Consider the following 70856-nt stretch of genomic DNA (forward strand, 5'->3'; position numbering starts at 1 on the left):
CTACTATTCTATGATTCTATGCTTTTAGATGGGTTGTGGATTTTTAAATTGTTTTATTCACAGGCATTTAATCTATAGGTCGTTGTTTAAATGTCTCTTAACTACTTTTAATGCTGTTTTGTTTTATTGGTTGTTCTTTCAATCATAATGTTATTGTTCATGAGATACAAATGCCATGAAATAAGTAATACCTAAGTGTGCTTAGGGCTGCTGTCAGAGCTGGTCTGGCTCGTGTGTCATGTGCCCTCGTTAAATTATGAATTTATTTTACAAGTAAAGCATGAATTCCGTTTTTATGTGTACTAAGAACTTCCGGGAGGTGGTGCGTCAAGTCCCCAGTATCTAGGATTGTAGCCTTACGATGTAATTCTATACACATCTACTCAGGAGCCAGCACCACTGAGCCCAATGGGCCTTACTCGAAGGCGAGTGTACGCGGCGGCCGAGTGCCGCGCCCGGTCCTGTCCGCCTTGCCCGGGAGCCAGCCCCGCTGAGCAGCGCAGCTTGCGCTCTAAGGCTGCAGCCCTACGTACGCTTTCCCCGGAAGTCCCACTGAACACGGTGAGTTTTACTTTTGTGGAAATATGCCTAGGACTTGGCTGCACGCCTGCCAGCCTCCAAGACTGTCTGTTGCCGCGTGCTGCGCGCGTGTCCGTGTGCCTTAACGCGTGTGCGTCTATTTTCCCCTCGCGGGGGGCGGCGGCGGCGGCGGCGGCTTGAGCGCGCGTCATGCGGAGACGGGCAGCCAGGAGCTTTCTTTCTGCGCCTGCGCAGCGGAGCCGCTCCGCCCCTCCCTCCTCAGCTTGCATCGTTGTCATGGCGACAGGTTTGTGACCGTCGCGGCCCAGCTAGGCCTCGGTCAGCCTGAAGCCTCGGCCTCGCTTGGGCAACCAGTCTTTCTCGCTCCGCCCGTCTTTCTCCGCCGGAGGAGTCGCAGCCGCCATGGCCTCGCGCAGCGCCGGGACCCTCCTAACTCAGAATAACGCGGTCTATGTGCCGCCGGGGCTTATGCCTGGGTGGGTGGGTGCGACGCTGCTTCGGACCCGGGCGCGATGGGGACGCTGGTGCCGGGCGTGTATATAGGTCTCCTTGTCGCAGCTCAGCCGGCGCGCTCCCCGGGTTGGACTCAGGCCCGCTTTTTAGTTTTTTATCTCCCGACTTTGAATCACAGCTCTGCATGTGCTCGGAGGCACTCTTGTCCTTGCATTAGGTTTTATCTTTAATGAGGTGCTCCTGGCCAGAAGGGAAGGGCACTCTCTGTGTATGCTCGGAGACCAAGGTGCCATAGTTTTTGGAAACAAAGCAAATGGCAGCCCTCGTGTGCTGCACACATCCACCTCACAGCACCGGGGAAGCCGCGCCATCACGGTCCTTGTGACCATCCCCCTCATCTAATGGATCAGGACCCCTCCTATGCAGCCCAGGTCCCTTCACAACCCACACTGATACCCCTTTTGACCACCTCTTGCCAACCTGTTTTTTTGTAACCCCACCCCCACCCCCATGGCAGCATTTCCTCCAATTAGTAATTTGCGCATCTCACCCTTCCAGCGACAGTTCGTGACAACTACAGCTCTTTAAAATGTTCCCATTTTATAGATGAGCATCGGAGTCTTCTGGGGTGGGGGTTTCTTCAAGACCACGACCTAGTGAGATCTGAACTTAGACTATCTCTATAAAATTTAAGAGTGCAACCTTATGCATGTTTAGACAGAAAAATGCCCTCCACCTCCCAGCATTCCTCAGCCCCCATGGCTGGCTGGGAAATGCTCAAAGTTGTAGGACTTTTTTCTGTCTAAACATGCATAAGATTGCGCCCTAAATTGCTTATGTTAGGAAGGGGGGTGGGTGGGTAGGGAGAGGGCTATATAAATAGCAATTAAATAACATGATAAGCTAAAGATAACCAAGTTCTAACTAGAGTAACTATGTGCACTAAAGGACTGGGCTGCTATGTAACAATAATTGTTCAGTAGAGGGTAGTAGATTGAGCTGCATCTATATAACCTCACAGCATTGTTAAGAAGATAAAATAGAGGGTGGGGAACCATGTACACTGCCTCCAGCTCCTTGGAGGAAAGTTGTGATGAAAATGCAAGAAATACTAACGACTCTCCTCTTCGTTTTTTGGAAACATTTCCCCAATAACCTGGAGCAGGCCTTCCCTTTTTAGAACTCTTGTTCCTTTTGCTGACTTTTGTATACTGTTTTTAAGCTGTGTTGTTTTATTGTTGGATTTTTATTTTTTGTTAAATTGTTTGGAGTTCAATTTTTTTTTAGTCGTATGTTGTTTGTGTATATTGTCTGTGTACTTTTATGTAAATGGCTTTTAAACTTGGTATATTGTATTTTAATGTTTTAACTTTTGTAAACCTCCCAGAGAGCTTTGGCTATGGGGTGATATAGAAATAATAATAATAATACTCATAATTAACTAATTCATTGATGTGGTGAAGGCCACTGCCACTTAAAAAATCTTTAAAAGTGAGATTAGACCTGGATGCAAATCAGGCATCAGTGTTGCATAGTTGTTTAAATTAATGTTAAATGATGTCGTTTTCTTTTGCTTGGAGGCTTAGTGAGGGCAGTAAGTCATCTAGAGTAGCCCGTTTTTGGCAGCTTCACATTGGATCTATTCAAGTAGCCTAGTGCAGGAAAATACATTCAGCCATTGAATAATGGTGGTGGGAGAAGGAGAAAGTCAGAAATGTGCCATACTGGGCAGCAATAGCCAGAAGGGTTTGGTTCTTTTTGTTTTGCAAATAGCTTTTGAGTAGGAGCAGTTTACCTGAGTAATGAGAAGTTGGGAATTCAGCATCAGCCCCCTTAATAGGTCCACAGCCATTATTACTTTGCCCCATTGCCAGTTCTTCTGGAGAGGAGCACCTTCCCCAGGCACAGAAAACACTTGCTGTGGCACAGAAGTAATATCTGAAGCAGCCCTCAGCTTCAGTTCTGCATGTGCAAGATTGGCATAATACTCATTTCTTGCGGTTGTTGTGGAGACAAATAAGCTAATGACTGCAAAGCACTGCGCACATTAGGAGTGCTATTGAGGTGATTAAAAATAATGAAAATCACTTGGTCTCCTCTTCCCCGGTTTCACATGTCTTCTTCTTTCCCTCTCCCTTCCTCCAGGTACCGCGGACATGTCCCCAGTGTGGCGTTTTCCTTTGGCGACACCTATGGAAACACCACCATGAAATATTTCCAAGATTTCCGAAGTGCTACCATGGAAAGCAGCTGCAGCCCCTACAGCAAAGGGGGCCAGTTCCCCACCCTTTTCTCGCCTGACCCGGGCCTGGTGCTTGGGGCGAGGGCGAGAGGCTGGGACAGGTGGCTGTACACTCCCAACTACTCTCGCTTCAATTTGGATTTCAACCGCTCAGAGGAACTGAAGGAATTCTACAAGGTAAGGTGGCCTTTCGGGATGCACCCTCTTCCATGTGGCCTATTATTATTATTATTTTCATTACTATACCATGGTTTACAACAATTCATTAAAAAAAGCATTTTAGAGCTTTAACCCTGAAGCTTGCCCCCTTGGGTGCTCCTTGGAAAGAAATTCAGCATTTTTTAAAAAATACCCAACTCCATGCTTTGGCAATCCTCCCCAAGAAAAGAGGGTCCGCAGCTAAAAGTCAGTTGGTTCATCAACTTAGGCAGCAAGAAGTTCTCACAGCTGATGCCTTTCATTTGACTGCTAAAATTCCAGCCATTCCAGCATATAAATACATTTCAATGGAGATATCTCTCAAAAACTGCCACAGGGCATCCGGACCAGACCAGTGGGTTGTGTGATTGGACTAACAGCTCTGTACAGTTTCATATATCCATCCACACTGCCAGCCATTGCTTCTTTGGCAACAGTGATCATCATTTCCACCTTTCCATCATATATCAGTGTGTTTACAATGGTTTCAGTATCATCCATTGACAATTCCACCTTGTTGTTGTTCAGTCGTTAAGTCGTGTCCAGCTCTTCGTGACCCCATGGACCATAGCACGCCAGGCCTTCCTGTCCTCTGCTCTCTCCCGGAGTGTGCTCAAGGTCATATTCATTGCATCGGTGATGCTATCCAGCCATCTCATCCTCTGCCGTCCCCTTCTCCTTTTGCCTTCAGTCTTTCCCAGCATCAGCGACTTTTCCAGGGAGTTTTCTCTTTGCATTAGATGGCCAAAATATTTGAGCTTCAGCTTCAGGATCTGTCCTTCCAATGAGCACTCAGGGTTGATTTCCTTTAGGATTGACTGATTTGACCTCTTTACAGTCCAGGGGACTCGTAAGAGTCTTCTCCAGCACCACAGTTCGAAAGCATCAATTCTTCGGTGCTCAGCCTTCCTTATAGTCCAGCTCTCACAGCCATACATTGCTACTGGGAAAACCATAGCTTTGATTATACGAACCTTTGTCGGCAAGGTGATGTCTCTGCTTCTTACTATGCTGTCTAGGTTGGCCATAGCTTTCCTCCCAAGGAGCAAGCGTCTTTTAATTTCATGGCTACAGTCACCGTCTGCAGTGATCTTGGAGCCCAAGAAAATAAAATCTGTCACTGCTTCCATTTCTTCCCCTTCTATATGCCAGGAAGTGATGGGGCCAGATGCCATGATCTTCGTTTTTTTAATGTTGAGTTTCAAACCAGCTTTTGCACTCTCCTCTTTCACCCACAACAAGAGGCTCTTCAGATCTTCTTCGCTTTCTGCCATGAGGGTGGTATCGTCTGCGTACCTGAGGTTGTTGATAATTCTCCCGGCAATCTTAATTCCAACCTGTGATTCATCCAACCTGGCGTTTCTCATGATGTACTCTGCATATAAGTTAAATAAGCAGGGCGACAATATACAGCCTTGTCGTACTCCTTTCCCAATTTTGAACCAATCAGTTGTTCCATGTCCGGTTCTTAGTGTTGCTTCTGGTCCTCGTACAGGTTTCTCAGGAGACAGGTAAGGTGGTCTGGTACTCCCATCTCTTTAAGAATTTGCCACAGTTTGTTGCGATCCACACAATCAAAGGCTTTAGCGTAGTCAGTGAAGCAGAAATAGACGTTTTTCTGGTATTCTCTTGCTTTCTCCATGGTCCAGCGAATGTTGGCGATTTGATCTCTAGTTCCTCTGCCTCTTCAAAACCCAGCTTGTACTTCCGGTAGTTCTCGGTTCGCATACTGCTGAAGCCTAGCTTGTAGGATTTTGAGCATCACCTTGCTGGCATGTGAAATGAGCGCAATTGTACGGTAGTTTGAGCACTCTTTGGCATTGCCCTTCTTTGGAACTGGAATATAAACTGACCTTTTCCAGTTTTGTGGCCACTGTTGAGTGTTCCAAATTTGTTGGCATATTGAACGCAGCACTTTAACAGCATCATCTTTTAGGATTTTAAATAGCTCAGCTGGAATACTGTCATCTACGCTAGCTTTGTTGTTAGTAGTGCTTCCTAAGGCCCACTTGACTTCAATCTCGAGGATGTCCGGCTCAAGTTCAATGACCGCAATATCATGGTTATCAGGGACATTAAGATCTTTCGTGTATAGTTCTATGTATTCTTTCCACCTCTTCTTAATTTTGTCTGCTTCTGTGAGGTCCCTGCCTTCTTTGTCCTTTATCATGCCCGTCTTTGCACAAAATGTTCCCTTGAGATCTCCGATTTTCTTGAAGAGATCTCTAGTCTTTCCCATTCTATTGTTTTCCTCGATTTCTTTGTATTGTTCATTTAAGAAGGCCTTCTTGTCTCTCCTTCCTATTCTCTGAGACTCTGCATTCCCTTCTTTCCTCAGCTCCTTGTAAAGCCTCATCAGACAGCCACTTGGCTTTCTTGCATTTCTTTTTCTTTGGGATGGATTGAGTTGCTGCCTCCTGAACAATGTTACGGACCTCTGTCCATAGTTCCTCAGGCACTCTGTCTATCAGGTTTAATTCCTGAAATCTATTCCTCACCTCCACTGTATATTCATAAGGGATATGATTTAGGTCATACCTGAACGGTTTAGTGTTTTTCCCTACGTTCTTCAATTTAAGCCGAAATTTTGCAAGAAGCAGCTCATGATCTGAGCCACAGTCAGCTCCAGGTCTTGTTTTTACTGACTGTATAGAGCTTCTCCATCTTTGGCTGCAAAGGACATAATCAATCTGATTTCGATATTGACCATCTGGTAATGTCCACGTGTAGAGTCGCCTCTTGTGCTGTTGGAAAAGAGTGTTTGCTATGATCAGCGTGTTCTCTTGGCAAAACTCTATTAGCCTTTGTCCTGCTTCATTTTGTACACCAAGGCCATGCTTGCCTGTTATCCTGGTGATTTCTTGACTTCCTACTTTAGCATTCCAATCCCCTATGATGAAGGGGACATCTTTTTTTGGTGTTAGTTCTAGAAGGTGTTGTAGGTCTTCATAGAACCGATCAACCTCAGCTTCTTCAGCCTCAGTGGTTGGGGCATAGACTTGAATTACTGTGATGTTGAATGGATTGCCTTGGATTCATACTGAGATCATTCTATCGTTTTTAAGATTGTACCCCAGTACTGCTTTTCCCACCCTTTTGTTGACTATGAGTGCTACTCCATTTCTTCTAAGGGATTCTTGCCCCCAGTCGTCGATATAATGGTCACCTGAATTACATTTGCCCATGCTTGTCCATTTTAGTTCGCTGCTTCCCAAGATGTCGATGTTCAATCTTGCCATCTCATCTTTGACCACCTCCAGCTTACTTTGATTTATTGATCTGACATTCCAGGTTCCTAAACAAGGTTGTTCTTTACAGCATCGGACCTTCTTTTCACCACCAGACACATCCACAGCTGAGTGTCCTTTCGGCTTTGGCCCAGCCACTTCACTCTTTCTGGCACTACTTGGAAATGCCCTCTACTCTTCCCCAGTAGTATATTGGACACCTTCCGGCGTCATCTCTTTTAGCCTTGTGATACGTTCCACAGGGTTTTCTTGGCAAGAATACTGGAGTGGGTTGCCATTTCCTTCTCCAGTGGACCACATTTTGTCAGAACTCTCCACCATGACCTGTCCGTCTTGAGTGGCCCTGCACGGCATAGCTTATGGCTTCACTGAGTTACGCAAGCCCCTTCGCCACAACAAGGCAGTGATTCATGAAGGGGAATTCCACCTTACTGATGCCTAATTCACTGATATATTTCCACACCTCATAAGAGGATGCAAATGAGCTGTTCCTCTGTATCATGGGGTTCTGCTTACTTTCTGGAGCTCCTTCAGCCTTAGTTTATGCCAGAGGTGGGCATACTTTAGGCTTGCAGGATCTACTTTGGTTTTATTCTAGAACTCTGAGAATCACCACGGTGCAAATGAACGGCGTAGGTGAATGGACACAGGCTAAGAATTAAGTGATAGGGGCCTTGGAGCATATGCTCAGCCCAGGAATTTGTGATCAGTACCAGAACAAACTCTCAAACCTGTTTTCTCCTGTTTTCCCCGACAAACGTTGGTTTCCAGCAACTTGTTGGTTGAATTTAACCAATACAGCCTGTATTTAACCAATTAATGCTGTTTAATTGTTCTGCTAGATACACAGTACCAGAGTGGCATGGCTCTGTCTCTGCAGTGTAGACTTTTTATAGTCTGCTTATGTCAGGCAGTTTATACAATCAGCAGGATCAAGGGCCAAAACCTGTTTTGGATAGTATAACCTCAGATGCCAGCTGTGTGTGTTGTGGGGAAGCATTTTTGAATGCTCCTTATATAAATATCTCCACACAGATACTATTGTTGGATTCCAAACAACATAGTCAGGCAACATCTTCACTAGGACCAACCAAAAATACACAGAATTGTTGGCAAGCTTTCAAGATCTCCAGATCTCTTCTTCAGGCAAGATGCAAACAAAATAGTGGGGTCATATGAGGAGAAGATACGTTGAGGTGAAGAAGTGCATGGTCTTAAGGTGCAGTGGAGGAGGCTGAGGCTTAAATGGATGGCTTTGGGGCAGATAATAAATAAGGGTGCAATCCTATGCATGTTTAGACAGAAAAAAAGTCCTCCAACTCTCAGCATGCTGGGAGTTGGAGGACTTTTTTTCTGTCTAAACATGCATAGGATTGCACCCTAAATAGATCTAGTAAGTGTCATGCAGGTTTCAGGTTACACCTAGGACTGTTGGGACAAGCAAACACACAATGGCTTGATTCTCCCATTTTTGATAATATAGAATCCAGTTGTTACTCTGGTTGGATATTTTCAGAAACAGGGGAATCAGCCATTATGTGTTTTGTTTGTCTTAACAGTCCTTCCTCTTGTCCCTGACAAGCAGCTTTTCCACATGCAGGGAGGTTTTTATGAAATGATGAAAGAGCATTCAAACGTGACACACAGAGATACCTATCTTCAGCCTGAAATGGTGCAATCCATGGATTGTAGGAAGTAGTGCTGAAATAGACGGGTGCGATGAGGACAGGTTTGATGAAAGGGCAGAAGGCCCATGGTGATAGAAGGTGTAGAAAAAAGAGAGTAGAGTGGTTCAGAGGGAAAGGGCTGGGTGAGGGGAGAAGCTGTTTGAGGTTCCCCTATCTTCTTACAGAGGGCTGGTGGACTAAGTTTGTGCCTTCAGGGAAGCTTTCCATGTTTTCCTGTCTGTTGGGAACCTCTACCTGTCTGCCATGAAGATTCTGGCCTGAGGCATTAGAATCAGTTGTTGTGGGCACTGGCCAGACCTATTGCGCATCCCCTGCCCCCCACCCATCCGATGTGAATTAGAATCATAGAATAGTAGGGTTGGAAGGGGCCTACAAGGCCATCAAGTCCAACCCCCTGCTCAATGCAGGAATCCAAGTCAGAGCATCCCTGACAAATGGCTGTCCAGCCTCGTCTTGAAGGCCTCCAATGTGGGAGAGCCCACCACCTCCCCAGGTAATTGGTTCCATTGTCGTATTGGCAGATCAGTTGTGGTGGGCAAATCTTCTTTTGGGGAAGCTTGTGTGCCTTTACACATCTCAGTGGAACTGTTGATAAGCATCCAAGGAACCTGGCCACAGGGTTCCCCCCAAACTTATCTTGCAAGTCACTCAACTGGCTGACCCAGTTTGTTCCTTAAGAGCAGAAGAAGTGTCTCACTGGATCAGACCCAAGGCCACCCAGCCCGAACCCCTGTGCCTCCAGGCTGCCCACGAACTGGGCACTCCGTCCCACTCTAATGTTAGGGTCCCTTTATCCGTTGCCCAGGCAGTTCGGTCAGCGCTCCCAGTTGTTTCATTTGTGCATAGGAATAATCAGAAATAGTGACAGAAGGGATGCGTCTTGCATGCAGTTGTGAGCACCGGGGTGTGTGGGAGTGGGGTGGGGCAGGGGCGGGAGGCTTGTATACAAAGGCCCACGTCTGGTGGTGGGTCAGGCTGCCTTCTTGAATCCAGAGTCAGCTTGAATCCCCAGCCAGCCCCTGCTGTGCTGAGCTCAGCTTAATGTTTGCTCCTTCTCAAACCCAGAACCGGGGGAGCGGGGCCGGGGGGATCTTTCTCCTTTTCCAGCATTCAGCAGCTCCACAACAGTTCTGTGAGCTATAAATAATTAAGAGTGGGTTGCCAACATTAGTGAGCTGAGAACAGACACTGTTTATTCAGAACTCCGTTTTATTTGTTAGGGCTGGTATGGTGGGTGGGGGCATTAAAGCTTTTGGAAAAGAATGTTTAAAGCCCCCCTGCCCCCCACCATACACACACATGTGCGCGTGCGCGCGCGCACACACACTGGTTGTCTGTAGATAATTATGCAGACTGTTGGGAATGGTGTTCTCTGCCCCACTCAGTTTATAGTTGCCGCCAGGTTGAGGTTTTGGCAGCCTTAGGAGCAAACTACAGATCACATGTAAGGAAGCCAGCCTGACTTGATTTTTTTGTATAATGAAAAGGAGTTTAAGGAGGCTGTGATTTTGAGTGGAGGAGCAGCAGAGTGGTGAAAGATGGCTTGACCCGTTCCGTGCAAGCTTTTCTCCTGCTTAAAATTGCCCCTCCATAAGCTGCTTCTTCCCCCTCCAGGGTTTCATATGTGTATCTACCCTTGTAAAACACACATTTGCAGAAAGCAGAGGCAGAGGGATGCACCAAAAGAATCTCCACACCCTTTTGGTTGCCTCTTTTGCACACAGTTAACGCTTTTGCAGGTTTATAGTATTACAAGTGGAGACTATTGAAAATCCATAGATGCGTTTTGCCTTTTATGTGCAGTACCTTCTCTGTGCATATTCCCCATTTTGTTTCAGGCTTGCACACACACACACAGCCTTAACATATAACTCACTCCTTTGCATACAGAAATCTGTTCATCACGCTACTTCAGGAACAGTTGCACACCGACAACGCTGCTTCCCCCTTTTTCTCCCTGCGTCCCGCTCCATAGCTTTTTAAAAATGCAAAGCACAGTGAATGTTCGGTAGCATGATGGCAGCTGAGAAGAGGGCCAAGGAGGGCTAATTTCAGTCAGCTGAAGCGAAAACTCTCACAGTTGACAGCAGTGGAGGCTTCAGAGACCACAGCACGTGTTATTGCCACAGTCTTTTTTCATCCTTTTGTCCAAGTTAACTGATTTCAGGAGCAAATCATCAGATGTCTGAGGTTTGTTTGCATGTCTCTGTGTTTGTGCTTTAATAATGATACCTCATTTTCTCTCTGTGATACAGCTGATTATAAAAAGCTGGTCTGGCCTTCAGGGAAAGTTGGGGAAGTCGAAAGCAGCCAAACATTGCCATCTCACTGATGCCCCCTAGCCGAATGTTAGGGCCATAGATCCACTTTCCCCCAGCAGACTGCTCTACACCACCTGTGCCCCAGCATGCCATGGGCATCTGGGAGCACACTGCTCTGGAGCACAAGTTGTGACCTGCCAGGGCAAACGAAGCCCACCAGTCATGTATCAGGCCTGCTTTTGCTGCCTGCCTGGAACTGCGAAGAAGGCGGGAGGAGAGGCCGTTAGGGGTCGAACGGTCTCTACCTATCTGTTAGATTTTTATCCCATCTTTCCTTCAAGGCGCATCCATGGCCACTTCCCTTTTAACTTCACAGTGATCCTGTGAGAGAAGAAGGGTGAGAGATGGTGATTCCTCAAGGTCGCTCAGTGAGCTTTATGGCTGAGCAGGGATTTGAAGCTGGGTTTCCCTGGTCTGCGTCCAGTGCTCTAGCCACCACGTCACAGAAGCCAGGTTGACCTGGAGGTAAAATCTATCCATCCAAAAAGAAGACGATTCCGGATGCAGCTCCAGGTTCCCATGAAGTTGCTAAGTTCAGTCCCGTGCCCGTGGGCCAGCCCCTGACCAGTTTGTTTGTAACTTGTAGCTTGCCCAGATGCATCGTGAGCATTACAGAGACAAGACTGGAACGGTGCACCAGGTTCCATACTTCGTGCTGCCTGTGAAGGAGAAAGACAAGTATCCTCACCCTCTTGATCTGTGAGTCCAGGGAGCAAATGCAAGAGAGGGGGAGGAGGCCCCTGTGTAGCACCGCAGTGTCTTATGGGAACCTTTTTTGAAACTCAGCTGCTTTCCTTGAGAAAAGGGGTTGTGGGCTCAGGGTAACAAACTTGACCCAACCTGGGGTTACTCAGATCACGTAAATGGGCCCAAATTAAGACAGCCAGAAGCCACAGGACTTGAGATCTGTGAACAGATGGATCCCTGTGGCTGAAGTCACAAACTAGGCTGGCACATCCTGTTGCTGTTTTGTTCTGTGAGAGTGTGGTTCTCCTGTGGTCCACAATCAGAGTGGCTTTCTAATATGGAGAAGAATTCCATAGGAGGTTTTTTTGTTGCTGTTGGATTTGTTTTTTGCTGTTGTCCTCGTTTGAAATTTAATGTTCCTCTTTATTTTGCCACAGGTTTGATTCCTCTTAGCTATTCTAAAAAAAATAATAACCCCAAACATCTTAATCCAACCTTGAAAATTCCTCTCTGTTCATCAAGAAGGACTCCCTTTTCCTCATAACCTCCTATTGTACCCTTCAGGCTGCTCACCCAAGATGTCAAGAGATGCTTTACAGCTTAATTGTGGTTTGGATTCCTCCACAAGGGATATGGTGCTTATTGGCAGTGATGGATGAAGAGCCAGTGTAGTGTAGTGGTGAGAGTGATGGACTAGGAGCCGGGAGATCCGGGTTCTAGTCCCCACTCAGCCATGGCAGCTCACTGGGTGACTTTGGGCCAGTCACAGACTCTCAGCCCAACCCACCTCGCAGGGTTGTTGTTGTGAGGATAAAACGGAGAGGAGAAGGATAATGTAAGCCGCCTTGGGTTCCTTGCAAGAGGAAAAAAGGCGGGATATAAATGCAATAAATAAATAATAAATGAAGGAAGAAGGAACTGGGACTTGCAGGAGACATTTATGTTAGGAAACCCTCTCTCTCTCTCCCTGTGTGTGTGTGTGTGAGAGAGAGAGAGAAAGAGAGAGAGATCGGGAGAAGGGAAGATTGATAAAATTGCATTAAGATTGCAATCCTATACACACTTATCTGGGAGTATGTCCCATGGAACTCAGTGGGGCTTACTTCTGAGTAGACACACATAGGATTTCACTGAAAGATACTCACGGGGGTAGGGCAGACAGGAGTGCAGCTTTGTACATAGGAAGTCGTCATATGGAGCTGGACCACTGGTTCATCTAACCTAGCATTGTCTACCTCACCGGCAGCACCTCTCCTGTATCACGTTAAGCACGTGCTGTACCACTGAACGATGGTCCCTCCGTGTAGCTTCTTGTACCACTTACTCAAGGTCCCACCCTGTAATCCAGGCCCACTGACCTGAAAACAACATCTTCCCTTTGGTTCCATATTTATAATCACTGAAGCAGAATAGAATTTCCATTCCACCATACTAAGGAACTGAAAAGGAGTGGGTGGTTACAGAACTCCAGCCTTTTACCAGATAGGTCAAGGTAGTTAATGGGTAACTAATCCACCTTACATGATCTTAAATATGTGACCTTTTAGGTTGGAAGGGGACCACCTCAGGTATTCTAGGTCAGCTCCTTTCAGTGAGGCAAGGGTCTCCCACCACCCCAGACTTCCCTGACAAAGTTCCAGTCACCTTCTCTTTTTTATTCTTCCCTGCAAATGTCCCCACAGGCCATTTTACCTCCAGCCAGACTTCTCTCCAGTGTCAGGACCCACCTGGGGGAAAAAGGTGGAGGGGAGGGAGCATTTATAGGGAAGAGCTGGCACAAGGGTAGAAAGGCTAAGCATCCACTCCGACCTGGCTGCTGATTCTCTCTTGCAAATGCCACCCCACCACTCCCACATTAGTGTTACAAAGGAAACACAGGTTGGGAATTGCTTGAGCTTCCCTTATAACATGTAAGCCTCTGGAGTAAACATTTCATTTACTGTATAGTGTCTAATTACTTTTGGTGCTACAGAAATAGAGAATAAAAATAGAAAGCCCTAAATGGCTTAACTTAAGTCGGGGAACAGCTCGCCATGTATGAGCCCTTCTGGAGCGGCTGTGCCTGCTTGCTTGATTCCTTCCATCCATAGCATGTGGTTGGAGGGGGCACAGAACAGGATCTCCCCATCCCCATCCTCTTGAGATTTGTCGTGGCCACTCTAGGAAATGCAGTTGAATGCTCAGCTGTCTGTTTGAATGTATTGCTTGAAGACTGCACTTACGATCTTATTGTGAATGTAGTATTTTAGTTCACTTCGAGTGTAATTTGTTTAACATGATGATGCTAATGCAAGGGTGTGGAACCTCAGGCCCTTGGGCCAAATCCATCCTGCCTGGAGTCCCAGTCTGGTCTCCGGGGCCAGACCCCTTTTCCCCCCAACTCCTGATCTCTGCTTTTGCACATTCCCCACCCCCCATCTAAATGGTTGAAATGCCTCTTATGAGGCTTAATTACTGACAGTAGGAGCTTTACACTAAAATATGCTGGTATATTTGGTATTTTGGCCCCACCCCTTTCCCCTTCAGCCACACCCAACCCTGGAATGCAGCCCCCAAATGCTTCTCTGAAATTGAATTTGGCCCTTTGGTTGAAAGAGGTTCGGCACCCTGTGCTAAGGTATTGTACTCCACGTGGCAGGTATAGACATTTTTTAAAAATTGTAAGTAAATAAGGTTGAGGCCTTTGTACTTTGGGCCAAACTTGATATTACAGTTATTGCTCCCTGTGGTCAAATCCAGATCTACCTCAGTCATTTAGAATGAGAGGAAAGGCCCAATTTTAACAGCCCAATGGTGAGGACTGGAGACCTCTCCACCCATCCACTGCTTACCTCCTCCTCATAGTCTGTCTGCATGGGTGCTTTTTCCCTCAGCCCAGATCAGTACTAGAAATGAGCTCAGCAGAAAGAGTAATGCCCAGGGAGAAGATCTGCAAGAGACAAGGGTTTCGGATTCCTCACTGATGCAACTTTTCTGCTGTTCAAATTGGACACACATACACGCACCCCCTATGTGACTGAGGCAGATCCAGGTTTGAACATACCTTTCTGCCTCTTTCATATGACCCTTATGTGTAGAGTGGCAAGTTTCTGAGAGCGAGAGATGTTCAGCCCTGCCCCCAGTCATGGTTGTATTGCTCCACTGTGTAACTGCTTTGTTCCAAGAGCCGCGTGGTCCCAGAAACGTTAAGTGGATTTCCTCACCTCCTTGCTGCCCTTTGCAGCTGCCCTCCTCCCAGCTGGGATGTTTCCCCACAGACACACAGGTGGGGAGCCCTGGCTGAAGGACAAGTGGCTGTGGGATGGAGGGAACTGAAGGGGAACAGCAGTGTCACATGGTGGGGGGGGGAGTCCTGCAGAGTCCTTGAGTTAATAGGTAAAGACTCCCTGGTCAAGCTGTGGCGAAGCACTCATCGCCTTGATTGGGCTCCTTGCTCACAGGACACATTTCTTACCTGTAATTGCCAAGCATTGTTCTCCAAGATGGTGGTTTGTTTCCTGCAAGTCCTGTATGTAATTGTAAGATGTAAGCTGATTCATGTCCTTCTAAGAAAATTATGTAAGTCTCTATAAGATAAAATGCCTTTCATCCACTACCCATTGCTTCTTTCTCCGGATTGCTCTGAATAAAGCCTGCCAAAGTTTACCTGTCCCACCTCATGTTTTTGAGCATCCTTTCATAAGGGCAGCCTGAGAATGTGAGACTGTGAGAACGTGCCTCCTGAGCACGGTGCCATCCCCTGCTTGAATGTGTGAATTCACACACTAGGTGGTGAAGCCCTCTGGCATGGATGCTCACTGTACGCCTATTTCCTCAGTGTGCAAAGTGGTCCGTGAACTGGCCCTTGTCTTCCAGCATCATATGACTGAAATGTGGAGATGCCATGTGGTCGCCCTGGCATGGTTTGACTTGATGTGTTGCTTGTGCAGTGTGGGTTGTTGAGTGTCGCATTTGCAGTTCGACTTGTTCAGCCAGATGCATGTCTGGAAATTTAAAGTGGGTTGGAGGCAGGTGGGCAACAGCAGCAATTGATGCTCTGACTTGGATTCCTGCACTGAGCAGGGGGTTGGACTCCATGGCCTTGTAGGCCCCTTCCAACCCTACAATTCTATGATTCAATGATTCTATGAATTGATCAACGAGCAGGGAAGGGAAGGGTGTGGTGGCACGGAGGCCCTTTAGGAATGACCCAATTCAGAATCATAGAATAGTAGAACAGTAGGGTTGGAAGGGGCCTACAAGGCCATCGAGTCCAACCCCCAGGGGTGATTCCATGGTGCAGGGTGCCTCACTTGCTCTGTGTCAGGCGCCAAATGCATCTTCTGTCAGAGACCAAGAGTGGCCGTGTCCATGGCAGCATCTGTGTTTAGGAAAAACAACGAGAGAGAGAGAGGATGCTGTTCATTGCTGTTGATGTAGGTCCTCTCTTGAGTGTTCCCACGGCTGTCCATCAGGCTGCACTCCTTCAGCCACACTTTTTATTGTCTGATGCCTACTTCCTGCGTGTGCTCCAACATGGAAGCATTTTGCATGTCCGAGGGCGGGTGACGCGCCTTACAGAGAGGGGAGTTTTCTGTGAAAGCCAAGGTGCCTCGGGTGACTAAAAAGGGTTAGTGGCTCCATGCCATGACGGAAACGAAGCATATAGGGTCAGGTGCCATTATGATGAAGCTACTTGATCCAACCTCAGATTGCTAACTTATTTACTGGCAGGCACTCCTGTGACAACACCTGGAGGAAATTCAGCGGGAGATGCTCCTGTTGCCCCATTGTTTTGCCACACAGCTGCCAAAGGCACTGAAACTTTGTCAGGAAGAATGTTGGCAATCCAGATCCAGACCCTAACTGGCATGATGTGGGGTGTGTGTGTGTGTGTGTGTGTGTGTGTAAAAGTTCAGCCAGTGCAGCATATAACCATTTCTGCTTGAAACACCCCCCACCCACCCACCCCATTTATGTGCCTGCCTGGGACAATTAAATAATGCATTCGGCATGGCCCATCGGCCTGCCATTCCAGAGCAGATCCTTGTGGTGCCCTCTCCAGGGCACGATGGCATTAATCATGGATGATGGGCTCTTGGAAATGTTTTCTGGGGCACGTTGCTCTGCCAGAGACTGGTTACTTCTATGGATTTGTGTGGCAGGAAGCGAGTTGTGTAGTTTCGGTCCTCTGTGCCTTTTGGAGGGCAGCAGTTGTCTTGCTGCTGCCGCTGATCAGGGGAGCTGCCCTTTCTCCTGCTGCCTTGGCACAAGTTGTTCCGCTGCTGGGGGCGGCAGGGGAGCAAAAGCGGGATGCCGGCCAGATGCTGTCAGGAAGCTTCTGAAGGCCCCTGCCGCAGCAGGCAAGGAATCCCACCCGTGGCGCCGGGAGAGAGATGTGTTTGTTAAGTGGTGCATGGTGTGGAGCAGGGGCAGGCAGCCTGCGTTGGTCCAGGGACTAGAAGGCCCCCCCAGACCAAGGGCCGGGTGATGTCATGGGGGCAGGACCTGTCCCAAACACACCCCCTCCATGCTGCTCTCTGCAGGAGAAAGGGACTCGGCCTGGGCTTGCAGTACCGTATCCAGCAAGCCCTGACCAAGATGGGCGCCTCCTACCTACACTACTGAGCTCCTGCATGGGCCACGAGTGATGCCGGGAGGGGCCTCCAAGTCTGCAAAACTCCCAAGTCGGAGGAATCCCCAAGTTGGGAGAGTGAGCTGTGTGAAGGGGGCGGGGTTTGGGGAGGGCAGGGGGCAGGGCCCACAGTTCCAATCACCTCTTTTTTATTCTTCCCTGCAAATGTCCCCACAAGCCATTTTACCTCCAGCCAGACTTCTCTCCAGTGTCAGGACTCACCTGGGGGAAAAAGGTGGAGGGGAGCCGACCCTCTGCAGGCCGGATGAGGCCTTGAGGCCAGAGGTTGCCCTCCCCTAGCCTGGAGCAAGAGCACAGAGAGAAAGAAAAGTGCTCCCCACTCCGGTTCTCCGATGCAACTGATGGGCAAGAGATTCAGGGCAGGCCAAAGTACTTCCTTCCTCGGCACGTAGAATTTGTTGATGGGATTTTTTGCTGAGGCGTGGCAGTGGCTGCTGAGATGAGCCAAGCTCACCGAGGTGGAGGAGGCCACCGCTGGCTGTTTGTCATGACAGTTTTAGGCAACCTCTAGGCCCAGAGGCCATGGGCGACTGGACACAATTTGGTGGGGAGGGCTCTTGCCCCCAGGTCCTGGTTGCAGATGTCCCAGAAGCATCTGCTCAGCCATTGTGGGGAAGCGGAGGCTGGGCGGGCAGGCTGGGAGTTGGGCCTGATCCACTGGCCGGCCTCTTATCTCCTTAGCAAGGAGCTCAAAGAGCTTTCGCCTGGAGTTGGGGATCATGGTGGGAGGGCACAATCTCAACAGGAATCTGTGTGATAGGCTTCCCCAGCCCTGACATCCTTTTGGCTGGATTTAACGGGTTCTCTTCTGTAGGTGGGGTGCTTACTCTGCCACTGAGCTACTCCCCGTCTTACACACACACACACACACCTTGCCCAGGGAGACAGGTGGTTAGACTGTGCTGAGATGCTCCCCATATAATTAACCTCGGCAGTACTGGGAGGCTGGGGTTTGCCCACGATGATCATACTTGGGGCCGGGAAACCATGTCCGTCCAGGTCAGCCTTCTCCAAGCCAGCGCCCTCCAGATGTGTGGGACCACAACTCTGGAGGGTGCCGCTTGGTCAAGCCACACATCTGGAGGGTGCCGCTTGGTCAAGCCGGCTTTTCTTGCCATCCCCCCTGGAGCACCTCAGGCATCTTCCGGAACTGCTCTAGCCGTCGCAGCACTCTTCCCCCTCCCCCGAGGTCACACTGGCAGGAATCGCTTCTGGATGCGACCTTCCCCTAAACATGCAGAAGGCCTCTGTGCGGGGCGGGGTGGCTGGGGGCTCCCTGCATGAAGGATCCCAAGGGGGCTGCAGAAGTCAGCCAGCCCTAAGCCGTCTCGTGTTTTATGGCTGCCCTCTGGTGGTGCAAAGTGGCAGCGCCCCAACCACTGCGCTTGGGTGCAAAACTGAGCGGCTGAAAAGACATGAAGCAAGCGCTATTTTTAAAGGTGCCGATCCATGCACAGTGACACATGTGCCTAATGGGCTCTTACCCAGTGCACCACCCTGATGTCTGCCACTGTTTTATTCCTTTATTTATTCATTACATTTCTGTGCCGTCCAATATTTGGAGCTGTCTGTGTGGGGGTTTTTTTAAGTTTAAAACCGTGATTGCTGTTTTAAATATAATCTCTTTCAAACGCATCAGGTCACCAGCTTGTGTAACTGATTTTATCGGGGTGTGCGTGTGCATATATTTGCAGTAATCTAGTAAAGCGCAACCTAAGTCATTTTGTTGTTGTTCACTCGTTAAGTCGTGTCCGACTCTTCATGACCCCACGGACTATAGCATGCCAGGCCTCCTGTCCTGCGCTCTCTCCCGGAGCGTGCTCAAGTCCATATTCATTGCATCCGTGATGCTATCTAGCCATCTCATCCTCTGCCGTCCCCTTCTCCTTTTGCCTTCAGTCTTTCCCAGCATCAGGGTCTTTTCCAGGGAGTTTTCTCTTCGCATTAGGTGGCCAGAATATTTGAGCTTCAGCTTCAGTATCTGTCCTTCCAATGAGCACTCAGGGTTGATTTCCTTTAGGATTGACTTACTTGACCTCCTTGCAGTCCAGGGGACTCGTAAGAGTCTTCTCCAGCACCACAGTTCAAAAGCATCAATTCTTCGGTGCTCAGCCTTCCTTATAGTCCAGCTTTCACACACACAAAAATCAGACTTCTAACCCTAAAATGTAGGGGAAGGAAGAACACACTTTAAAAAGTTTAGACCAGCTGCTTTTCTTCAGCACAGCTTCCCTTCAGCTATAGATTGCTGATTTACAGGTCCTGCACACACTGGGCTGATGGACCTGGCTTAAAAACCTGCCAGGCTGTGTGGAACTCTGCATGGGTAAAAGCTTTTCACACAGTCAACATCTCATTGAAATTGGCTCATACTTATTTGAATTTGAGCTTGTGTTCCTGTTAACCAGCATGAGGGTTTTTCCCCCTCTCTTTCTCCCATATCTTCAAGAATGAAGACTCTCAAATTCTCTATATTGGTTCCCAAAATGCCTGGCTAAGATGACCCTCCTTCCCTGCATCCACCCACCCCCTGGAGACACTGCCATAAGGAGCTGACATGCTTCACAGGTGGAGCTCTGTTCCTTCTGCATCCAGCAGCCAGCTTGAGTCCCCTGTTGCTGAGAAGCTCAGCCACGCTGGCATTCACACTGTATTTGGGTGATGCCATAGCACTGGGTGGGCAGCCTGCACATGGCATATGGCCCTTGGAGGAGGCCCATGTGGCCCACGGTGGGTGCCCTAGCCCCCTCAACCCCCCTGGAAAACTGGGTGCATGGGGATGGCTCCAGATCAAGGTAAGGCGTCCCCAAACCATCCCCCTTTTCCCTCTCTCCCTCTTCCTTCTCACCCAGTGGGCTGCCAGGGAAGGGACAGATTGTTCTTGCCAGAGGTCTGAAATTAGGCCGAGCGCCGCATAAAACCAGGCTGAGGGCTGCATTCCAGCCTAAGGTCACAAGTTGCCCACCCTGGGTCTAGGGGAACAAGTCTCTCTTTGGGTGCAAGAAGTCCCAAGTTCGGTTCACAGATAAGCCTGTGTTCCCAAGGGAGGAGGGGCCACACCTTTAAAACTTTCCTAAGAAGTGACCATAGCTCAGTGGTAGAGACAAGGCCTTTCGTGCGGAACGCCCCCTGGAAGCTCAGGCTAAAAGAGTCAGTAGCAAGAGGGTGCGGAAGCGTTTGCCTGGGACTCCCAAGAACTGCTGCCGCTCAGAGTAAATAGTCCTGGGCGAGGTGACCACCTTCTTCTCACCTCTTCCTCGGCTTTGTGTCCCAGGTATGCTCTGGGGCGCCTCCATTGTCCAGGCTCCATTGGCCATCTGCTTGCCAGGACTTTCCTTTTTGTGCTTTAGGGGTTGTCTCTTCTTTCACACAGTCTGGCCTTGGATCTTCTTCTCCGCTTGGATACCCTTTTTCTTTCAAAATCTCCCCTTCTCTGAGCCAGGATTATTCATGCGTGAAGCAAGTTCAGAAAAGAAATTTTCAGGGGGGAAAAGTTTAAAAATAAAAGACACCCCAAAATAGCCAGGCTTCCATTGGCTGTAGCTTTAAATCCATAAGAAATAAGAATTAAATGGACCCACTTGGACCTATCTAATTCAGTTTGGATGATGTCGAAAGAGACAACAAGGGGTCACTAGCAGATGAGCTAAGCTAAGGAAAATATGGTTTGCCCTGATTACTGCAGCTTTCCCCAATCTGGCATCCACCAGAGGTGTTAGACTACAGCTCACATCATCCCCAGCCACCATGGCTAATGGGTCCAACACATCTGAAGGGCACCAGGTTGGGGGTGGCTGTTCTAAGGTTATATTTTACTCCTGTTGATAAATGTCCTTAGGAATTTTTTAGGAACTTCAGCTTCCCTGCTTTATTTATTTGACTGCTTTTACATTTTGCTTTTTTCTTTAAATGCTGCCTTGAGTCCTTCCATCCGATAGGCACATGACACATTTTGAGGAAAGACATCTTACATGGTGATCTGTTCTCAACATTTGAGATCAACTCAGCTCCAACCAGGATCTCTCGGAAATCTTGGCGCCTTGTGGCCTCCGCACTCCCAGAGGAAGCCAGCGCCTGGGGTGTCCGTCTCGTCTGTGCCAGCCTCCCTGGGTCAGTCACCAGCCACATAATGCTGCCTCCGTTGTGTGCTTGTTCTCTCCACCCCACCCCACTTTAGTCCGCCTCTGAGTGCCAAAACAAAGTGGTACCTCCATCGGGCGTCTCCAGAGAATCTACGGACATACCAGACTTTTCCTTCGGGGAAGAGGGTGACCTCGCAGGAAAGAGAAGTCCGAGACAGCTATTTCGAGTACAGAGCCTGAGTGGAGAGTGCTGCCACGGGCTGAGTGGCCCTCGGGAGGAGAGCCACGGCTGGGGAACAATGATGATTTGGGAACGGGGCACGATCATAAAGCTGATTTTCACTTTACTGTTCTACCATGTCATGTTGCCCAGGAATACTTGGGGTAAGCAGCAACATACCATCAGAATGGAGGTACTGGGGTGCAGCCTAGTAATTAATCACTACCCCCATCTCTCAGACACAAATTTTCACACTGTCTTTCACACTCGCCTTCAATCAGGGAAGTCATAGAATCATAGAATAGTAGGGTTGGAAAGGGCCTACAAGGCCATCGGGTGCCACCCGCTGCTCAGTGCAGGAATCCCAGTCAGAGCATCCCTGACAGGTGGCTGCCCAGCCTCGTCTTGAAGGCCTCCAGTGTGGGAGAGCCCACCGCCTCCCTAGGGAATGGGTTCCCTTATCGTATTGCTCAGTCAGGACATTCTTCCTGATGTTCCGCCAGAATCTGGCTTCCTGTAACTTGAGCCCATTCTTCCATATCCTGTACTCTGGGATGATCAAGAAGAGATCACAGAATCATAGAATAGTAGGGTTGGAAGGGGCCTACAAGACCGTCGACTCCAACCCCCTGCTCAGCGCAGGAATCCAAGTCAGAGCATCCCTGACAGGTGGCTGCCCAGCCTTGTCTTGAGTGCCTCCAGTCCTCATTCCCCACCACTGGCCTAACTGGGCACTACCAAGCCAAAATACGTCCTTGGCACCCAGCAGCACTGAGTTAGCCAAGGTTTGTTTGGGTCGTTTCTTGCTCAGGCTGGCCCCTTGTTGAGCTACCCTTGTGAATGGGTTAACTGTGATTGGGCTGGAGCTTCTGGGCTAATTAGACCCCCAGCTGGCAAGTGAAGTGATTCTGTCTGTCTTAGGTTAGCTGGAAAGAGCAAACAAGTTTTTTTGTGGGACCCACAGAATTAAGACGAAGGTGGGGAGCATAACCAGGGGCACTGCTGGGCACTTAAGAGATTCAGGGCCTGGGCTCATAGGACAGAAATCTGCATAAAATCTGCACATGCTCATTTTTCTCTATATATGCACATTTAGACATAATTGCTGGGATTTATTTAAATTTCACCAGAGGCAAAGACAGGCAATTCATTTCTCAGCCAAATCATCTCAAATCAGGTGAGTTCTTCAAGGAATTTGCACCCTGATCCAGATCATCCGAATTTAATGGGGAAAGGGTCTCTCTCTCTCTCTCATCTTAAGGGGAAGACTCGTGTTTGTGCTGGGTGTTGCAGCATGGGGGAAGGGGAAGGTTAATCCTCCTCTCCCCAGCTCCACCCCCCCTTGAAAAGTGTCCCCCTGCATCACAAGCTGAGAAAAAAACCTTCCATTGGTACCAGTGGACACTCAGGGCTCTGTGGAATAGATTTGGGCCCCCAGGAAATAAATTCAGAGCTGGGGCCCCCTGGCCCCAGGCCTAGCAACACTCCTGTTTCAGGTGCAAAGAATTAAGGGGGACACGATTCAGATGATGAGGATTGGCTGGGAGGAGGAGAGGGGCATCTGAGCACAACACTCTGCATGATACACAGTTGCCACTCCCCTTTATTTGGAAGACGGTTGGGGGGGCTTGCACATTCTCAAGGTTTGGCAGAGCAAGGAATCCCAGCCCCTAACCAGCATCCAATCAGCTTTTGGGGGCAAACCTGACCTGTCGGACTTTGGTGGTGGGTGGGAGGTGGGTGCAGCCCTTGTTCAGCCCGGCTGGCTTGCTCAAGTAATCCGGAGCCGCGTTTGCTGCTTCTGTCGGGAGCTGGTCTACGGTGAGCCTTCCTTCCAGGCAGTGGAGGCTGAGGCTGGGCTACCTAGCCATGGGGTAATTTCTGGCCCTGTGGAGATTTCTTGACCTCAGCTTTGCATCACAAAGAAGCCTGGCGCCCTCCAGATGCTTTGGATGGAAGTGTTCCCTCAGCCCCTGCCGTGGCGCTCCAAGGGGTGAGGAGCTCTGGGTTTCTCTCCCAACATCTAGATTGGCTTTAAGAGGTCGAGTCATCGTACACACTCAGCAGCGCCCCCATTTTGGTGCCCATTTGCCACACTATTCCCCCTGACCGCCACCATTTTCACTGTGCTTATTCATTCCCACCCACTCCCACCCCCACTTCCCCCTCTACATTGCAATCTGGCTCTGGTGTAGTCTACGCCAACTCCCGGCCTTTCCCACTTGGCCACCAAATGCCACCGCTCTCCATGACTGCAGCAGACATAAAAGAACAAACTGGGGGGGGGGACAGATCCTCTCTCCGCTGCCTTTCCTCAGAGTCATGTTTTATTCCCACATCCGCTGCAAAAAATAGAGACCGATTTGCCGTCTGGTTCCCTCCCTTCCAATCCACGATGACGGCTGCTGCTGGAGGATTTGGTCTTGGGTGCCTTCACACACACACTGCCATCTTCTTGCCCTTCTCTCAGAAGTAGATCCTAAAGGAGCTGGGAGAGGAGAGCAATTAGATTCCTGGGCTGGATCCCTCACTTGCTGTGGAGTCGCTTCCATCTAAGTGGGCAGGACAGCACCACCCCAAGAGGACTGCGCCAGAGGCATCTTCAACAGCCATGCTGCTTCCTGCCCCAAGATGTCCCATTCTTGCAGGGCTCGTGCCGGCAGCTGGGGCTCACCAAGCAGACACCAAATATCACCAAAACTTGTGGGTCTCTTCTCACATCACACTGTGATGTAACATGTGGTGGTGGTGGTGGTGGTGAAACTGCACAAAGGCTGGGAAACCATGGAACAATCATGCTTGGGGGGAGGGGGTGGGGCCAAGGCAAGGGGCATGGCCACTTTGGGAACCCCAAGTGCTGGACTGGGACCAGAGGACGGCCGGATTCCCCTGTTTGTGCAGTGATCCTGGGAGTGCTGTGCATGGAAATAATCTGAACTGGATGCCATGTGCCCCATACTTTCACCCACTGAATCCACAGAACTTGGCACACAGGCGATCTAGCAGCCACATCCAGCCACCTGCTCTTCCCTCAAAGCCAGGACAGAGGTACCCGGTTCTTGTTCTCTGCAACCGGTGCGCATGGGGGCTGAGCAAGCCATCACCCACGCCATTAAGGCAAAACCTGAGAACCCAAGGGAGAGCAGGATTCTGAAACGACACTCCTGACTATCCCTATAGGTTGGCAGGAATATGGTGGGGCCAAGAAAAGTCGTTATAAGCGCCAGGGGTCTGGCAGAGAGTGTAGCAGCAGAACTCTTGGCCAACACGGAAGCAGGAAGCCCTGGGATGCTGGATGAACTCAGCTGCAACCGCCAAATATCTTGGGTTTGGCACTCAGTTTTTGAGGAAAACCCAAAGACAAGAGACACACCTCTTGAGAGATGGGTAAGCTGCCCATGGCTCATTGCATCAGATCGACTTGGAAATAAGCCCAGCCATTTCCCAAAATATCAGGCAGTGGTACATTTTGTTTCTGAGCCCATCCAAATTCAATCCATCCTTGCCCCTTTGTCAGTGAGGGATTGCTTGAAAGCCTCCCAAATTCCTGGCTGTCAAATGACAGCTTCACGCAACTAGGAGAGATGATGCATTTGGGGTAAATAGGCCACACAGCCAAGAAAATCACTGGTCATAGGGAAAGCCCCCCCCCCCGCCCCCAACCTTCTGCACCAACACAGAAAGCTTCCTTATACCGAGTCAGACGCTTGGTCCATCTAGCCCAGTAATGTCACAGCTGACTGGCAGCACTGGCTCTCCAGGGTTTTAGGCAGGAGTCTTTCCAGCCCTACCTGGAGATGCCAGGGGTTGCACCTGGGATGCCAGGGGTTGCACCTTTGCACCTGCAGGGAAAGCAGGTACTCCACCACCAAGCCACAGCCCTTCCCCACAAGCAGAATCATGATTCAATCATACAGATGATCATATCAATATGTGCAGGTCTGCCTGCCAAAGGTAGCCAGGGGTCACAGCAGGCTTGAAAGCCTCTTGGATCCCTGACTAGCTTTGACACCTTCACATGGCCAGAAAAGGAAAGGTCTGGATGGAGCTTGGCTGCACACAGCTGGAAGGTTTAGGGCTGGTTGGGAGGGAGGGAGGGTGGGAGGGAGGGAGTTAGGAATTCTTCTCCAGCTTGGATTGCAATGTGAAGCCCGGTGTTTCACATTCTACATAGACAGCGGGGCTGGCTGTTCTCATAATGCAGCCTTCCCTAACCTGGTGCCCTCCAGATGTGTTGGACTACAACTCCCATAATCAACACATCTGGAGGGCACCAAGTTGGGGAAGGTTCTGCAAGAAGGATCCCAGAGTTCGGTCAGGTTCATGTTCACAGATCTATCTCTTGAACAGCTGTGGCTGACAGATCCCACTACAGCACAAAAGTGTGTGTGGGGGGATTACATAGTTCTGTGCAGGATGAGGGACTTCAGAGTTGGCCTCTGAGCACATGGCCCAGGTCGGGTTGATTGTGGGGAAGCAAACAAGCCCTGTGATGCTGTGTGGCACTCAAAACTCCCAAGCTCTTACTGTAGGAAGTCTGGAGACTTTGTCATGGCATGTTCAAACTCTGCCAGGGAGAGCATTTTGTCACGATCCAAGTCTGCCTCCTCCAGAATCTGTGCAGAATGCAAAAGTATGCACATTACAGTTTGACTATCCCAGGAGAATTCACCACAGCAGGCCTCAGACTCAAGGACTTCAGAAAGGGGTTGCAATGGGGGAAGCGTACGTGGTTGGCCAGAGACACAATCTCTTCCTCGCTGAGCTTGTTCCTGTGGACCAATCTGCGGATGACGTTTTGGAGATCTTCCTCGTCAATAAAGCCATCGTTGTTGAAATCTGGGGAAGGGAAGGACTGCAAAATGTCAGGTGCAGGGAGACTTGGGGGCAGAGTTACAGCCCAGCTGGCAAAAACAGGACAGAAGAACATGTTCAGAATGGCCTTGTGGGATAACACCAAAGGTCCATCTAGTCCAGTATGCTGGTAATAATAATGATGATCAGCACACTCAGCAATGCCTGTGTTTATTTAGTATTTCTAAAAGTGCCTGCAGAGATCTCTGAAAGGGACAAATCCTGAGGCTGGGGCCATGTCAGATATGTAGTCGTTTATATACATATATGCCAAAATATTTCAGGTGTATCCATGTTGTTTCTGATTGGGCTCAAGGTCTCCCACTTCTAGACATGCAGCATATTCTTAGGGAGTATCTCAAACATACTGGACTTTACAAAAGACGCTGAAACCCCAGGTGTTCATTAAGACCCCCAGGGGTCAGAGTTTTAAACCTTAGTCTCCATCTTGGAGATTTTTCCAGAAAACTCTGCAGGCACTTTTAGAAATACTAAGAAATCACAGGTATTACTGCAGTGTGCTGATCATTATTATTATTACCATGTGTTTAAAATGCATGTTTTATTCGTGAGTGTGCGTGTGTGTGTGTGCTTGTCCTTTTCTTCCTTCTTTGATCTAGCCCCTGATGAAGGCCCATATATAATTATTCAGAGCCGAAATGCATAGGGCTACTCCTTGGAAGAAGATGACATTTTTTCAACTTCCTGAGTCTTCCTCCCTTTATCCCCAACAGCGACCAGCCAGATGCCTCGAGGAAGGTCACAAACTGGTCAGAAAGATGAGGGCCCTCTGCAATTATTTGACTCCAGCCTCTGCTCCTTAGAGGTACCCTGCCTCATCTTAAACCAGCCTCCCCCCAACCTAACACCCTCCAGATGTGTTGGATGACAACTCCCACAAGCTCATGGGAGTTGTCATCCAACACATCTGGAGGGTGCCAGGTTGGAGAATCCTGTCATGAACTTAACGCAAGTTGTAGAGCAGGATGCTCCTGAAATTAAACTCATCCAAATTACTCCCTAGACTTTAGAGTTCCCATGAGATCTGGCCTGCCCTCCGAAGGATTTTAATCAGAGGCTGGAGAGCACCTCTTGTGGATGCTCCAGCTCTGAATGTCCTGCATGGAGCCAGGGCTTGGACGAGTCAGCCTACAAGACCCCCTCCAGCTCGAGGATGCTCTGCTGCCCCAACACATCATTGCTACCACCTCTTATCCAGATCCCCACACACAGAGAGCTGCCCCAGAGCCTGCTCCATCCAGCACAGGAAGCAAAGCAATTCAGTGGGAGGTCTTTTTCCACCTCTGGCTCCCTGATCCGTTTTCAACTGGAATGCCAGGCACCGAGGCTGGGATATGCTCTCTCTCTCTCTCCTTTCTCAGTAGGTGTATGTGTATGCGCGCGCACTTGTGTTTGCTTTGGAGGCCCTGAGCCTTCAAAAAACAAACTGACTCCAACCAATCTTGCCCAGGCTGCCAACACCTTGACTTCTTGACGCCACCCTCACAGTGCCAGCCAAGATGATGGCACCCTCCTGACCACCGGGATTTCACCATTTCTTGGATGGAAGTTTTCATTGGGGTTGACAGAAGGGAACATCGTACCGTATATCCGAAAAGCATACTCGATCTTAAGGCTGGGGCAGGCCAGGTCGCTGAAGACAGACGCCATCCCGAGGATGTCCTCGAATGTAAAGTAGCCATCTGTGGAGAACACCTTGCAGATCCTGTCCCTGAATGGATTCACCTGTTGTGGAAGGGAGGAGGGTTTGGCATGAGCAGCACCCGCTTCCATGAGGCTTTCACCATTCTGCCTGGGGAGGAGGTGACAGGCCTGCTTGATAAGATTCAGCCAGGGCTGGCACCAGGGGCAGGCAGGGCTGGGCCCCTGCTGAGGGGCCCCCAACTCAGCAAGGGACCACTGACAAGAGTCCCCGTTGCTGCTGCTCTTCGCCATTGCAACCTGTGTGTGCACCTGCCTCTTGCTCCAGCCCAGCCAATGGCAGTGGTGAGGAGGAGAGCAGCAGATACCCCAGCCTCCCTGCTCATTGGCTGTATTCTTCTCAAGCAAGCGAGTGCTGGCCATGATGGGAAGGAGGGGGACAGAGAGAGGGCGGCCCATGCGGGGTGTCTTGCCCAAAGGGTCTCCAGAAACAGGAGCCAGCACGGGATTAGGCCCTAGATTCTCACACAAAGAAGGAGGTATGACAGCTGTCAACCCCCCACCCTCGTATGCAACATAATATTCCATACAAACCTCGGGTGGGGAAACGCCCTGAGCCTTTTGATACGAGATGCACCCCCAAGCGCACAGACGTAGGCCTTTCCACTGAAAGGCGCGTCTATCTCCCCACTCCGTCTAGAGCAGCCCGCAGTCCCGCCAGCGAGCAGCCGCATGGTGCATGCGTTCACGCCTGCCGTTTGCCCAAAGAAGATCACGTTTCCACTGTCGGTGACCTGCCTATAAAATGCCCTTTTGAAAAGAGCACTTGATCAACACATTAAGATCAGAAAGAGGAACGGGGAGATCCAGGGCAAACCTTTTACGCCAGAGCAGCGTTGAGCAGCAGCCAGAGCCGGGGTTCCCCCCACTGCTCCTTGGACTGCCCAAGGCACAAACACCTCCCTTGGGCAACCGAGGCAGTGGCAGAGGCGGCGGTGTTCCCCAGGCCCCAGCAGAGTGCCTTTGCCCACTGGGGGTGGCAAATGCCAGACTCCCTGGTGGGAGACCACAGGCAGGCTTCCTGGGGGGGGGGAGGCCCTTGGGACACCAGCAAGGCCTGTTGGGGCGAGTGGGTGTGCATCCCTGCCACATGCCTGCCATAAAGCCCACGGCGCTGAGCCAGACCTCAACACCCACCCCTCCTCCTGGAAAGATCTTGCAACAAAGAACAGGCCAGGCTCTGCTAGACTCCCAAATTTACACCTTTGCCCTTTCCAGACTGACTCGGCTTATGTTAAAGAGGTATTGACAGCCAGTGTGGTGTAGTGGTTAGAGCAGGGGTAGGCAAACTCTTTGGCCCTGCAGCCACATTTGTCATTTTTTCTCAGCCCGAAGGTGGATTTGTCCAGTGGTCATTTTGGCCTGTTGGCACTTGCCTCCCCCCCCCCCGTTGGATGCGCTCTCTTCTTGCCCCTTGCTTCCATTCTCTCTCTTCTTGCCCACCTTTTGTTGGATTTGCTCCCCCCACACACACCTTCGTTGGATTCTCTTTTCGTGCTTGTCTTCCTGCAGAAAACTTTTTGCCCCCCACCTCTCCTTCCTTCTTTCTCCCTCCCCCCCGCTGCCTGCCACCTTTCCTTTCCCACCACATTCACCTCCACTTTCTCCTTCCTCCCCTACCCAAAATGTCATTCCCCCGCCCTCTACCCTTTCCTGCCACCACTGCTGTTTGGTGCGGACCCTTTCCTGATGCTGTGGAGCAGGGAGGAGATGAAGGAGGGGTCTGGGGGATGCACTGGGGGGGCATGATGGGAACAGGTGCTGCATTGCCAACCCCGGGGACTAGGGGTCGGACTAGGACCAGGAGGTCCCAGGTTCAAGTCTCCCTCAGCCACAAAGCCCACTGGGTGACTTTGGGCCAGTCACTGACTCTCAGCCTGACCTACCTCACAGGGTTGCTGTAAGGATAAAATGGAGAGGAGGAGCCACAGACATCACCCTGGGCTCCTTCGAGGCCAAGGTGGGATACAAGTGTAACAGCTAAATAAATGTTCACTGTCCTGAGCTCTGTGAAAGAAAATGTAGTTTTCTGTTAAAAGAAAATGTTAACAATGTAAGAAATAAAGAATGCGATTCTCCCTGAAACCTAATCTGTCTGTCTGTCCACCCACCGGGGGGGGGGGGCACTGCAGAGGTGAAGGGACGGGCGCCCTCTCCCCACCGACAGGCAAGGGCGCCAAGGGCTGCGGGGCTGTGCGCTGGTGCGCGCGCGCGCGCGCGTCTGAGCAAACGTCCGCGCGCGCGCTTGTGCGTATGTGATTCCAGTCTGTTGCAAGCTGCCTTGACGACTGCTAGATCAAAGGGCAGAATACGAACCTTCCAGGTAACCCCTATAAACGGCCATTCTGCAAAATGCGGGGCGGGGCGAATGTCGGCGCGCCCGGGAGCCGGTCTCCAGTCCGCCCGCGCCCCTGCAGGGGGCAGCACTCGACCACGAGCCCGAGAGCAGCCGCCCGCGCGACCCTTCGCCCGCCCCGCGCCGCGCCGCGCCGCTCGCCGGGGCCTCCTCAGCGCGGGACGGCTGTGCGCGGCGTGCGGCGCTGGGGAGAGCCCTCCCTCGCGCCGCGGAAGCCCTGTGCGCAACGGGGCGGCCTGCCCCCCCCGGCAGCGCCACGCCGCACGTCCGCCCAGAGGGCCCCCAGCCCTCCGGAGCAGATGGGGGGCGGCGTCCCTCCGCCAGAACGGCACCCCCGGCTACAGCCCAGTGGGGACAGGGTCGGCGCGCCTGTGTGTGCACGCGAGCGTGCCCGCTTGCTGGGTGTGCGCAGGTCTGTCTGCTCTCTCCCCCGCGCGTAAGCAGGACCCCGGCCACCCCACAGGTGCAGCAAAGACACGAAGGCGCGTCGTCCACGGAGGGACGCCCCGCCACAACCTGCGGAAATGCCACAGGCCTAGACGGCTCTGCAAGGGGCGTCCGCAGAATTCGGGAGGGCTGCCCGGAGCGCGTAGCGTGACAGCCACGCCCAGGTGGCGCCGCCACGCCCAGAAGGAGCCGCTCCCGCTCCGAAAGCCAGCTCGGACGCTGAGCCCCGGGAGGAACCCTGCTTGGCAAATGTGAAGGGCGCCCACAAGGGGGCAGGTCTCCCCAAACAGCCCAGCGAGGGCTGCGTATTTGAGAGCAACGGAGCGCCAAGCCTCGGCCGCGAAAGCAGCACGAGTGGAGCTGAGGGCGCAGAGGGGAACGCGCTCTGCCTTGCGCTCCTGACACGATTGGCTGGAGGGGGGGGGACTCGAGGGCCTTGTGGGCCCCTCCCAACCCTGCTATTCCATGATTCTAACCCTCAGCAGAGGCGCACCTGCTGGGAGCGGTGGAGGACACACTGGAACATTTCGTTGCAGGTCCCAGTTGTATGCCTGCACAGCAATTGCTGGTGGGGAGGAGGGAATGTGGGAGGGCGGCTCCCCTCCTGTCCTGTTCCTGAACGTCCCAGCAGCACCTGTTAGTCACTTTGGAAACGGGGTGCCGGACAAGATGGACTTTGACCTGGTCCAGCAGCCAGGCTCTTAATTGTGCTCTTAGGGTGGCTACCGATCATCATCAGAACGTAAGAAGAGCCCCGCTGGATCAGGCCAAGGGTCCATCTAGTCCAGCATTCTGTTCACATAGTGGCCAACCGGCTGTCAACCAGGAACCTACAAACGGCATGAGCACAGCACCCTCCCACCCATGTCCCCCAGCAACTGGTGTACATAGGCACACTGCCTCTGCTACTGGAGGTAGCACACAGCCATCAAGACTAGTAGCCATTGATAGCCTTCTCCAAGAATTCGTCCAACCCCCTTTTAAAGCCATCCAAGTTGGCAGCCATCACTACATCCTGTGGCAACAAATTCCATGGTTGAACTATGCGCAGTGTGAAGACACCCTTTTATCTTTCCTGAATCTCCTACCACCAATCAGCATCATGGGATGACCCCTTTGGGTTCTAGTATTTTGAGAGAGGGAGAAAAATGTCTCCCTATCTACATTCTCCACACCAGGCATAATTCTGTAGACCTCTATGATTCTGTAGACCTCTATAACCCTTAGCCCCCTTTTTTCCAAGCTAAGCAATTCCAGCTGTTGTAACCTCCTCTCGTAGGGAAGATGCTCCAGCCCCTTGATCCTTTTAGGTGCCTTTTTCTGCACTTATTCCCGGTCTACAATATCCTTTTTTAGGTGTGACCAGAACTGTACACAGCATTCCAAGTGTGGTCGCACCATAGATTTGTATAGGGGCAGTATAATATTGGCAGTTTTATTCTTAATTCCTTTTCTAATTATGCCTAACATGGAGTTTGCCTCTTTTACAGCAACCACACACTGGGTTGACATCTTCATTGAGCTGTCCACCACAACCCCAAGATCTCTTTCCTGGTCAGTCACCGCTAGCTCAGATCTCATCAGGCTATATTTGAAGTTGGGATTTTTTGCCCCAGTGTGCATCGCTTTACACTTGCCTACAATGAACCGCATTTGCCATTTAGATGCCCATTCTCCCAGTTTGGAGAGATCCTTTTGGAGCTCTTCACAATCCCTTATTTAACCACCCTAAAAAAATTGGTGTCATTGGCAAAGTTGGCCAGTTTACTGCTCGCTCCTAATTCCAGGTCATTTATGAACAGGTTGAGAAGCATTGGTCCTAATACAGATCCCTGTGGGACCCCACTATTTACTTCCCTCCATTGGGAGAATTTACCATTTATTCTTATCCTCTGCTTTCTGTTGTTATCATCATCATCACTACCACCACCATCATGGGTTGCTAGCTACCTATTTATGGATGGAAACTCTCCCCCCTCCCCCCCCCGTTGGCTAGAGCAAGGGGGCAGACCCTCCAGCACATGGGCCAAATCTCTGTGCGGCCTTCTGGGGTTCCTCCAGGGGGTGGGACTTATGCTCCAAGCCTAGGAGGGAATCCCCTGCCACTATTTCCAATCTAAGATTGGAGAGAACAGCAGGAATGTGGGGCAGCCTGCGGGTTGGAACTCGCCCGTGCCAAGGACAGCAACTGTTCTTCCCGTCCTAGTGGTCCTCTTCTGCTTCAGCCGCACCGCCTCTGGTTATGCCCCTGTGAAGTGGGAGAAGTAGAGACAGTGGGACATGACCCACTGCCACTTTTATCGAGATCTTCAATCTTTTTTTTATAACCCTGATTATACAAAAAGTCCCCGGAAGAAAGAGATGCATTTTATTTAAAGTATCTCTTGTCTGATTGGAATTCTCAGGTTATGGTTAAGGTAGCTAGATTTTGTGCAGCAGCCATTATCTGTCAGAGAGAGGTGACAAATCAACATCGCTGAATGTTTTATAGTTGGGCTCCTTCTTGTTCTCTCTTACTGGAGTTTCATGGAATAGTAGGGTTGGAAGGGGACTACAAAACCGTCGAGTCCAACCTCCTGCTCAGTGCTGGAATCCAAGTCAGAGCATCCCTGACAGATGGCTGTCCAGCCTCGTCTTGAACGCCTCCATACCAGTGTGGGAGAGCCCACCACCTCCCTAGGTCATTGGTTCCATTGTCGTATTGCTGTAACAGTCAGGACATTTTTCCTGATATTCAGCCGGAATCTGGCTTCCTGGAACTTGAGCCCATTCTACCATGTCCTGCAGTCTGGGATGATCGAGAAGAGATCCTGGCCTTCCACCTGATTAGGATACCATGGGGCACTTTGTCAAAAGCTTTGCTGAAGTTGAGGTTTTTTATGTCCACAGCATTCCCACAGTCCACAAGGGAGGTTACCTGGTCAAAAAATGAGATTAATCTGGCAGGATTCGTTCTTGACAAATCCATGTTGGCTTCGAGTAATCACTGCATTGTTTTTAAGGTGCTTACAGACTGATTGCTTTATAATCTGCTCCAGATTTTTTGCAGGGATTGATGTCAGACTGACTGGTCTGTAGTTCCCAGGTTCCTCCTTTTTGCCCTTTTTGAAGACAGGGTCAACATGAGCCCTCCTTCAGTCATCTGGCACTTCCCCCGTCCTCCATGATTTCTCAAAGAGAATAGACAGCTTTTCTGAGAGTTCTTCTGCCAGTTCCTTTATTACTCTAGGATGCAGTTCATCTGGCCCTGGAGATTTGAAGTCATTCAATGGAATTAGGTGTTCCTTGACGGTATGCCTATTGATCTCAAGCTGCAATCCTGCCCATTCAGCCTGCACTTCGCCTTTGCCAGTGGGGTCATAGACCCTCTTTTGGGAGAAGACTGAGCTGAAGTAGGAATTGAGCACTTCTGCCTTTTCTTGGCCATCTGTTATCGTTTTGCCGTCCTCATTGAATAGTTGAAACACCATTTCTTTCCTCTGCCTTTTACTATGCACATAGCTGAAGAAAGCCTTTTTGTTGTTTTTTAGCATCCCTCGCTAGCCTCAGCTCGTTCTCAGCTGTAGCCTTCCTGACGCCATCCCTGCAATTCTGTGTTACCTGCCTGTACTCTTCCTTTGTTGCTTGGCCTTCTTTCCACTTCCTATATGTGTCCTTTTTTGTTTTCAGGTCACCTCTAAGCTTTTGGTGAAGCCACGTTGGCTTCTTCTGTTGTCTTCCACCTTTTCTTCTTGTTGGAATGGTTTGTAATTGTCCCCTGAGAATTTCCTTTTTTAAAAGCTCCCACCCAACTTGGACTCCTTTTCTCGTTAGCGTCGCTTGCCATGGGATCTTACCATTGTTCTGAGTTTATTAAAATCAGCTTTCCTAAAATCCAGGGTACGCGTTTGACTACAATTGGCTTTTGCTTCCCTTAGAACCAAGAACTCAAGTGCAACATGGTCGCTTTCCCCCAGAGTTCCTGTAACTGTTACTTTATCCACTAAGTCATCTCTGTTGGTTAGGATCAAGTCAAGGATAGCTGATCCTCTAGTTCCTTCCTCTACTTTCTGTAGGAGGAAGTTATCTGCCACACAAGTCAGGAATTTCCTGGAGGGGCCATGTTTTGCAGAATTTGTCTCCCAACAAATATCGGGGAAATTGAAGTCCCCCATTACTACTACATCATGCTTCCTTGAAACACTGGCAGTTTGCTCTTCAAAAGTTTCATCCTCGTCTTCTTGATTGAGTGGCTGGTAGTAGACCCCAACCACCAGGTTCCTTTTATTCTTTGCTCCATTTATTTTAACCCAGATGCTCTCGATGGGGCTATCAAGCTCATGCTCCTGTATTTCTGTGCAGAGATACATATTTTTAACATATAGTGTGACTCCACCTCCCTTTCTGTTCCTTCTGTAATTTTTGAACAAATTATATCCTTCAGTTGCTGTATTCCAGTCATGGGAGTCATCCCACCAAGTCTCAGTTATACCTTGTTGTTGTTTATTCGGTCAGTCGCTTCCGACTCTCCGTGACTTCATGGACCAGCCCACGCCAGAGCTTCCTGTCGGCCATCGCCACCCCCAGCTCCCCCACGGTCGAGTCCGTCACCTCCAGAATATCATCCATCCATCTTGCCCTTAGTCGGCCCTCTTCCTTTTGCCTTCCACTTTCCCTAGCATCAGCATCTTCTCCAGGGTATCCTGTCTTCTCATTATGTGGCCAGAGTACTTCAGTTTTGCCTTTAATATCCTTCCCTCAAGTGAGCAGTCTGGCTTTACTTCCTGGAGTATGGACTGGTTTGATCTTCTTGCAGCCCAAGGCACTCTCAGAATTTTCCTCCAGCACCACAGTTCAAAAGCATCTATCTTCCTTCACTCAGCCTTCCTTATGGTCCAGCTCTCGCAGCCATAGGTTACTACAGGGAGTACCGTTGCTTTAACTATCAAGTCATAATTTCCCTCCTTATTAAGAGTTCAAGTTCGTTCTGTTTGTTTCCCACCCTCTGGGCATTAGTATATAGACATCAAGGACCATGTGCTTCATAGTCTGGCTTCCTTCCTACATGTTTTTGAAGCCTATTATTGGGTGCTATTAGAGCTGTTCTCTCTGTTGCAGTGCATGAGCCTTCGTCCATTGTTACCCCCAACTTTACGTCTCCCTCCCACGTAGGATTCAGTTTAAAGCCCTTCTGATGAAGTTCTTCATGCTGTGGCCAAACACGTTCTTCCCAGCCTTTGTGAGGTGCAACCCGTCCCTTGCCAACAGCCCATCTTCCAGGAAGTATAGCCCGTGGTCCCAGAATCCAAATCTCTCTCATCGGCACCACCTTCGTAGCCAGTCATTCACCCGGAGTATTTTTCGTTCCCTTTCTATCCCTCTGCTAACTACTGGAAGGATGGATGAGAAAACTATCTGAGCCCCAAAGTTCTTGAGTTTCCTTCCCAAAGCTTCATAGTCTGACGTGATTTCTTCGTAGCTCCGCTTGGCGGTATCATTTGTTTCCACATGGATGGGAAGAAAGGGATACCTGTCCGTGGGCTTTATGAGTGCAGGCAACCTTTCAGTCACGTCTCTAATCCGTCTTCCCTGGAGACAGCATACCTGGCGAGTCCACAGGTCTTCGCGACATACTTGGGTCTCGATCCCACGCAGCAAGGAGTCTCCCACTACTACTACTCTTCTCTTCTTCTTCTTGTAGGCCTGGGTTTCATTGCCTCTGTTTGACTGACCTTCAGCCTCTTGCTCACTCTCATTTAGGTTCCCCTGTGATTCTTCCTCTGCAGGCTGTCCTCCAGTCTCATCCGCAAGTACCTGGAATCAGTTCCACAGCTCCACTGCTTCCACTGGTGCAGAGTGGCGTCTAGTTCTTCTGCTCCTAACTGTCACCCTTTTCCAAGGAGTATCCTGTACTGCATTTTTCCTCCCCTCAGCATTTTCCTCTTTGTATAGTCTCAGTTGTTGATTTTTAGTCATTTTTAATTGTTTTAGCTGTTATGATATGCTGGCCATTTACCATAATGTACTGAACTTAAGCACCACCTCCTTCACACAGTGGGGGATGGCGGTGGGCAGGTGAGTCCCCTCATTCCTCCATTGGAGAAGTAAAGGAGACCCAGCCACTTCTGCTTCACCTGGCCCCGCTCCGTCCCCCATAGGAGCTGGGTCGGGCAAAGCCAGGGCACAGTTGTCTTAAGTCCCTTTTGCTCCCCCACTGGAGGAGTGATAGGGACTAGGCTGGCTCGGCATAGCTGTGCGTAGGGATGGCGGAGAATTTCTCCACGAATCTCCAGGAGGCTGAATGCCAACGCATTCAGCCCCCCGAAATTGGTGGTGAAATTCTCCGCCAACCCCCCCCCCCCGGGATGGGACTTACCTCTTCGAATGTCCCTCTCAGGGGTGGGGGAGGGACCGCCGCCGCCATTACAAAGTAAAGTTTAAAAAAAAAAAAACGTGATAAGCTACGTAACGATTTACGTAGCCTATCACGGCTAGATTTTCAAAGTCAGCCGTGATAGGCTATGTAAATCGTTATGTAGCCTATCATGGGTGACTTTGAGAAAAAAAAAACGCGTACGCAAATGGCACCCATGGGCGCCGCCATTTGCATTCCTTATTTGGGCAGGGGTAGTCTACATAAAGATTTACGTAGCCTATCACGGCTGACTTTGAAAATCTAGCCGTGATAGGCTACGTAAATCGTTACGTAGCCTATCACGTGTGTTGTTTTTTTTAATTTACTTTTTTTATTTCGCGGCCGGGGAGACGGGCCGCTCCTCCCTGGCCTGAATTTCGGCCGGGAGGGGTGCGGCGCCTCCCCCCCCACCAAGAACTTCAGGGAGAGAACCGAAGCGCCTCCCCCCCACCGCGAAGCAAGCTGCGGGACCAGGTAAGGGACTTTCGTCCATCCTTAGCTGTGCAGGGGGCTTCCCTAACTGGGAAAGCCCCCACACAGTGAAGCTGCTCCCTGGCCCAAGTGCAGGGTAGAAGATCCAGGGCCAGGGAGCACATGACCTCAGGTGGGTGTGGCCACGCTCACCTGATGTCATATAGATATGGAAGGCTGGGGGGTCATCTCCCCGCCACACACATGCGCGCACACACAGTTCTGCAACCCTGGGCCAGAGGTTCCCCCCAGACTCCAGTTTTGAATTAGGGTTTAAGGAATCTGTCAGTTTTGGCTTCTTCAGTTTATCATTTTTCCAGTCTTAAGTTTGGTTTGTCTCAACGTTTGATAATTTTCCCAGTCTTAAATTTGGTTAATCCTGAATATTTAGGGTTTTTTTTCTAAGTTTGCATGACAATCTGTAGGCATTTTGGTGTACATTTCTCCTCATTTAGGCATTTTTGTATGCTGTTTCTCCTAATACATACTTTTTGCAAGCAATTTCCCTAACACAATGCATTTGAATGTTATTTTCAGTAATATATGCGTTTTGTATGCATCTTTTGACTGGAGAACACCTTTGCAAAATTCAGAGATGTGAGACTTTTGAAAAATAGCTGAGTGTTGTATAATGCTTCAAAAGTGCAAAATTAGGTTACTTTGCATTAAAATGCCATCCAAATGAATTCCTCCCCATGCCTAGCTTTGATAGGACAGCCACAGCTCCCCAGTTCCCCCTAGACACCCATGCTTGTCCTTTGAAATATTAGCCTGAATAAACCTGTGGATGGAGGGAAGCAATTTTCTCCCCTTCGGAGGAAAGGCAGAGCAAGAATCTTCAGAGCTAGCCCATTTCCCCACCTCAGCAGGAAATCAAGCTGAATGGGATGAAGTTCAAAGCAAAAACATTTTTAAAAGTGCCTCTACCCAAATGCTGCAGAAGAGCTGCATGCAGCCCTAGGACCCCCCCCCCCCCCGGTAATTGGATGCTCCCTGACAATTTAGGTGGAGTGGGAACAGACTGATCTGCATAAGAAGATGCAGTGAAGCTGGTCTTGCTTTTGCTGCAAGGTTGAAGCATGTTGCCCAAATCCCACATGCCTGGGAAGAAGGGGAGGGGGACAGACAGCCCCCATCCCCATCTTTCAAGTGCTGACCCATGAGGTGCACCGACACCTCTAGCCATCTCACTGGTTCCATACAGTGCTTGGGTGTTGTTATAAACAAGCAAGCAAGCAGATATAGTGCGTCGGAGTGCACCAAGTTCTTCCCATATCACGTCAGTAATCCTCTGTACGGGCCTGAAAGGAAGGGCAGAATTTTATCCCCATATATCTGGTGAAGGGGACTGAGGATGAGTGAAAGGAGCAGAGGGAGGCTTCACTTGAGCCAAAACTAATTCAGAGATCGGTTGCATAGCGACTACCCCAGCCTCAGCCTGCTGAGGGATTCATTCTTGTTTACTTGTGAGTAGACATGCAGAGCCTTGGCATTTATTACATTTATATACCATAAATGGTATTACATTTATTTTTGAGATGCTGAGTTTTTCAGTCCTGCTTGCTTCTGAGCAGACATGCAGAAGGTTGTCCTGCTTCCTTCTGAGTAGGCTTGAAATGGCAAGAATCACATTTGGCCACACCCACTTTACCTGTGGCCCCACCCACAGATGGATTGCAGCCCCCAACACCATTCCCAGGTTGGAATTCTGCCCTTGGAATGAAAAAGGTTTCCCACCCCTGCTCATCTATTTATGCCAAGGGACACCTTCCTTTAAAAATGGTGTGTGTGCGTGTGTTTGTAGTAGAGACAGTCTGTCCTGTGTTGATTTTTTGCTAATTATTATGAGGTCTCAGAAAATGAAATAATCCCCACAAATCCTCTGTGCCTCGTATAGCTTTTTCAAAAAATGTGGAACTATCCAGAAGCCTGTCTTGTTTTGTTTGCCTTTGCTCAATCTTGTGTCTCCGCAGAAATCCATTTGCTGCCAATCCTACTCCAATACATATTTATGCAGGAGTGAGTCCCGCTGAGTTCAGTGGAACTCAAGGGTACATAGATTTGTACACTATTTTTAGAAGGCTGCTAAAAAGCCTTTGTGACAACATATCTAAGGCTGCCATGCCCTGTTTTATATGGTTTAGCTAATATTTGGGGGGGGGGAGAAAACCTCACCTGTATCTTGTGCTAGCATTTGAACACAATCCAACAGGAAGTCCTATGTACAGGCTGCATTGAGAGAGGACAGATCAGCCTTCCCCACCCAGGCACCCTCCAGATGTGTCGGATTACAAGGCCCATCAGGCCCAGCCAGCATGGCCAGTAGGATAAGTTCACAATGGGATAGGTTCAGAACATCAGAAGAGCCCTGCTGGATCAGACCCAGGGTCCCTCTAGTCCAGCATTCTGTTCACACAGTGGCCAACGAGCTGTCCACCGGAAACGCACAAGCAGGACAGGAATGCAACTGGACCCTCCTGCCCAGGTTCCCCAGCAACTGGCCTCTGATACTGGAGGCAGCATAGAGGCATCAGGACTAGTAGCCATTGATAGCTTCTCCTCCAGGAATTTATCTAACCCCCTTTTAAAGCCATTCAAACTGATGGCCATCACTACATGTTGTGGTAGCGAATTCTAGAGTTTATGCACTGTGTGAAGAATTTCACAGGTTCACAATGCTTTGGATGAAAGAACCCTTAGGAATTTGCCCCATACACAGGAAGGTCCCAATCCAGCAAGGATGTGCTCAAATACCAGCACCACAAGTAGCTGACATTTTCTGTTAGCCCCATTGTACAAAATGACACAAAACATTCGTTACATTACCAAGAAGATGTCTTTTTACCAGCCTGCGGAAAGCAATGTAGAGTAGGAAAGAGGAAGGATTTGTTTCAATGGGACTAGCACAAGAAGACATCTCATTGGGTTGCATATGTACTCTGGAGTGTTCATTCACACCACGCATTGCTCTTAAGTGATCACTCATCCTCCATGCAGCCCCTTCGTCAACAATAGGATCTCTCCAAACCGGGAGAATGGGCATCTAAATGGCAAATGTGCTTCAATGGAAGCAAGTGTAAAGCGATTCAGGTTCGGGCAAAAAATCCCAACTTCGAGTATACCTGATGGGATCTGAGCTAGCCGTGACTGACCAGGAAAGAGGTCTTGGGGTTGTGGCGCACAGCTCAATGAAGATGTCAACCCAGTGTGTGGCTGCTGTAAAGCAAACTCCATTTGTTGTCGTTCAGTCGTGTCTGACTCTTCGTGACCCCATGGACCATAGCACGCCAGGCCTTCCTGTCCTCCGCTCTCTCCCGGAGCGTGCTCAAGTTCATATTCATTGCATCGGTGATGCTATCTAGCCATCTCATCCTCTGCCGTCCCCTTCTCCTTTTGCCTTCAGTCTTTCCCAGCATCAGGGTCTTTTCCAGTGACTTTTCTCTTCGCATTAGGTGGCCCAAATATTTGAACTTCAGCTTCAGTATCTGTCCTTCCAATGAGCACTCAGGGTTGATTTCCTTTAGGATTGACTGATTTGACCTCCTTGCAGTCCAGGGGACTCGTAAGAGTCTTCTCCAGCACCACAGTTCGAAAGCATCCATTCTTCGGCGCTCAGCCTTCCTTATAGTCCAGCTCTCACAGCCATACATTACTACTGGGAAAACCATAGCTTTGATTAGACGGACTTTTGTCGGCAAGGTGATGTCTCTGCTTCTTACTATGCTGCCTAGGTTTGCCATAGCTTTCCTCCCAAGGAGCAAGCATCTTTTAATTTCATGGCTACAGTCACCGTCTGCGGTGATCTTGGAGCCCAAGAAAATAAAATCTGTCACAGCTTCCATTTCTTCCCCTTCTATATGCCAGGAACAGGAAGTGATGGGGCCAGATGCCATGATCTTAGTTTTTTTAATGTTGAGTTTCAAACCAGCTTTTGCACTCTCCTCTTTCACCCTCAACAAGAGGCTCTTGAGATCCTCTTCGCTTTCTGCCATTAGGGTGGTATCGTCTGCGTATCTGAGGTTGTTGATAATTCTCCCGGCAATCTTAATTCCAACCTGTGATTCATCCAACCCGGAGTTTCTCATGATGTACTCTGCATATAAGTTAAATAAGCAGGGTGACAATATGCAGCCTTGTCGTACTCCTTTCCCAATTTTGAACCAATCGGTTGTTCCCTGTCTGGTTCTTACTGTTGCTTCTTGACCCTCGTACAGGTTTCTCAGGAGACAGGTAAGGTGGTCTGGTACTCCCATCACTTTAAGAATTTGCCACAGTTTGTTGTAATCCACACAATCAAAGGCTTTAGTGTAGTCAATGAAGCAGAAATAGACGTTTTTCTGGTATTCTCTTGCTTTCTCCATGATCCAGCGAATGTTGGCGATTTGATCTCTAGTTCCTCTGCCTCTTCGAAACCCAGCTTGTACTTCCGGTAGTTCTCGGTTCGCATACTGCTGAAGCCTAGCTTGTAGGATTTTGAGCATCACCTTGCTGGCATGTGAAATGAGTGCAATTGTGCGGTAGTTTGAACACTCTTTGGCGTTGCCCTTCTTTGGAATTGGAATGTAAACTGACCTTTTCCACTCTTGCAGCCATTGTTGAGTGTTCCAAATTTGTTGGCATATTGAGTCCAGCACTTTAACAGCATCATCTTTTAGGATTTTAAATAGCTCAGCTGGAATACTGTCATCTCCACTAGCTTTGTTGTTAGTAATGCTTCCTAAGGCCCACTTGACTTCACTCTCGAGGATGTCCGGCTCAAGTTCAGTGAGCGCACTATCATGGCTATCAGGGACATTCAGATCTTTCCTGTATAGTTCTTCTGTGTATTCTTGCCAGCTCTTCTTAATCTCATCTGCTTCTGTTAGGTCCCTGCCTTCTTTGTCCTTTATCATGCCCTTCTTTGCACAAAACGTTCCCTTGAGATCTCCTATTTTCTTGAAGAGAAAATTTTTCCCTTGAGATCTCCTATTTTCTGTTGTTTTCCTCGATTTCTTTGCATTGTTCATTTAAGAAGGCCTTCTTGTCTCTCCTTGCTATTCTCTGGAACTCTGCATTCAGTTGGCTATATCTTCCCCTTTCTCCCTTGCTTTTCACTTCCCTTCTTTCCTCAGCTACTTGTAAAGCCTCATCAGACAGCCACTTTGCTTTCTTGCATTTCTTTTTCTTTGGGATGGATTGAGTTGCTGCCTCCTGAACAATGTTACGGACCTCCGTCCATAGTTCCTCAGGCACTCTGTCTATCAGGTCTAATCCCTGAAATCTATTCCTCACCTCCACTGTATATTCATAAGGGATATGATTTAGGTCATAGCTGAATGGTTTAGTGGCTTTCCCTATGTTCTTCAATTTAAGCCGAAATTTTGCAAGAAGCAGCTCATGATCTGAGCCACAGTCAGCTGAAGGTCTTATTTTGACTGACTGTATAGAGCTTCTCCATCTTTGGCTGCAAAGGACATAATCAATCTGATTTCGTTTGAGGGAAAGGCAGAGTAACAAATAAATGAATAAGTAATAGGGGTCCTCAAAAAGTAGTAATGCTGGCATTTCCTTCTAACCATGTGATACACTTTGTTTATCAAATTGGACGTTATCTGACACTCCCCCACTATGATAGAAATGTGGGTCCACATGAGATCATCATGGAGATGTGAGAAATTCATGAAGCAACTGAGGTGTCCAGAGATCGTTGGCTGAAGTCCTGCCTTCTTTGGAAGAACAACAAGCAACAGCTTGGCATCCTCAGGGAGAGAAATGTCACCTTGTATTAGCCATGCAATGAATGGCATGAGTTTGCGTTTGTCACTCCATTGAGAATCCTTTAAGCTGGCTCCTTCCCAGCCCTGCACTAGCTGAATTTCTAAATAAGGCTCATTTGGATGTTTTTGGCCACTGCTACAAGATGATGCTGTCAACAAGAGAAATGATGGCGTGCAAGGATGCCGAGCATGGCTGGGATGATTAATTTCACCCTGCAAAGGCTGCCTTGCAAACAGCTCCGAGCGAGATCTGGGAGGGGAAGTGAACATTGTGCTGTTTGGCAATGGAGACCCTCATCAGGAGCCCTGGGCCATGTTATCAGAAATGCCACTGTGTTTGTTCAAATCATTGGGATTCTAAGGAGTTACCCAGGAGATGACAAATTGACCCCCACTCCTGCTCATGGAGATTTCTGGTAGAGTAGTGAGAAAGTCATTTGATAAAGCAAAGGACTTGTGGCTCAGTGGTAAAGCACATACCTGGCATGCTGAATGTCCCAAGTTCAGTCCCTAGCATCTCCAGGGCCAGATTTGACCCCCAGGGCAGAGGTTCCTCACCCCTGCTGTAGACAACACTGAACTAGGTGGACCAAGGGACTGGCTCAGTTCAAGGCAGCTTCCTAAATTCCTATTTAAATCATCCTTTCATCCTGGAACTATGAGGACTGGAACCTTACATTACTTTTAGAGGAAGGGCTGCACTTCAGTGCTGGAAGTCCTGCTTTGATGCAAAGCATCCTGAATGCAACTCTTGGCATCTCCAGGTAGGGCCAGGAAAGACCCCTGCCTGGAACCCTGGAGAGCCACTCCCAGCCAGTGTAGACCAGCCTTCCCCAACCTAAAGCCTTCGAGAATTTGGATGAAATCCCCAGCATCCCTGACCATTGGCTCTGTTGGCTGGGGCGGATGGGAGTTGAAGGCCAAAACATCTTTAGGGCACCAGGCTGGGAAAGTCTAGTGTAGACAATACTGGGCTGGATCAACCAACATTTGGTTTGATTTGGTATAAGGCAGTTTCTTATGTTCCTAAGAGATCTAGAGGAAACCAGCTCTGCAGTGCTGCCCCAAACAAAATGATCTCTGCCACTTCAAAAATATGATCCGGTCTCAAGAGAACACCAGGCATAGGGAGAAAAGACCCCAAATGTCTCGCTACGACCACATTTAAGGGTCTCATTTGGACCCTAGTTGTAATGGGGGAGAAGATTTGACTGAAATGTGTGAGCCCAATTCAGTGTCAGGCACTAATCAGCAACACAGGGTACAATCCAACAAGAAGTTCCTTTCCTTTCAATGATATGAATGGGAGCACACAGACTTGAAAGGGGAGTAAACCCATTCACGGAGCACAAGTGATCCTTTGATGGCTACTAGCAATGACCGCTAAATAGAAGCTCCATGTTCAGAGTAGAGCTATGTGCAAAGGGCCTCTCAAAACTCTCCACTGTATATGTTGGCAGAGACATTGGAGGGGCACCAATTCACCAAATTTCTCAAGGGGGAGGAGGAACTCACCAACGGCATCTCAGGGATGGGTCTCAGCCTTAGCAGTGGCCGTAGCACAGGTGCTGTGCAGGGGTTTTGCTGCCATGGCAAGTGACCACAGCAGGAGCAATACTGGCAGCCTGGACACTATTTTGAATCCGCCATGTCATGGACCAGTCCGAGCATCATTCCAGGGCATCAAGGGGTGGGGTGGAGAAGAAATGGCGGCTGCCACAACAAAATGGTGGAGAATATTTGGAGAACATTCTGCAAATGTTCAGAGTTCCGGGGTTGGGGGGGAGAAAAAGAAAAATCTCAAGAAATGTTCTCAGAAAAGAATTCTTTTGGAAAACATGGGCTCTGCTGTAGTTCAGAGGCATGATGCCTCTGAGTCTCTATTGCTTGGGGCAAAGTGTAGGGAGAGGGATACTGCCGTCATGTTCTAGTTGTGGGTTTCCTGTAAGCAGAAGCATCTACCAGGCCGCTGCTGGAAACAGGGATGTGCAAATCAGCCAAATGCCAGTTGTCAAGGCCCTCTGAATTCCACCTCAAAGCTCATTCCAAGTCCTCGTGTCTGTATCAGACTGCAAGCTTCTTCTTTTTCCACAAAAATTTGTGTGTATTTTTGTGCACATTTTTTTCAAAACAGCCACATCAGCTAGGTGCATTTTTGAAATGTATGCATTTTCCTCCCATCGATTAAAGCATTTTCTGTGCATTTGTCAAATGTACACACATTTCCTGATTGCATTTTGTTCTGTGAATCATGTGGCAAGCTTGGAAACATGCAAACTTGGACTGCAGCTTGCGTTTGGGTCCACATATGGTTCCAGGAGATGCAACTGGTTAAATTTTGGGTCAAAAACAAACTGAAATGAATTTCTCATGCGTCCCTAGTTGGAAACAGGATGCTGGGTTAGATGCTGGACCTTTAGTCTGATCCCACAGGGCTCTTCTTATTTTCTTGTAACAGCTGGCCAAGTCTTGTGCTCATACACTGAACACAGAATGAGTACCTCACTCATCATGTCCTCACTGATTTTGACAGTATCACCATGCTCCCGGTTCTGAGGTTCCTTCAGAAGCCCGGGTGGGGTCTGCGCAGGCACGCTCATACTGTACCTGGGAGGGCAGGTGTTTCAGCGGTGCCTTGTACTACTTCCATTTTCTGAAGAAGCTGAATCACATTTCCGCTGCCCCATGCATCCGTCTATGCAAATAACATTAATTAAATGTGTAAAAATGTAAACACGCTCCCTGTAATCTGAATTGACAGTGTGGCTAAATATATTTATTTCTTGGATTTTAATTAAACCCTGCAGTGCTTGAATCTTTAAAACATTACTCGCACGTGCTCATGCTGCCTTCTCACAAAAATGGCCTGTCATGGATCAGTGAGGAGCTTCCAGATGGGGGGCTCCTTGCACTACCAGTCCAAAGACATGGTGGAGGTGTTCCATCTTTCCCCTCATAAATGGATTTTCTCTAGCAAGAAAAAAAGATGGAAGAAGCGGTGGGAAATCACAGGAGGATGACGAATGGAAGATGTCGACATCCAGAACCTCCTGGAAAGTTTCATGGATGGGGCAGGACAATTGCATGATCTAAGACTCGTCTGGAAGCACCCTTCCACTGCCTTCTTGCATGATGTGCGACTACGGCCGCATCTATATGGCACCACTTAGACCCCCACCCCATTGTAACTGCGCAGCAATTCGGCTTCGAGTCAGCATGCCCTGCAATACACTTGCGATATGCTGCGCACTTCCCTTACAGGCTCTTCTTTTTTTGCCATTTTACTGCAATGCGCAGCTGTGCAGTCCCATGAGTGTGGGGGTGCGACACATCAGTGGCTGTTTTGTATTTGAGGGGCTCTGCTGTGTCTTTCTGTCCCTTTTTAGGAAAAAAGTGAGTGTTTTGTGCTCCTTCATTTCTGCACCATCAGTTTGTCAGTTCCCCAGCCCGAGACTCTCACGATGGTTCTCACTCACAAGTGTGAGTGCCACGTGCCTAGCCATCGCTCTGAAATGGTGGCCGGAGCGATGTTGGTCCTTCCCGAAGACCCCTCCCCCCAGCCCTTGGGTACTGAGTCCACAACCGTTGCAAAGATACGAAGCTGCAAAACTGCAAATGTGTGATTAAATAGATGAAAACGCCCCTCTGTGCCTCTGTAACTGCGAAGCTGCGAAGGGATTGGGGGAGTAAAGGAGCATCACAGAGTGACGCAGGCACTACACGTGCCTACAACACACCCACTGTAAGATGCGAAGTCAGGTTGGGGAAGGAACAGATGGCCCACAACTGTGGGGGAACCCGCAGCCAAGCCCCGAAATCAGAGTAAAACGACTCCTTGGAACTCCATCTTTTCCAGGTGAAAACCACAGATGGCTGCAAAGTCACGACTGTGTCATCTGTCACAAGAGACCTCAACTCACACCTGCCCCGGCGTAAAAGCCCGGTGTAGATGGGGCCCAACTCAGTCTTTCCCACCCTGATGCCCTCCACTTACATTGGACTGCACCTCCCATCATTCCCAGCCAGGATGGCCACCTGGGAATAATGGGAGTTGCAGTCCAACACATTTGGAAGGCACCAGGTTGGAGGTGGGTGGACAATCTCTTCCACCTTGCAAGGAAGTGGGGTGGGTCTCTGAATCAAAGTCCAACGGTGTTTTCTGATACTACTGGAGAGCTCCTACAGGACAGCCATTGATCTTGGGTTGGGACCACTTCAGCCCCAAGTTCTTGAGAGCAGTGGGCAGGTGTCCCTGTGGGAATGGGCATCTCCTTACAACCTCCCATGAAAAGGTCTACAGTAGCATCCTCTCCTTTTTGAAGGATTTTCTCCAGGAGCCCTGGCTTCAGCCTGCTTGCTCACAATGAGAAGAGCTTCTTGTTGGATTGTGGCCCATGTTTTTGATTAGTACCTTGGAAATTCCAGATTTGGCAGGAAGGCTAAGAGGCTCCAGGGATTGGCAGCGGGCCGTCTGCTGGGACATGAGACTTGGCAGGTTCTCAGTGAACCAAAAAGAGAGAGCTTCTCTCAAGATGCTGAAAAAAATAGTTTTATTCTCTAAGAAGCAGGCTTCTTAAAGAAGAATGCTATTTTTTTTTTCAGCATCTTGAGAGAAGCTCTCTCTTTTTGGATCTAATTGGGATGCTTCCCAGTTTGCTCATGCTTTCATGGACCCAGAGATGCCAACCCCTGACGCAAATCTGCCCACTCTGGACAGGTGTTCTTCTCTGTCTGGCGTTCTCGGGGCCTCTCTTCTCTGCCCCAGCTTCTCCTGAGGGCCATCCTCTTCTGCCCTGGCCAGGCAGCTTTCAGACCTCTGGATGTTTGCTTCTTTGTGCCATTGTCATGACCCCGGGCTCAGATTCCCTGAGTTTGCCGGATGAGGCCATGGACTCTGAAGAAGTGCCAGAGTGGGAGAGAGAACTGCCCATGATGCAGACCCCAGATGCACTTTCCTGGAAGCAGGAGCCCATCTTGCTGCCATATTCCTGGGCTGAGGAGGTCATCCTGCTGTCCTCTGAGAACTATGGCCCAGAAGACCCAGCAGAGACATGGTGCCCCTCTCAGAGCCAACAGCTGCTGAAGCAGGCAGACCCCCTTTGGCTGGAAGAGTCTGCTCCTAGCAGAGAAGCAGAGCTAACCACCCAGACTGAGCTGAAGCCCTATTTAGATCTCAGTCCTACGTTATCTGTTGTTGAAACAGCTTTTAGGCCTGCTTGTATGAATCTCCAGTCTGAGTTCCACATGGTGTTAGGGTGCTACCTGGACCTTGAATTTTGCCTTTCTGGAAACTGGTCTTTAAGAACATAAGAACACAAGAAGAGCCATGCTGGACCAGACCCAAGATCCATCTAGTCCAGAATTTTGTTCTCACTGTGGCCAACCAGCTACCTGTGGGAAACCCACAAGTGGAACAGGAGTGCAACAGCACCCTCCCACCCATGTTCCCCAGCAACAGTTAGATAAAGGCACACTGCCTCTGATACTGGAGGTAATATGCAGCCAACAAAACTATTAGCTCTTGGTACCCTTATCCTCTGTGAACTTTGCCTTGCTTTGCTTGCCTGGCTTGGCTTGGCTTGGCTTGGCTTGCTGGAGCCCAAACTTTTGCCTAGACCCTTCTGGTTGGCCTGGAAGCCATCTGACTGAGACCACCACCTAGGAGGGAACAGCCATCCATTCAGGCTAGGGGCTGAGTAAAGCAGGCTATTTCTGGTCCATGTCACTCTAGCAAGTGCCCATCCAAGAGTCCATTCTGCCAATTTCCACAAAAATCTGCACTTTTTAAAGTAAAAAATCTGCATGAAAATCCGTATTTAAATAAGTGTTTAAATATGTGTTTTTCAACACATGTTCTCCTGAAATACATATTTCCTCTAACTGACAATTAAATCCAATTGCTTCCTAAACACCTCTAGCTGCCTATATTTATGTTTCGAGCAACTTTATGTTTACACTCAAATTCTTGAATCTGAGTAATAGAGTCATTAGTTTTCTTCTCTCTCCTTTTTGAGATATGATGCTTTCTGTATCCTGCTCCTGTTATTACAGCTTCTGATGCCTCCCAAGCTATGGTCTGGTCAGTTACCAAGGAAGTATTAATTTGGGAGCATTCATTTATTTCGATACTTTTAAACTGCTGAGATCCAGCAGATGGTTAGGCTTTGATCTACACACTAGTTCAGGACCTGTGGATTAGGTCAGCTCATACTGGAATGTGCAAAGGTTGAATTCCTCAAAAACCCCTCATTCAAATTCCAACTTGGAGGGGGAGATGTTCACATGGAACATCTGTTTCCTCTGCCCTCCAAATGACCCTCCAGGGAGGGAGGTAATTAGATGAGACTTGACTACAAAAGATGGCATAGGCTTTTCCTTCTTTTACCATCGCTGCTTCATGTTAATTAAAAGTGTTGAATTTTCAATGGAGGATGGTTGTGTGTGAAAGAGAGACAGAGAGAGTTGGGAGGTATCAGATGAAAGACAATTTTGGAATAAACATTTCACAAGGTGGAACTTCTTTGCTTAGGCCTATGGAACAGCTCAGGATTTCATGTAAAGGCTAGGTGAAGAGTTGTGTTCCATTCTTTGCACAACAAAGGGACAAAATTCACCAGCCATCTTTTCCTGGCAGCACATCAGGAGAATTGTGTCAAACAGAGGATAACAAAAGGGGAAGATGTCGAGACTCTCATGGAACTTAGAGTCACTGTGGTGCTGGGGTCCGACTGTTGGATCAGATCTTCCCCAAGCTGGTGTCCTCCAGATGTGTTGGACTGCAACTCCCATCATTCCCAGCCAGATCTAGTCCTTTCCTCTGGAGGTCATCAGGCAGAGGCTGGAGAGCCACAGCTTGTGGATGCTCCCTAGCTCTGGACCTCCTGCATTGAGCAGGGGCTTGAACGAGATGGCTACAAGCCTGCCTCCAATTCTAGGTAGCTCGCCCTCCACGGTTTGAAAAGCCAAGAGGGCGATGGTTCTTTTGGTGAAAGATTGGCTACAAAAACAGAGTTGTTCTGCAACATGTTCTCACCAGCTCAAGACATGCCTCGGCATCTGAAGTGGCAGACTGAGTTTGCTGAATGGAGTCTTTCATGTTCACGCGTATGCACTGAGATGCACGCGGGTGCACTGGCGACACAACGCATCCCGAGCCCAAATCAGAGACAGAATTTCTGGGAGGAGCTGGACCCCGAAGAGCTGACGGCTTCAGCAGCTCAAGTAACAAAAAGTAGTGACTGTCTGTCCTTGCTAAACAGGGACAGTCGGACCGTGTGCTGCAGATGTTCCGATAATGATATTGTAAGGAGAAGGCTACTGTATGGTGACAAGCAAGGAGACAACCTGTTCTCAGGTCTTTAGTTTAGCTAATGATGGGGGCAGCGGTGTCTCCTTGTCCTTGATGGGCACTCTCTCTGCAGGGTGGGGTCTGAATAGTCTGTCTGTCTGTCTGTGCATGTGTCTGTGTATGTCAGTAATTTGGAGTGGGCATGTAGATGGCATGGAGAAGCAGAGTTCTGATTTTTGCAGCTGGCTTGAAAGAAAAGCCCTGGTTTGGGGGGGGGGGGTGTCTAGGGGCTAATCTAGCCGTGAAGGCTATGGTGTGAATGCAATTCACCTGTGTGTTCCTTGTTGTGTAAATGCTCAGCAGCCACCAGGAAGCTGTGCAGCCTCAGGACTGTGGTAGCTGGGGAGGCGGAGTCCACCTCTTTCCCTCCATGCCAGGGTCTCAGAAAAACTCCTCTCCCAAGTGCTGTTTGCATTTCAAGGGAAGCCTCCGTTGGCATAAATGGGTGCTGCCCTTGAAATGCAGAGAGCAGCTTCAGAGAGAATGTGTGTTGCAGGAACCAGGGAGAGAGGAAGGGTTAAGCTTCCCTGCCCCCATTCTCCCAAGGCTACTCAGGTTTCCCTGCAGCTGCCATTTACATCACCATCACCACCACCACCACACCTATGAACATTTGTATAGGGCTTGCAAGTACGCAAAGTGCTTCACATATATTACATAGCTGTAATCCTTACAACAGCCCTGTAAGGCAGCCTTCCCCCAGCCTGCTGCCCTCCTGATGTTTTGGACTTCAGTTCCCATCAGCTCCAACCAGCATAGCCAAGGGTCAAGAATACTGGGAGCTGTAGTCAAAGACATCCGAAGGGCGCTGTGTTGGGGAAGGCTGTTGCAAGGGAAGTCCGTCATCATCATCATCGTCATCCTTGCTCCCCATTAGCAGATGGGGGGGACTGAGGCTTCCCGAAGGCCGCCTCTTTCATGGGGGCTTGCTGATGTGTGGCTCAGTCTCTTGACCGCTACGCTAGACCAGCTCTCTGCGTGTTACCGGTGCTTTGCCCAGGTGCCAGTGACTCTCCAAGAACTCAGTGTATATATTTGCAAATGAGAGCAGCCTCTAGAGAAGTCTCACACATGGAGCATGGCTCGTGAACTCCCCACCAGTTGAGCATGTAACCCCAGAGAGCATGTAACAATATCACTTTGCTGGCAGTGGTCCAGGCTTACCTTCAGCTGTGGCCAGGCACACACCTGCTCCGCAGTGAGTTTCTCTTGCCTGTAATCCTTTCCTTGGGGACATGAACTAGAGAAAGCATCATGGATGCTGAAAAAAGAGAAAAACATCAGGCTGACAGCTGGGCTGGGCTTGTGCAAAGCTGTCAGGGCTGCTTCAGAGGTCACCCTGCATTTTTATTTTATTAGTAGTTAGTTACTTAGTTACTTAGTTAGTTAGTTAGTTATAAGCTGTGCCCCCTCCACATGTCTTTAAAAAGCTCTCAGTGCAACTATGGGAGGGGGCAAAATTGTAAAAATAAAATTGCAGTTCCTTAAGCATTTCAACATATTAAAAGAATGCACCACATTGAAACAGCATCATAATGATCCAAAGCCATCAAGAATCCCAATGCAATCACAGAACTAACCCTGCTTGTGAGAAAAAGGTGGTATTCACATTTGCTCTCAGCAGGGCCCGGTTACATGAAGGAGCACCTGCACCCATGATGAACCTGCCTGTGTTTTTAGATCAGCACTGGAGGCGCCGCTCACTGGCCTGCCTTCAAGACCAAGTGGCAGATTGGCAGACACTCGGGAGAAGGCCTCCTCAGTCGTGGCCCTTACCCTATGGAACTCCCTCCCAAGGGATGTGTGGCTGGCACCCTTCCTGTGGCATTTGGAAAAGTTTTGGAAACCCACCAGTTTCACTGGTGTATTTGATTCTCATGCTGCTGTTTGCTTGAAGTTCCATTGCTGTGGTTTTCGTTTTCATATACTGTGTGAATTATACGTATTTTAATGTATGGTGGGGTTTGTATTTTTTAAACATTTAGAGTTTTATGATAATGTTATCTTATTGCATTTTTATTTTTATACTTGTATTTTGTTCACCACTTTGGGTGGACTTTGTAACAAACATAGCAAGCTGCCTCATCCTGGCTCAGACTGTTTTTCCATCTAGCCTAGTATTGTCTCAGCAGTTCTCAGGCAGAAAAGAGTTTCTTCCCAACTCCTGGCAACAGAGATCTAGAACTGGAGAAACTTGGGCCTTCAGCAAGCAAAGCAAGTGCTGTTCTACTCCTCTGTGGTTCCCCCCCCCCCGCAGTGGGGCAGAGCTCCAAGAAGCTGGGACCAGATAAGAGAACCAAATAGACTTAAGTTCTCACCACCGCTGGCCTTGGGCAGCTCTAGGGAGCAGCAGGAGCTGATGAGCACAACTAAGCCCTTATATCGGGGTGGGGAACCTGCAGCCCTCCAAATGTTGCTGGACTACAGCTCCCATCATCCCGGGTTATTGACTATGCTGGCTTGTACAAGGAATATAGAGGGTGCCATCTTGATCTTCCCCTCGGGCAACAAAATTCTTGGGCCAGCTCTGCATGCCTGTTCATAAACAGTAGCACCAGAGATTAGGTGAAAACAAAATTAAGAGATGGACTTACCGAAGGATTTCCCCCTTGGTGAGAAACGTCAGCACCTGTTGCAAATGACAGAGATACGATACTAGAACACAAGCCGCCCCTAGCCCCACCAAGAATATGACGGGGTGGTACCAACATCCCGAGAAATGCTCACCGGCTTCCAGATGAGGAAAGCAAATGCAAAAGGAGTATCAGCTATGTGACTAAAGACTGGTTGAAAATGCACGTGATTTGAGAATGGTAAATATTTGGAGTTGATTTTTTCTGTTGCTGCACTGTAGGGGCCAACAAATATGGACATGCAGTCATTTAGTTTTTGAAGTTATTTCTGTTATGTTTGTTATATTATAGAAAGAACAAGAATTTCTGACAACAGGTTTATTAAACTGGGCATTCATTATTTCATGCTTCATTTAATATCTCAAAAGGACATGTATAGCGAAGTTTTCACAGTATGCAGATTTATTCAAATGTGACCAGTAAAATAACCAATTAAGGCACGGGAACATAGGAAGCTGCCTTATATTGAGTCTGACCATGTGTCCATCTAGCCCAGTGTTGTCGACACGGACTGGCAGCGAGCGGCTTTCCGCAGTTTCAGACAGGAGTCTTTGCAGTCCTATCTGGAGATGCTGCCAGGGACTGAACCTGGGACCTCCTACAGACAAAGCAGAGGCTCTACCACTGAGGTTCAGTTCTTCCCCTAAACAGCTAAATGACCCATCAGTTGAAATGATTAATTGGTGGAAACCAGCTCATTTTGCTCAAAGTAAAATCCAAGGCAAATTGGGAGGCTTTTGCTCAGGCAAAATCTCTCTATTTTCAAGGATGCTGAACATAATTTCGTTTTGAGATCTGTTGAATTTCTCAGCAGGGTTTTGCTGAGCTCTGGTTAAGAGTGAGAGAAACATCAGGTGGCTCAAGGTGAATCCTACACACTTCCTTTGAGGTGTCAAAGAAAACAAAGCAAAGCAACATCCATCTTGCTGTTGCTATGGAGATGGCAAGCCATCTCCATGGCAGGAACCTCTAAGGCCTGGACATGAGTCCACTTTTACAAGCAGGGACTGATCCGAAGAGCACAAGAAGAGGCCCACTGGATATTATCACCTTCATGACTAGTAGCCAGGGATGGATGAATCTGTGAATTTCGGTTTAGAATCATAGAATCATAGAATCAGATCTGAGTTTTTCTCAGTTTGTCATCTTTCCAATCTTAAATTTGGTTCATCCCAAATTTAGATACTTTTTTAAAAGTTCATATGAAAATTCATACTCACTCTTGTGCACATGTCTCTGAATACATACAACTCTGTGCACAATTGTGCCTAATATACACATTTTTGGAAGCCATTTTCTGAATTCAGTGCATTTTCACTACTATACAGATTTTTGTGCATTTTTCCATAACATACGGATTTTTGTACATGTAACCCACTGGTATATTTTTCTTTAAGAATTCTGAGGGAATATTCCTGCACATCTCACTAAAGGAGTGAGATAGGGAGTGGCCACCATTTTAGGCAATTACCAAACTGCAGTGTAGAAGCAGCTTGCTTTCTTCTCTCTGTAAGGTCCTGAACCCTTAAGACAGGTTAGTGGGGAAGATTCCTTTTGAATTTTTTAAAAAGAGCTTTAAAGATTTTTCCCCCCAAACACTATGAGTTCCTTGTTTGTTTATGTTCTTTTATATTGTATAAAGGGCTGTTAACAAAGTTCCTGTGTTGCTAGATCCTGATCCAATTTTCAAGAAAATTGCTGCAGAGCTGGAGTGAACGGAATAAAGACTGTTTTCTTTCTTCAACCAGCAGAAAAATCAAGCTGCAGAGAGAAGTTTTATTTATATTTTTGTTTATTTATATTTTCAACCAGCTGAAAAAAGAAGACAGAACTTTGGGAGGGCTGTGGTCTGATATATTGTTTTGGTGAGTTATGCTTGCAAAATTATTACATGTGCATTAGTATTGTTTTTAATTAAGATATTAAAATATATGTTAATTGTTCCTGTACAAAGCCTTTGCTTGAGTCCCTTTAGAGACCCTGAAGAAAAAGTGTTACCATTTTTTTATTACTGGAAAAGCCCATTGCAAAATTTGGTGTAGTACGAAATTTGAAAAATAACTGAGTTTTGGTTCATGTATTAGTTTGAAAGTGTGAAGTTAGGTATATTTGCATTAAAATGTGAACCAAATTAATTTCCCCTCTCCTTCCAGGTAGCCACTTATACCCCTGTCCTCCATGAATTTGTCTCTGCTTCAGCCTAGCTCATTCAGCCTATAAACAGTAAGCATAGAGAAATTATTCAGAGAATATAGAGAAATATCTGCTGGCTGTTTCAGCCATATCCATCACAGAGACATGTGGTTTCCTACTGGCCAGAGGTGGGGCATGATTTCAGGCTTTTGTTGGGACTGTGGCTAACACAGCACAGCCTGAGGGGTGCTACCTTATTTGAAGCGCTAAACCCAATGTCTGTCTCAAGGAACAGGGTCATGGCCAATGGGTCCACTTGGGGAACAGACCCCTCCTCACCTGATATTCTTCTAACTCCATCTGTGTTATCGAGTGACTTGAACAGTGGCCCATTCTCCTGCCTGGAATGCCAGTGTCCGGAAGAAGAATAGAACAAAGCCTCCAGTAACCCTTGGCAACCAGACAAGCACCAATCATAGATCCAGGCACCATCACTTTCCGGTTTGTTGCGGGAGGAAGGCTTCTTTCCACAAAATGTCCATAGGCCCCTTTGCCTTGAATAGCATGGAGGAGCTGTCTCTAGGATTGTTGGATCTGGCTAGCTTTCTTTCTAGAAATTCACAATCTGCCAACTAGAGCCAGCAACACAACGGAGGTTCTGGGGGACAAATGATACTTGAAATTAAGGAATGGAGTGTCTCTGAGCACATGTACAGCTACGGAATTTGTTCTCAGTCCCAGAACCTAGGCAACTCTCCATTCACTCAAAAATCTACTCCTGGTCCCCCCACTCCCATGCTTACTTAGTTAGGAGGGAGAAATTCTAATTTAGGAAGAAGTAGAAAAAAGCTGACTGCAGGGACAGAACTTGAACTGAGCACATCCTCCCTGATGGCTTTGCCTCCAACCTATACTATGCTCTCTTTATCACTGCACCATCCCTCAACACTCTCTTTTATCACTGCAACCATTCAACATCACAGTAATTCAGGTCTATCCCCCAACACTCCTTTGTGCTGTATTATTGATTATTCCTCTTGTCCCCAGTCATGTCATCAGTTCTGGATAGGCTTTTATCATCAATCCCTTAGCCCCAGGCCTTGAACCTCAGGCCTGTGGACCAAAGTGCTAGTTCCCCTCTACTCAGCACTGGTTAGGCCTCATCTGGAGTACTGTGTCCAGTTCTGGGCACCACACTTGAAGAAGGATGCAGACAAGCTGGAGAGGGTTCAGAGGAGGGCAACAAGGATGATCATGGGACTGGAAACAAAGCCCTGTGAGGAGAGACTGAAAGAACTGGGCATGTTTAGTCTTGAGAAGAGAAGACTGAGGGGAGATAGGACAGTGCTTTTCAAGTCCTTGAAAGGCTGTCACAGAGAGGAAGGCCAGGATCTCTTCTCAGTCATCCCAGAGTGCAGGACACGGAATAATGGGCTCAAGTGACAGGAAGCCAGATTCCGGCTGAACATCAGGAAAAACGTCCTGGCTGTCAGAGCAATACGATAATGGAACCAATTACCTAGGGCAATGGTGGGATTGACACAGTGTGATTTTATTTTTCCTATTTTTCTTCAAGTTGTCTTTTAATGTCTCCTCATATCCACTTATATTTCCCTTAAATATTTACTTCTAAGATCTTATGACTTTTATTAAGTTCTCTCATTTCTTAAATCCACCTTTCCTTGATTTTTGTCAATGAAGATTGCTTCCCTCTGTAACTTCTCTTGCTGCTCCTAGTAGATAACCTTGTAGCCTTCAGGCGCCAAAATGTACTCTTCTTTTGCAAAGTAACAAATGTGGTGTGAAAAGAAATAGAATGCAAAGTTTGACCCTGAATACAAGCCTGAATTGTAACCATCCTGAAATGTATGTTGTAACCCAAAACATTTATTTAAGTGTACGTTGAGAACATGAAATGTGAAATGTGAAAAGGTCAACATTCTAAACCAGTCCATGTCATGTGAATAGTCCAGATCAGGAAGGGGAGGTGTGAATGGAGGATGAATGGTTTTATTGCAGGAGGGCCAGATGAGGGTGCTGTGGAATGTGCTGAAGATTGCCAAAGTATCAGTTACAGAAGATGGAAATGGGCCAATAAAAGAGGACGGCATGTTATGACCACAGAAACAACCTTGAGAAATGTTGGGGAGTCAGAAGGAGGTGCCAGGCTGTCTACAACAAACGTCAATCCTGGAAATTGGGAACATGATGTATTATCAACAAAGAACATACTGAACCCCTCTTTGACCCCATGAGCCCCAACGGAGGAAAAAGAATATAAAACCCCCAAGCTCTCCATTGTTTGGGAGGGGCATGGTTGCAGCTGGATCATTTGTATGTGCACATAGCAACAGTACCCTCAATCCACGGGACATGTATTAAGTCCTCTGGCTAAGTACTTGATAGTGTTGTGGTGAGGATGTGTTGGGTAAAATTCAGGGAGAGGATTTTACTGTCCAGGACTTAGATAAGGTGCAATTATCTTTGTTCTGTCATACTTAACTGTTTGGGTTTAGGATATAAGACAGCAGGCTTATACTTGGGCCTGCCTGACACTGTATCACCGTTGCCTCAGTGGGACATTTGCGGCGTGGACCGATCTGGAGCTGAGCAACAAACAGGGGCTAACTGTATACTTAGTCATTTAATGCACCACATTTGGATAACTAACTTTCTACCTAAGAGGCGTGCCACCTCTTAAGCCTCAGAGAGGGGTGCAACTTCCTGAGGATTGTTAGTTTTGGGCTCTTATCTAAGAAGCGTGCAACCTCTTGAGTTTCAGAGATCCTGAAACTCTTTGAGATTTCTTTGTAACTAAGTTTGTACCTAGGAGGTGTGTAACCTCCTAAGCCTCAGAGAGTGTACAACACTCTCTGGGGAGGTTCTACTTTTGCTTATTTCTTTTATCTCAATAAATCTCATTTTCTTTCATCTACATTGGTTGTGTGCGAGTTCTTCTCCACTTCATAAGATCCCAAACCTCCGAGCCTGATCAACTGTGTGGTCCTGGGTAAACTGAAATCTGTATTTCACAGGCTCTCCCACACTGGAGGCACTCAAGATGAATCTGGACAGCCATTTGTCAGGGATGCTTTGACTTGGATTCCTGCACTGAGCAGGGCATTGGACTTGATGATCTTGTAGGCCCCTTCCAACCCTACTATTCTATGATTCTATGATATCTGCATCAGAGATGCTCCCATGGAGTCAGGAGGAAGAGGGATCCCATCACACTTGAGGCGAGGATCAGCCTTGCAGCTGATAAAAATCACTGAGAATACTGGAGTGAGAGGCCACTAAGAGTTTCTCGAGTCCAACCCCAACGAAAGGACCACTTCTCCACCAGCTCCTCACAGGTCAGGGGTGTAGAACCTCAGATTTGGGGTTCAAATGTGGCCCACCAGGGATCCCAATCCAGCGCTCCAGGGTTCCCCTGATGCCCCCCTCCCCCTGGCCCCACCCCTCCCCCGATTGCTGATTGATGGCTTCCCAGCATTTGCTCTGTTCCCATTTTGTAAGGTTGAAATGCCCCTCCTAAGGCTGAGTTACTGCTTTGAGCTAACATATGCTGGTATTTTTGATATCTTGGCCCCACCCTTTTTGCCTTTGGCCCCACCCACCACTGGAATAGGAAAGAGTAGGGAACAGAATAGGGAAGAAATTCGCCCATGCCTGTCCATTTTAGTTCGCTGATTCCCAAGATGTCGATGTTCAATCTTGCCATCTTGGGAATCAGCGAACTAAAATGGACAGGCATGGGCAAATTTAATTCAGGTGACCATCATATCTACTACTGTGGGCAAGAATCCCTTAGAAGAAATGGAGTAGCACTCATAGTCAACAAAAGGGTGGGAAAAGTAGTACTGGGGTACAATCTTAAAAACGATAGAATGATCTCAGTACGAATCCAAGGCAAACCATTCAACATCACAGTAATTCAGGTCTATGCCCCAACCACTGAGGCCGAAGAAGCTGAGGTTGATCGGTTCTATGAAGACCTACAACACCTTCTAGAACTAACACCAAAAAAAGATGTCCTCTTCATCATAGGGGATTGGAAAGCTAAAGTAGGAAGTCAAGAAATCACCAGGATAACAGGCAAGCATGGCCTTGGTGTACAAAATGAAGCAGGACAAAAGCTAATAGAGTTTTGCCAAGAGAACACTCTGATCATAGCAAACACTCTTTTCCAACAGCACAAGAGACGACTCCACACATGGACATCACCAGATGGTCAATATCGAAATCAGATTGATTATGTCCTTTGCAGCCAAAGATGGAGAAGCTCTATACAGTCAGTAAAAACAAGACCTGGAGCTGACTGTGGCTCAGATCATGAGCTGCTTCTTGCAAAATTTTGGCTTAAATTGAAGAACGTAGGGAAAACCACTAAACCATTCAGCTATGACCTAAATCATATCCCTGATGAATATACAGTGGAGGTGAGGAATAGATTTCAGGGATTAGACCTGATAAACAGAGTGTCTGAGGAACTACGGATGGAGGTCCGTAACATTGTTCAGGAGGCAGCAACGAAATCCATCCCAAAGAAAAAGAAATGCAAGAAAGCCAAGTGGCTGTCTGATGAGGCTTTACAAGTAGCTGAGGAAAGAAGGGAAGCGAAAAGCAAGGGAGAAAGGGGAAGATACAGCCAACTGAATGCAGAGTTCCAGAGAATAGCAAGGAGAGACAAGAAGGCCTTCTTAAATGAACAATGCAAAGAAATCGAGGAAAACAACAGAATGGGAAAGACTAGAGATCTCTTCCAGAAAATTGGAGATCTCAAGGGAACGTTTTGTGCAAAGACGGGCATGATAAAGGACAAAGAAGGCAGGGACCTAACAGAAGCAGATGAGATTAAGAAGAGGTGGCAAGAATACACAGAAGAACTATACAGGAAAGATCTTCATGCCCCTGATAGCCATGATAGTGCGGTCACTGAACTTGAGCCGGACATCCTCGAGAGTGAAGTCAAGTGGGCCTTAGGAAGCATTACTAACAACAAAGCTAGCGGAGATGACAGTATCCCAGCTGAGCTATTTAAAATCCTAAAAGACGATGCTGTTAAAGTGCTGCATTCAATATGCCAACAAATCTGGAACACTCAACGGTGGCCACAAGACTGGAAAAGGTCAGTTTACATTCCAATTCCAAAGAAGGGCAACGCCAAAGAGTGCTCAAACTACCGCACAATTGCACTCATTTCACATGCCAGCAAGGTGATGCTCAAAATCCTACAAGCTAGGCTTCAGCAGTATGCGAACGGAGACCTACCGGAAGTACAAGCTGGGTTTCGAAGAGGCAGAGGAACTAGAGATCAAATCGCCGATGTTCACTGGATCATGGAGAAAGCAAGAGAATTCCAGAAAAACGTCTATTTCTGCTTCATTGACTACGCTAAAGCCTTTGATTGTGTGGATCACAACAAACTCTGGCAAATTTTTAAAGTGATGGGAGTACCAGACCACCTTACCCGTCTCCTGAGAAACCTGTACGAGGGTCAAGAAGCAACAGTAAGAACCAGACATGGAACAACCAAGTGGTTCAAAATTGGGAAAGGGGTACGACAAGGCTGCATATTGTCACCCTGCTTATTTAACTTATATGCAGAGTACATCATGAGAAACTCCGGGTTGGATGAATCACAGGTTGGAATTAAGATTGCCGGGAGAATTATCAACAACCTCCGATATGCAGACGATACCACCCTAATGGCAGAAAGCGAAGAGGATCTCAAGAGCCTCTTGTTGAGGGTGAAAGAGGAGAGTGCAAAAGCTGGTTTGAAACTCAACATTAAAAAAACGAAGATCATGGCATCTGGCCCCATCACTTCCTGGCATATAGAAGGGGAAGAAATGGAAGCAGTGACAGATTTTACTTTCTTGGGCTCCAAGATCACCGCAGACGGTGACTGTAGCCATGAAATTAAAAGACGCTTGCTCCTTGGGAGGAAAGCTATGGCCAACCTAGACAGCATAGTAAGAAGGAGAGACATCACCTTGCCGACAAAGGTCTGTCTAATCAAAGCTCTGGTTTTCCCAGTAGTAATGTATGGCTGTGAGAGCTGGACTATAAGGAAGGCTGAGCGCCGAAGAATTGATGCTTTTGAACTGTGGTGCTGGAGAAGACTCTTACGAGTCCCCTGGACTGCAAGGAGGTCAAATCAGTCCATCCTAAAGGAAATCAACCCTGAGTGCTCATTGGAAGGACAGATACTGAAGCTGAAGCTCAAATATTTGGGCCACCTAATGCGAAGAGAAAACTCTCTGGAAAAGACCCTGATGCTGGGAAAGACTGAAGGCAAAAGGAGAAGGGGACGACAGAGGATGAGATGGCTAGATAGCATCACCAATGCAATGAATATGAACTTGAGCACACTCCGGGAGAGAGCGCAGGACAGGAAGGCCTGGCGTGCTATGGTCCATGGGGTCACGAAGGGTCGGGCACGACTGAACGACTGAACAACAACAACAGATCAGTTAGATATGAGCTCAGGAATATTCCTCATGAATATGCAGTGGAGATGAAGAATACTAGATTTAAGGGACTAGATTTAGTAGATAGGGTCCCGGAAGAACTATGGACAGAAGTTCGCAACATTGTTCAGGAGGCGGCAACAAAAAACATCCCAAAGAAAAAGAAAACCAAGGAGGCAAGATGGCTGTCTGCTGAGACACTGGAAGCAGCCCAAGAAAGAAGGAAAGCAAAAGGCAACAGTGATAGGGGGAGATATGCCCAATTAAATGCAAAATTCCAGAGGTTAGCCAGAAGAGATAAGGAATTATTTTTAAACAAGCAATGCGCGGAAGCAGAAGAAGATAATAGAATAGGAAGGACAAGAGACCTCTTCCAGAAAATCAGAAACATCGGAGGTAAATTCCAGACAAAAATGGGTGTGATCAAAAACAAAGATGGCAAGGACATAACAGAAGCAGAAGAGATCAAGAAAAGGTGGCAAGAATATATGGAAGATCTGTATAGGTAGGATAATAATATCAGGGATAGATTTGACGGTGTGGTCAGTGAGCTAGAGCCAGACATCCAGAAGAGTGAGGTTGAATGGGCCTTAAGAAGCATTGCTAATAACAAGGCAGCAGGAGATGACGGTATCCCAGCTGAACTGTTTAAAATCTTGCAAGATGATGCTGTCAAGGTGATGCATGCCATATGCCAGCAAATTTGGAAAACACAAGAATGGTCAACAGATTGGAAAAAAACCATTTATATCCCCATACCAAATAAGGGAAACACTAAAGAATGTTCAAACTATCAAACAGTGGCACTTATTTCACATGCCAGTAAGGTAATGCTCAAGATCTTGCAAGGTAGACTCCAGCAGTTCATGGAACTAGAATTGCCAGATGTACAAGCTGGGTTTCGAAAAGGCAGAGGAACTAGAGACCAAATTGCCAATATCCGCTGGATAATGGAGAAAGCCAGGGAGTTGCAGAAAAACATCTATTTCTGTTTTATTGACTATTCTAAAGCCTTTGACTGTGTGGATCATGACAAATTGTGGCAAGTTCTTGGTGGGATGGGGATACCAAGTCATCTTGTCTGCCTCCTGAGGAATCTGTATAACGACCAGGTAGCAACGGTAAGAACAGACCACGGAACAACGGACTGGTTTAAGATTGGGAAAGGAGTACGGCAGGGTTGTATACTCTCACCCTACCTATTCAACCTGTACGCAGAACACATCATGCGACGTGCTGGGCTTGATGAAGCCAAGGCTGGAGTTAAAATCGCTGGAAGAAATGTTAACAATCTCCGATATGCAGATGATACCACTTTGATGGCTGAAAGCGAGGAGGAGCTAAGGAACCTTATGACGAAGGTGAAAGAAGAAAGTGCAAAAGCCAGGTTGCAGTTAAACCTCCAAAAAACCAAGATTATGGCAACCAGCTTGATTGATAACTGGCAAATAGAGGGAGAAAACGTGGAGGCAGTGACAGCCTTTGTCTTTCTAGGTACAAAGATTACTGCAGACGCTGACTGCAGCCAGGAAATCAGAAGACATTTACTTCTTGGGAGGACAGCAAGGACAAATCTTGATAAACTAGTGAAGAGCAGAGACATCACACTGACAACAAAGGTCCGCATAAAGCAATGGTCTTCCCCGTAGTAACCTATGGCTGTGAGAGCTGGACCATAAGGAAGGCTGAGCGAAGGAAGCTTTTGAACTGTGGTGCTGGAGGAAAATTCTGAGAGTGTCTTGGACTGCAAGAAGATCAAACCAGTCCATACTCCAGTAAATAGAGCCAGACTGCTCACTTGAGGGAAGGATATTAAAGGCAAAACTGAAGTACTTTGGCCACATCATGAGAAGACAGGACACCTTGGACAAGATGCTGATGCTAGGGAAAGTGGAAGTCTGGGCACCACACTTTTAGAAGGATGCAGACAAACTGGAGAGGGTACAGAGGAGGGCAACAAAGATGATCAGAGGACTGGAAACAAAGCCCTATGAAGAGAGACTGAAAGAACTGGGCATGTTTAGCTTTGAGAAGAGAAGACTGAGGGGAGATATGATAGCACTCTTCAAGTACTTGAAAGGTTGTCCCAGAGAGGAAGGCCAGGATCTCTTCTCCATCATCCCAGAGTGCAGGACACGGAATAATGGGCTCAAGTAACAGGAAGCCAGATTCCGGCTGAACATCAGGAAAAACTTCCTGACTGTTAGAGCAATACGACAATGGAACCAATTACCTGGGGAGGTGGTGGGCTCTCCCACACTGGAAGCATTCAAGATGAGGCTGGACAGCCACCTGTCAGGGATGCTCTGACTTGGATTCCTGCATTGAGCAGGGGGTTGGACTCGATGGCCTTGTAGGCCCCTTCCAACCCTACTATTCTATGATTCTATGAAGGCAAAAGGAAGAGGGGCTGACCAAGGGCAAGGTAGATGCCCAGAATGGATATTCTGGAAGTGACAGACTCAACCTTGGGGGAGCTGGGGGTGACGACAGCTGACAGGAAGCTCTGGCATGGGCTGGTCCATGAAGTCACGAAGAGTCGGAAGCGACTGGCCGAATAAACAACAACAAAAACCACTGGAATGCTCCCCCAAGAGCTTCTCTGAAATTGAATTTGGGCCCCAGGCTGAAAGGGGTTCAGCACCTCTGTCCTGGCCAAACACACCAGTTGGGTGGATTCATCCTGTCTTTGAGGAGCTTTTGAAGGAGGGGCATGCCTTCTCTTGGGGGGAAGAGGAGGAGCAGAGGGCAGGCCCTGAGAGGCGGTGGCATCCGCCGGTGCTTCATGCTCCCAGGGAACTGGCAGTTGCACCGAAAGGCAACAACATGCACGCAGCAGGGGCCCTCCCCTGAGTTCCGCTGTTATCTTGTGCTGCCTGAAACAGTTTTTGACAGCTTTGGATTAAGTGCGTCATTCTGGCATTGGATGGAGCCAGGCTCCTAAGAGCAGCAGATGCTTCCATGATGCACTGCATGTGAAGTCTGGCAGGGCCCCAGCAACAGTGTTTGATTGGGTGAGAAGGGAGAAATATTGGAGTGTTTGGCCTACATCCCCGGAGCTGTTTGATAGTTAACCTAGATCAAAGGTGGGCAACTTCTGGGGGCCGGGGGATTTCATTGCCTCCCCATGAAGCCACCAGGGGCTGCACCCCACCCTGCCACTGAAATTGCCACCAACCAAAATGGTGGCCTGATTTGCAAAAAAGTGGTGATTTTGCCAGGAAACAAGGCACTCATTCGACACACGCCTCGCTTCCTGGCGAAACCACTGCTTTTTTGCCACCAGAGTGGCAAATTTGGGGGCACGCCCCCATGGAACGGCCATGGGGGGGGGAACGAAGGTGATTTCTGAGTAACAGCTTTTATATCACCTCTTAGATATTTGTCTTTTGTCTCTTGTGTATTTTATTTGTGAATGTATGTGCGAGGCAGTCTGTGTGATTGAACTACTGTACATGTTGTAGATTCCTCTCCTTAAAAAAAGCCTAATAAAAACGTTAAATTCAAGAATAAATAAATGAGGGGCATGCAATGAAGGAGCAGACCTGTGCAATGTACTCTCTTCCTTACAGAGAGGGATGGTAGTTCAGTAGCAGCACAGACAGATGGTGCTTTGTGCACAAGGGACAATCCCGGGCATTACTGGTCGACAGGGTCACATGTAGCATGTGATGGATAGTATGTCAAGAACCACTTCCACTCTGAGTAGACAGTCCTGGGCAAGAGTGGTCAATATCCTGATTCAGGAGAAATCAGCCTCACATGTACACCTGAAGCTTATGAAGAAGCCAGGTTGTTGTGGATTTTCTGTACAACTTTAGTGACTCTTGGAATACTGGTTTTCCTCAAGACACCACCAATTTTGCAGGTTTCCAATGGCAAACTGGGACGTGCAGTACCAAACTGCTTTGCATTACCAAATGGTCTCTTCCTTTAAAAGAAAAACCTTTGCTCCTAGTGTGTTGCGGTTTTTGTTTTGTTTTGTGTTTTGCTTTTTTGGTAAGAAAAAGATATTAAAGTCGTTCTTTAAAAAAAACACAGACAAGGGGCTGAGTGTGTGAGGCCTTGCCTGACACTTTCCAGCTGAGCAAACATATGGTCTTCATAGATAATTCAGAGTTTAACCACATCAGTGAGTCTAAAAATAAACTCCCCGGGCGTCCTGGGCCTTTGGCGTTCTGCTGAGGGAGGGCCCCACAGTTGCCAGTCAACCTCAATATGCGGGTCTCAGATTCGAGTGCTGCTGACTTGTGGGGTGGTTTGTTCAAAGGAAGGAAGCTTGCCCACGAGGGGACAGATGTCCACATAAGAATGAGCAGAGTGGACAGGGTGAATTTGGAGGAGAAAACTGCCCCTAGAACGTTTCCCTCTCCCCCTTCCACTTCCTTGTGAAGGTGTCTCTGTGTGGTCAGATCTTTAGTATATGACTTGATTTGAACTTTCAAGAGCAAGCTGCATATTATAACACATGGTATATAATAATAAGAGGGATGTCTCTGCAAGAAAACTAGATCAGGGAGAATAGGAGAGGAAAATCACTTTACATCACTTTAAATACTCTTCCAAGGCAGGCCCAAACCACTGACATTGCTGGGGATCCTGAGGCACACCTTTAGCACTGCATGTTGTTTCACTGGCAACTCCCCCGCCCCCCGTGCGCCCTGGCCACAGTGTTTCTGCTCTCAGCAACCGCTTCAGTTTCCTGTGCAGTCAAGCTGCCCCACTCTTCACACTGAGGGCAGTGTGGGTGGCAGTTGGGATACACTGAAACAGTGCACATATGGGGTGTTGTGGCTTATGGGTCTCACAGGTGTTCAACTGGCACACTTAGAGCCCCCCCCCCAAATCCCATCAAACCACACATATTTAGAATGCTTTCTATAATGTTAATTAGGAAACAGTGTTCTTTTGATGTACAGCCTGCCACATCTAACCAGACATTCCTTCTTCCATTTCTGACATGGTTTCTGTCAGTCTGAAAAGGCCAAGGAATCAATCTTGCCTCCTGTTGATGTCATTTTCATAGGATTTGAGGTAAGGATGTGGGTGACAAGGCCTAAGAGTTGAAATTCTGCATGCCATTAAGTCTAGGTGCCACTCACGGAAAGGTTAATGCTGGAAGCCTGCCGGCCCATGGGCCTCCTCGCCTTATTCTGCAGGCAATGGGTGGTGCTCCTGTGTGACTAGCCACCCTCTCTTGCCACTGTCATGCTGCAAATGAGCCGCAGTCAGAGGCTGAGCTTGAAACTTCCCTGCATCGGTAATTGAATTAAGCTTCTTAATAAAGCTACTCGCTATTTCCCTAATTCCTCGGCAGACACTCTAATGCTATTACCCCAAACAGAGCCCCATTTAAACAGCTTAGTTCTTGATTGCTTTGCAAACTGAACCCAGGGTGATCCCTCGACAGCAATGCAGGATGAGAGCACCAGACACCCAGCATGAAATCCAGAAGGACTGGAGGAGGAGGAGAGCCCCTTCATAAACAACCTTCTCCACGGCATATGGAAAGTGCGCCCAGAAGATACCTGGGCACCTCTCCACTCACTGCTCCTATTCCCTTGAGGTCTGCAGTCGGGGCATGTGTGAGCCCTGCCTCTCTAGGCCAGGGGCGAGGAACGTCTTCCAGCACAAGGGCCAAATTCCATTTTGGAGAAGCCCTCGGGGGCCACATCCAGTGGTGCACAGGGCCAAAGTCAAAAGGGGCTGGGGCAAAACACCAGCCCATTGCAGCTTAAAGCTCTCCATGCCAGTCCCTATGCCTTGGGAGAGGCACTTCAACCTTTTAAAACGGGAACGGGGGGACTCACAGAAGCACTAAATGATTGGCAGTTGGAGGAAGCAGGGCTAGGGGAGGGGGTCGTGGCCATCTGGCGAAGCCTGGAAGGCCAGATGTGGCCCCCGGGCCTGATGTTCTAGACAAGTGTTTGGCACCTAGAGATAAGTGCGTCGGCAGGAGCAATGCTACCCAAATGTAGGAGGGCTTGTTCCTCTGTCTCTTGAACTACCTTATCGTGAGTGATGCACCCTGCACCTCTCAGAGGGGGGCAGGTGATAGGCTCAAATGAATCAATATCTCTCTACTTCTGCAGGGAGTGCATGCCCTTGAGCGAGAGGCTGGGCGCACATATCCTTTTAGCCTAACCACTGCTGTGGCTTGCTGGTTCGATCTTGGGAATTAAGTGGTCTCTAAAAGCCCAGCGCTGCAGACACTTTGTACACCGGATACTCAAGAAAACAATTCATCTCCAAGGGCCCCCTGTGCTATTTTTTGCCAGTAAAAACTCTCTGAAGAACCTTCTGAAATGTAAATGGAAGACAATGCAAAAGAATATTAGCAGCCCTCTGTCTGGAGCTGTCAAAGGCGGTGGGGGTGGGGGAATCTAGCAGGGTTTTCAAAACGCTAATGGCTAATAAACAGGAACTGTGGCCTAGGCAGGGCTACTCTCCCAGGGAGCAGGTGATGAGATAAAGGCTGCTAGACCTTCACAAGGTTGTGGAGTGCAGGCTTTAGAATCATGCAGGAGGTCTCAGGCAGGGCCAGCATCCGCTCCCTGGATGCTAGGCAGCCCTGCTGCTGACACCTGCCCTGGTCTGCCATGTTAATTTCCCACGCAGTCCCCAACTCCAGAGCATTCTGGGGAATATGAAGGACGTAGGCAGATGCAGGCGGCCCCACGCCCCACGCTGCTCAGAGTGTTTCTGCTGCCAGGGTGGCCTGGTGCCCTTATGTACAGAGGTCAGTCCTCTGTTTGAAGTGCTACCTGTGTCCAGTTGGAAGATAAAGAACCACAAAGAGGAAGAGCGAGGATGTTGAAGTGGACCATCCACAGTTGGCAGTTGTTAACATTCAAATTGTGGCCCATCTGGGTGCAAAGAAAAAACTGTCTTTGACTGAGGGACAAGCTAGAATTTACAGCTGCAAACTCTCTTAGAACACAAGTTGCATCAGAAAGTTGTATATGGGGGGGGAGGCAGAGAGAGAGAGGGAGAGGGAGAGATTCGAAGCAGAGAAGCAGCAGAAGGGGGTTCTGAACTGTTCTTCCCTCCAGACTTCCCGCCCTTCCCCCACCTGGGGCCCTCCAGTTGGGTCGAACTTCAAATCCCATCATCCGCAACCAGCATTGCCATACACATCTGGAGGGCAATAGGTTGGCTTGGGGGAGGCTGCGCCAGAAAACCCCACCCCGAAGTTGGGCGCCGCTCCAGCACCTGCCATGTCTCCTCCGGACGCAGCCCCCTCCTCCGCTGTCCAGCTCGCGGGCTGCTCCTCTGGCACGCCTTGAATTCTTCGCTCCTGGCGCCTTTGCTGAATGCTCTTCCACAAGGTCAGCGGGGAACTGTTCAGCAATAGCCACTCCTGAACCCTGGGGTGGCCGCCCTGCGGTTCAGCGGAGGAGGGAACGGGGCAGCGGACCATGGCTCTTGCCCCGTGAGCCTTCCAACTCTCGCGGAGGGATGTCTGAGAAATCTGCAGGGGACTCAAATGAGTTTGGATTTCTATGAATCCGACCTGCAAATTCCGCAGCGGAGTGACTTTTCCCACGTCGCACATTGGTTTCCACAGGCTTGCCATCTGGTCTTTTACTTGGGGGGGCGGGGGGGGGGATTTGCGCAGATGTGCACTTGTGCTAATGCACTATAGTGCTGATACAGACTTGCACCAATATGCATTAGTACTAATGCAGATGTGCGCAAGTGGAAAGAAATTCTAGTGCATCTCCAAAAGAAAATCCGATTCAGTCAATGAGCGAATGACAGAAAGAAAGACGGCTGACAGTCCACAAAACACAGATGGGATGGATGTAACGAAACCTGTGCATCCAGTGGAGGCTGCTGGCTCTGATGTCAGTGGGGCAGAGAATCCACTCCAGCTTTCGGTCAGAACCAGTCAGAACTCTAAAGGAGCCAGCCAAGGTGTGGAGCATGTTGGATAGCTCTTTTAGAGTTCTGACTGAAACCTGGAACAGATTCACCACCCCACGGACATCGGGGTCACCTGCCTCCACCGCGTACATCCCTACGTTTGTGGTCAGCAGAGAGATGGGAGGGTTGGTCCTCACCTGCCACCAAGTCCCTCTGAAGTGCTGTGGAAACCCCACCAAATTCCAGCCCAGTCAAACCCTTGCCCTGAATTTCCACTAGAACTGTAGAGACCTTGGAACAGGCCCATTTTAGGGGATGGGTGTCAGGGCTCAGCTTCAGCGCAGCCGTGGGCCTTGCAGGTTATAGCCCGGATTGATGAGAGGTAGCCTGGACGGGCCTGGGCCTATTCAGCCTCTGGAATGTCAGAATCTGTGCGAGCTTCTCTCTGTCGGTGTTCTCAGGGCAGCGCCAGGGGGAGTCACCCAACTCCCTGTCCACCTGCTGGTCTGGCCTTGGCAGGCAGGGCGGCTGGAAGCGGTCCATGAGAACCTGACCGAGGTGGGGTGGGTTTGCAGAAGGGTCGCCCAGGTCAAAGCGTCACTGCTGGAGGGCTGAGCAGTGCCGCCCTGTTCAGACAGGGCCTTGCTGACAGGCTAAAGGCCCTTGTCAGTCAAGGGATCCGGAGGGGGTGTCCTACAGTCACGCCTTCCCTTTTAAGCTGATGCAAAGGCGAAGAGCCTTTGCTAGGAACATCTTCATTGCCCGAAGCCTTCTCTGTTTGGATCCATCATTGCCTGGGCCTTTGGAGGCACTGTGCACATGGACTGGAACTTTGGATTGTTAAGGACTTGCCATGAAAAGTACCGTGAGGCTTTTCATAGACTTTCACTCCTGTTGCTGTGGGTGGTGTGCGTCTGTTTGTTGTCAGCTCAGCGTATGGCAGGCTGGGTTTGATCTACGACTTTTGGACTTTCCTCTGCCTGGATGCATACAGCGCAGAGTTACCAACGCAAAAGCGGTGGCACAGAACTCCCTGCGTGTCTGGGTTTACTTTCCTTTGATCTTGATAGGCCTTGACCATGTAGC

At 48.6% G+C, this 70856-nt stretch overlaps 2 protein-coding genes across 2 annotated transcripts; one reads left to right on the plus strand and one right to left on the minus strand.

Moving 5' to 3' along the window:
• Positions 1-791: 791 nt before the first annotated feature.
• On the plus strand, positions 792-21334 carry CIMIP2C (ciliary microtubule inner protein 2C). Its single transcript, XM_084833269.1, has 4 exons — positions 792-1016; positions 3139-3412; positions 11277-11389; positions 21190-21334. The coding sequence occupies exons 1-4, from the start codon at positions 943-945 to the stop codon at positions 21332-21334; spliced, it is 606 nt and encodes a 201-aa protein (XP_084689395.1). The 5' UTR covers positions 792-942.
• Positions 21335-22408: 1074 nt separating this feature from the next.
• Positions 22409-55864, minus strand: CIB4 (calcium and integrin binding family member 4). Its single transcript, XM_084833281.1, has 7 exons — positions 55768-55864; positions 53257-53291; positions 51827-51923; positions 27773-27914; positions 26044-26153; positions 25842-25930; positions 22409-23802 (listed from the first exon to the last, which is right to left on the minus strand). Exons 1-7 carry the CDS (start codon positions 55819-55821, stop codon positions 23781-23783), a joined length of 549 nt encoding a protein of 182 aa, XP_084689407.1. The 5' UTR covers positions 55822-55864; the 3' UTR covers positions 22409-23780.
• Between the last annotated feature and the right edge of the window lie 14992 nt (positions 55865-70856).

This window comes from Heloderma suspectum, chromosome 1 (assembly GCF_057233095.1).
Source record: "Heloderma suspectum isolate Gila_16-S chromosome 1, 16-S_ref, whole genome shotgun sequence".
NCBI lineage: Eukaryota > Metazoa > Chordata > Lepidosauria > Squamata > Helodermatidae > Heloderma > Heloderma suspectum.

Coding starts and splice junctions, on each gene's coding strand:
- CIB4 (XM_084833281.1), bottom strand. CDS start 55,821: ATGGGCCACTGTTCAAGTCACTCGATAACACAGATGGAGTTAGAAGAA. Junction 26,154..27,772: donor GTATGCTTTTCGGATATACG/GTACGATGTTCC, acceptor TCCCTTCCCCAG/ATTTCAACAACGATGGCTTT. Junction 23,803..25,841: donor AAGTCTCCAGACTTCCTACA/GTAAGAGCTTGG, acceptor CTCCTCTCCCAG/CTCCTTTAGGATCTACTTCT.
- CIMIP2C (XM_084833269.1), top strand. CDS start 943: ATGGCCTCGCGCAGCGCCGGGACCCTCCTAACTCAGAATAACGCGGTC. Junction 1,017..3,138: donor CCGCCGGGGCTTATGCCTGG/GTGGGTGGGTGC, acceptor CCCTTCCTCCAG/GTACCGCGGACATGTCCCCA. Junction 3,413..11,276: donor AACTGAAGGAATTCTACAAG/GTAAGGTGGCCT, acceptor TGTAACTTGTAG/CTTGCCCAGATGCATCGTGA.